The 72,089-nt window shown below is 43.7% G+C and overlaps 2 protein-coding genes and 2 non-coding genes across 4 annotated transcripts; 2 read left to right on the forward strand and 2 right to left on the reverse strand.

The window, feature by feature from the left end:
* The first annotated feature begins 44,404 nt into the window (after positions 1–44,404).
* LOC123109393 (small nucleolar RNA snoR2/U65) lies at positions 44,405–44,545 on the forward strand. The gene has a single exon (XR_006452625.1). It is a non-coding gene; the product is annotated as a small nucleolar RNA snoR2/U65 (small nucleolar RNA).
* A 16-nt stretch (positions 44,546–44,561) lies between these two features.
* LOC123109119 (small nucleolar RNA SNORD14) lies at positions 44,562–44,678 on the forward strand. The gene has a single exon (XR_006452413.1). It is a non-coding gene; the product is annotated as a small nucleolar RNA SNORD14 (small nucleolar RNA).
* A 1,318-nt stretch (positions 44,679–45,996) lies between these two features.
* Positions 45,997–51,614, reverse strand: LOC123104134 (uncharacterized). The gene is made up of 5 exons (XM_044525886.1): positions 51,341–51,614; positions 50,872–50,978; positions 47,085–47,921; positions 46,754–46,915; positions 45,997–46,573 (listed from the first exon to the last, which is right to left on the reverse strand). The coding sequence occupies exons 1-5, from the start codon at positions 51,411–51,413 to the stop codon at positions 46,184–46,186; spliced, it is 1,569 nt and encodes a 522-aa protein (XP_044381821.1). The 5' UTR covers positions 51,414–51,614; the 3' UTR covers positions 45,997–46,183.
* A 7,791-nt stretch (positions 51,615–59,405) lies between these two features.
* LOC123104135 (tRNase Z TRZ2, chloroplastic) lies at positions 59,406–62,475 on the reverse strand. Its single transcript, XM_044525887.1, has 8 exons — positions 61,995–62,475; positions 61,036–61,198; positions 60,889–60,959; positions 60,688–60,783; positions 60,507–60,620; positions 59,971–60,039; positions 59,776–59,850; positions 59,406–59,705 (listed from the first exon to the last, which is right to left on the reverse strand). Exons 1-8 carry the CDS (start codon positions 62,397–62,399, stop codon positions 59,616–59,618), a joined length of 1,083 nt encoding a protein of 360 aa, XP_044381822.1. The 5' UTR covers positions 62,400–62,475; the 3' UTR covers positions 59,406–59,615.
* Positions 62,476–72,089: the final 9,614 nt, after the last annotated feature.

Here is a 72,089-nt window from a genome sequence, read left to right on the forward strand (position 1 = left end):
TCCTTTCAGCATCTTCATAACTACTATTGTCATATACGGCGCCCAACGTAAGGCGCTCGAGCGAGGTTGCATTCTCGAGAATATGGCAGGTTACTTCGACCATGCTCTTTGCGGAGCAGAAGCCCATTATCCTGATAGTCTTGATGTTGCAATGGTGATGTCCTGATATCCATCTCATGTTCGAGTCCCCGTCAGAAATCAATTCATACTTTACTCAAGTTTGTGATACCTGCATCCATAGAAACAACGCACACGTGATAACTTACAAGTATAGGGGATCGCAACAGTTTTCGAGGGTAGAGTATTCAACCCAAATTTATTGATTCGACACAAGGGGAGCCAAAGAATATTCTCAAGTATTAGCAGTTGAGTTGTCAATTCAACCACACCTGGATAACTTAGTATCTGCAGCAAAGTATTTAGTAGAAAATTAATATGGAAGTAACGGTAACGGTAGCAAAAGTAATATTTTTTGGGTTTTGTAATGATTGTAATAATAGCAACGGAAAACTAAATAAGCGAAGAACAATATATGGAAAGCTCATAGGCATTGGATCGGTGATGGAGAATTATGTCGGATGCGGTTCATCATGTAACAGTCATAACATAGGGTGACACAGAACTAGCTCCAATTCATCAATGTAATGTAGGCATGTATTCCGAATATAGTCATACGTGCTTATGGAAAAGAACTTGCATAACATCTTTTGTCCTACCCTCCCGTGGTAGCGGGGTCCTAATGGAAACTAAGGGATATTAAGGCCTCCTTTTAATAGAGTACCAGAACAAAGCATTAGCACATAGTGAATACATGAACTCCTCAAACTATGGTCATCACCAGGAGTGGTCCCGATTATTGTCACTTCGGGGTTGCTGGATCATAACACATAGTAGGTGACTATAGACTTGCAAGATAGGATCAAGAACTCACATATATTCATGAAAACATAATAGGTTCAGATCTGAAATCATGGCACTCGGGCCCTAGTGACAAGCATTAAGCATAGCAAAGTCATATCAACATCAATCTCAGAACATAGTGGATACTAGGGATCAAACCCTAACAAAACTAACTCGATTACATGATAGATCTCATCCAACCCATCACCGTCCAGCAAGCCTACGATGGAATTACTCAAGCATGGCGATGAGTGTCGGTGTACTAGAGTAGGGGTACCCTAGTATCCCGAACTTGTGCACGGGCAGTCACAGCATCCCGCGGCAAGGCTTGTCGGGTGACCGCCAAGGTCGTCCGTGGTTCCTTTGGAGCCATTCAAGAACAAAGTATCCAACCAAGACACCACAAGACCCCGACAAGAGGAGCTTGCCGGGAAGGCCAACCAAGGCAAGGCGCTTAAGGAGACAAGACCTCGGCAAGAGGAGCTTGCCGGGAAGGCCACCCAAGGCATCTCAAGGAACTTGCCGCGACGCGCCTCGCATCCCGGCAAGGCCCGGTGAGTGACAAGCTCCCGGACGTGACAAGACAACGACCGCGGCAAGGCGCTTGCCGCGGCAAGCCACCACTCTGTGCCCGCGCTCCAGCACATCCACCAACGTGTCGCTCTGGGACCCTTCCGGGCGTGCGTGGCGGGAGGCTGTGCAGCCAGCGATGCGCAGTGGCAAGCGGCGCTGACAAGATTGCCATCGTGGCGAGCGGTGGCGTCCCTGACGGTCCCTTTTGCACTGTTTAGGTGACACAGACGGGCATTTAATGCCCTTGTCCCCTGCCGTCAGGGTTAGGTATGATACGCTGTAGCAGGTAGCTGTACCTACCGCAGCACCTTTCCATTTTTACCCTTTGTCTCCGTTGCCACCTATCGGTGACCCCTTGAGCATATTAAACGAGGCCCGTGCACAACATGGGAGGAGCTAGTTCAGAGAACACTCACGCTCGGTCTCGTTAGCTGCTGGTGTGTACTGTAGCACTCCGCGCTCCCGATCAAGAACTCAATACAAACCACAAAGCAGGAGTAGGGTTTTACGCATCCGTGCGGCCCGAACCTGGGTAAACCGCTCGTGTGCTTCGCCTCGATCCGCTCTTTGCACGACCTCCGCCCCCACCGAACCGAAAGGGACTCGGTCCGCCGGTCCCATAGGTGTTCGTGGATTAGTCCCCCGACAATGAGCATCATGAAATTGGTGATGGAGGATGGTTGATGATGACGACGGCGACGAATCACCCTCTCCGGAGCCCCGAACGGACTCCAGATCAGCCCTCCTGAGAGGTTTTAGGGCTTGGCGGCGGCTCCATATCGTAAAACGCGATGAATCCTTCTCTATGATTTTTTTCTCCCCGAAAGTGAATATATGGAGTTGGAGTTGAGGTCGGTGGAGCGTCAGGGGGCCCACGATGCAGGGGGCGCGCCCCCCACCCTCATGGACAGGGTGTGGGCCCCCTGATGTGGATTTTTCTTCCAGTATTTTTTATATTTTCCAAAAAGATGTTCCGTGGAGTTTCAGGTCATTCCGAGAACTTTTGTTTGTGTACATAAATAACACCATGGAAAGTCTGCTGAAAACAGCGTCAGTCCGGGTTAGTTCCATTCAAATCATGCAAGTTAGAGTCCAAAACAAGGGCAAAAGTGTTTGGAAAAGTAGATACGACGGAGACGTATCAACTCCCCCAAGCTTAGACATTTGCTCTTCCTCAAGCAATTCAGTTGATAAACTGAAAGTGATAAAGAAAAACTTTTACAAACTCTCTTTGCTCTTGTTGTTGTAAATATGTAAAGCTATCATTCAAGTTTTTAGCAAAGATTATTACTAACCACATGCACAATAACTCATAGGTCTCATGTTTACTCATATCAATGGCATAATCAACTAGCGAGCAATAATAATAAATCTCGGATGACAACACTTTCTCAAAACAATCATGATATGATATAATAAGATGGTATCATGCTAGCCCTTTCTGAGACCGCAAAACATAAATGTAGAGCACCTTTAAAGATCAAGGACTGACTAAACATTGTAATTCATGGTAAAACAGATCCAATCATAGTCATACCCAATATAAATTAATAGTAATAAATGCAAATGACGACAGTGCTCTCTAGCTAGTGCTTTTTAATAAGAAGGTGATGACTCAACATGAAAGTAAATAGATGGGCCCTTCGCAGAGGGAAGTAGGGATTTGTAGAGGTGCCAGAGCTCGATTTTGAAATAGAGATAAATAATATTTTGAGCGGCATACTTTCATTGTCAACATAACAACCAAGAGATGGCGATATCTTCCATGCTACACACATTATAGGCGGTTCCCAAACAGAATGGTAAAGTTTATACTCCCCCTCCACCAACAAGCATCAATCCATGGCTTGCTCGAAACAACGAGTGCCTCCAACTAGCAACAGTCCCAGGGGGAGTTTTGTTTGGAATTATTTTGATTTAGTTTGCATAAAGCATGGGACTGGGCATCCCGGTGACCAGCCATTTTCTCGTGAGTGAGGAGCGGAGTCCACTCCTCTTGAGAATAACCCGCCTAGCATGGAAGATACGGACAGCCCTAGTTGATACATGAGCTATTCGAGTATACAAAACAGAATTTTATTTGAAGGTTTAGAGTTTGGCACATACAAATTTATTTGGAACGGCAGGTAGATACCGCATATAGGAAGGTATAGTGGACTCATATGGAATAACTTTGGGGTTTAAGGGATTGGATGCACAAGCAGTATTCCCGCTTAGTACAAGTGTAGGTTAGCAAAAGATTGGGAAGAGACCGGCTAGAGAGCGACAACAGTCATGAACATGCATTAAGATTAATAAACATTGAGTACAAGCATGAGTAGGATATAATCCACAATGAACATAAATATCGTGAAGGCTATGTTGATTTGTTTCAACTACATGTGTGAACATGTGCCAAGTCGAGTCACTTAAATCATTCAAAGGAGGATACCACCCCACTATACCACATCGCAACCATTTTAATAGCATGTTGGCACGCAAGGTAAACCATTATAACTCATAGCTAATCAAGCATGGCACGAGCAACTATGATCTCTAATTGTCATTGCAAGCATGTTTATTCATAACAGGCTGAATCAGGAACGATGAACTAATCATATTTACAAAAACAAGAGAGGTCGAGTTCATACCAGCTTCTCTCATCTCAGTCAGTCCATCATATATCGTCATAATTGCCTTTCACTTGCACGACTGAACGATGTGAATAATAACAAGAGTGCACGTGCATTGGACTAAGCTGGAATCTGCGAGCATTCAATAAACAGGAGAAGACAAGGCAATATGGGCTCTTGGTTAAATCAACAATAATGCATATAAGAGCCACTTCAACAATTTAATCATGGTCTTCTCCTATCGACCCCCAAAGAAAAGAAAAGAAATAAAACTATTTACACGGGAAAGCTCCCAACAAGCAAAAGAAGAACAGGAAATCTTTTTGGGTTTTCTTTTTAATTATTACTACTACAACAAGAAAAGTAAACTAACTAAAAACTACACTATTTTTTTGTTTTTCTTAAAGTTTATCAAACACACAAGAAGAAAGCATAAAAAAGGAAAAATAAACTAGCATGGATAGTACAATGAAAGAGTATGAGCACTGACATCTAGCAATGAGTGTGTAAACATAAATGTAATGTCGGCAGGAAATACGTACTCCCCCAAGCTTAGGCTTTTGGCCTAAGTTGGTTTATTGCCACGGATGGCCTGGTGGATATCCATAGTTGTAGTTGGGTTCGTACTAAGATGCAGAGGACTCTGACTGCCACTTGGTTGGCAATCATCTCCGGATCCCACTGGTAGTTAGATTGTCATGGAGGCTCAAATTGTGGTTTCGGCTCCTGCTCTGTGGCTGAAGTAGGGTTCCGGTAGGCGTGAATGGCCGCCAGTGGAACGAGATACAGACCTGCAGATAAATCAAACAAGGAAGGAGCAGGCAAGGTGATAGTCTCAGGGTGATGTTTATCAAAGAACAATTTGTATTTAAGCGCTCCTTCCCTATTCTTAACAATAAAGTCATGCGCTACCATACTCTTATAATCTAAATAAGCAGTGGGCAGCAATTTTTCTTCTTTTTCGTAATGCCTAATAGGTATGTTATAATGTGCAGCAAGGCGTGAAGCATAAATACCTCCAAAGATGGGGCCCTTTGTACGGTTCAAACTTAACCATTTAGCAATAATACCGCCCATACTAACAGTGTTATCGCAAAATAAACCATGGAACAAAATGATAATATCAGGAACACTAAGGTTTCCACAGTTTCCGCGGCCAATTAAGGAACGACTAGCAAATATGGCAAAATAGCGTAAAACAGGAAAATGTATGCTAGTGATTCTTGCATCGGAAACCTTCCTAGTTTCCCCTACAGTAATAGTGTCAATAAACCCATCCACATCTTCATGATGTGGTTCATCTAAACTACCCTCAAAAGGTATTTTGCAAACCTTGCAAAATTCATCTAGTGGCATCTTCTTAACAACATCATATAAATGAAACTCTACTGAAGGAGGTGTTTCCTTAGGATAATAGTAGAAGTTTTGCACAAAAGTATTGGTGAGTAAGAGATACTGATTGCGTTGGTCGCGAAGGAAGTCGGTGAGGCCTGCATTCTCAGCCAATTCATAAAAATCATCATAAATCTCGGCTGCTCTCAAGAAATCATTGGAAGGCCATTCACACGGCCGAACCTCCGCTGTGCGAGGCAAATTATATTTGGGCCTCTATGCTTCTTCACTTTGCTTTTCCTTCGAGCTTCGGCTCGATGAGCCCCTTAAAAGTCTCTTCATTATTTTCTGAAAATTTCTGAAATTTTTAGCAACTTCAAAATAAAAGTGAACCAAGCTCAACAAAATTGATAGCAACTACTCCTACAAGTGCCTAGAGACTATATCATGCATTAGAACTACTTGGAACCATATAAATTTGACATGCAAGCTCAAGAACATGGTCACCTAGGCAGCACAAATTTGCAATGAATAAAGCACTAGAACAAAAACTAATTGGACCAATGGAGGAGTCACAGACCAAGGAACAATCCCCCCAAGCAGTTTTGTGAGAGGTGCTTTGAGCAAGGAGATCGAAAATCGCAGCAAAATGAGCTAGAACTCGTGCTTGAGCTGGATGGTGATTTTTTTGGGGAGGAAGAAGAAGTGTGTGGGTGCAAGAATAAGTGGAGGGGAGCCACCATGGGCCCACGAGGCAGGGGGCGCGCCCTGGACCCTCGTGGCCAGGTGCTTGCTCCCCCTGCCGTGTTCTCAGTGCCAGATATTCTCAAATATTCCAAAAAAATCATATTCCATTTTCAGGGCATTTGGAGAACTTTTATTTTTGGGGTATTTTTATATTGCACAGATAATTCAGAAAACAGACAGAAAAATACTATTTTTACTTTATTTCAACTAAATAACAGAAAGTAGAAAGAGGGTACAGAAGGTTGTGCCTTCTAGATTCATCCATCTCATGCTCATCAAAAGGAATCCACTAACAAGGTTGATCAAGTCTTGTTAACAAACTCATTCCGAATAACATGGAACCGGAGAAATTTCGAATAACACTATGTTACCTCAACGGGGATATGCACATCCCCAATAATAAGAATATCATATTTCTTCTTGACACTAGGAAGAGGAAATTCAAAACCTCCAAAAATTATTGATGGAATTTCTCCAATAGAGTTGATACTGTGGACTTGAGGTTGTTTCCTCGGAAAGTGTACTGTATGCTCATTACCATTAACATGAAAAGTGGCATTGCCTTTGTTGCAATCAATAACAGCCCCTGCAGTATTCAAAAAAGGTCTTCCAAGAATAATAGACATACTATCGTCCTCGGGAATATCAAGAATAACAAAGTCCGTTAAAATAGTAACGTTTGCAACCACAATAGGCACATCTTCACAAACACCGACAGGTATAGCAGTTGATTTATCAGCCATTTGCAAGGATATTTCAGTGGGTGTCAACTTATTCAAATCAAGTCTACGATATAAAGAGAGAGTCATAACACTAACACCGGCTCCAAGATCACATAAAGCAGTTTTAACATAGTTTCTTTTAATGGAGCACGGTATAGTGGGTACTCCTGGATATCCAAGTTTCTTTGGTATTCCACCCTTAAAAGTATAATTAGCAAGCATGGTGGAAATTTCAGCTTCCGGTATCTTTCTTTTATTAGTAACAATTTCTTTCATATACTTAGCATAAGGATTCATTTTGAGCATATCAGTTAGTCGCATACACAGAAAGATAGGTCTAATCATTTCAGCAAAGTGCTCAAAATCCTCATCATCCTTTTTCTTGGATGGTTTGGGAGGAAAAGGCATGGGTTTCTGAACCCATGGTTCTCTTTCTTTACCGTGCTTCCTAGCAACAAAGTCTCTTTTATCATAACGTTGATTCTTTGATTGTGGGTTATCAAGATCAACAGCAGGTTCAATTTCTACATCATTATCATTGCTAGGTTGAGCATCATCATGAACATTATCGTTAACATTTTCACTAGGTTCATGTTCATTACCAGATTGTGTTCAGCATCAGAAATAGATATATCAGTTGGATTCTCAGGTGGTTCAGCAATAGGTTCACTAGAAGCATGCAAAGTCCTATCATTTTTCTTTTTCTTCTTTTTAGAAGGACTAGGTGCATCAATATTATTTCTCTGAGAATCCTGCTCAATTCTCTTAGGGTGGCCTTCAGGATACAAAGGTTCCTGAGTCATTTTACCAGTTCTAGTAGCCACTCTAACAGCATAATCATTATTCTTACTATTTAATTCATTGAGCAAATCATTTTGAGCTTTAAGTACTTGTTCTACTTGAGTGGTAACCATAGAAGCATGTTTAGTAATGAGTTTAAGTTCACCTTTAACTCTAGACATATAATCACCCAAGTGTTCAAGCGTATCGGAATTGTATTTCAATTGTCTACCAAAATAAGCATTGAAGTTTTTCTTGTTTGACAATAAAATTATCAAACTCTTCTAAGCATTGTCTAGCAGACTTATAGTGAGGAATATCACCTTCATCAAATCTATAGCCCTGTGTCAGGTTATCAAGACCATGAGTTTCTTCAATAGGTAATCGATTAAGATCATATGTTTCTTCAACAGGCGGTAAATTAAGACCATATATTTCTTCAATAGGAGGTAAATTCTTAACATCTTCAGCTTTTATACCTTTTTCTTTCATAGATTTCTTTGCCTCTTGCATATCTTCAGGACTGAGAAATAGAACACCTCTCTTCTTCGGAGTTGGTTTAGGAATAGGCTCAGGAATTGGCTCTGGAGCTGGCTCTGGAAGTGTCCAATTATTTTTGTTTGTCAACATATTATTCAATAGAATTTCAGCTTCATCTGGTGTTCTTTCCCTAAAAACAGAACTAGCACAACTATCCAGGTAATCTCTCGAAGCATCGGTTAGTCCATTATAAAAGATATCAAGTATTTCATTTTTCTTAAGAGGATGATCAGGCAAAGAATTAAGTAATTGGAGAATCCTCCCCCAAACTTGTGGGAGACTCTCTTCTTCAATTTGCACAAAGTTGTATATTTCCCTTAAAGTAGCTTGTTTCTTATGAGTAGGGAAATATTTAGCAGAGAAGTAATAAATCATATCCTGGGGATTACGCACACAACCAGGATCAAGAGAATTAAACCATATCTTAGAATCACCCTTTAATGAGAACGGAAATATTTTAAGGATATAAAGATAGCGAGATTTCTCATCATTAGTGAACAGGGTGGCTATATCATTTAATTTAGTAAGATGTGCCACAATAGTTTCAGATTCATAGCCATGAAAGGATTAGATTCAACCAAAGTGATTATATCAGGATCAACAGAGAATTCATAATCCTTATCAGTAACACAGATAGGTGAAGTAACAAAAGCAGTGCCAGGTTTCATTCTAGCATTAAGAGATTGCTGCTTCCATTTAGCTAATAACCTCTTGAGCTCGTATCTATCTTTGCAAGCTAAAATAGCTAGAGCAGCTTCTTTTTCAAAAACATAACCCTCAGGAACAACAGGAGAGTCTTCGTCATCACTTTCATCAATGTTATCAGTTTCAATAATTTCATTCTCTCTAACCCTAGCAAGTTGTTCATCAAGAAATTCACCAAGTGGCACAGTAGTATCAAGCATAGAAGTAGTCTCATCATAAGTATCATGCATAGCAGAAGTGGCATCATCAATAACATGCGACATATCAGAACGAATAGCAGAAGCAGGTTTAAGTGTCGCAAGCTTACTCAAAACAGAAGGTGAATCAAGTGCAGAGCTAGATGGCAGTTCCTTACCTCCCCTCGTAGTTGAGGGATAGATTTTTGTTTTCTCGTCTTTCAAGTTCTTCATAGTGACCAGCAGATATAAATCCCAAGTGACTCAAAGAATATAGCTATGCTCCACGGCAACGGCGCCAGAAAATAGTCTTGATAACCCACAAGTATAGGGGATCGCAATAGTTTTCGAGGGTAGAGTATTCAACCCAAATTTATTGATTCGACACAAGGGGAGCCAAAGAATGTTCTCAAGTATTAGCAGTTGAGCTGTCAATTCAACCACACCTGGATAACTTAGTATCTGTAGCAAAGTATTTAGTAGCAAAGTAATATGGAAGTAACGGTAACGGTAGCAAAAGTAATATTTTTTGGGTTTTGTAATGATTGTAACAATAGCAATGGAAAAGTAAATAAGCGAAGAACAATATATGGAAAGCTCGTAGGCATTGGATCGGTGATGGAGAATTATGCCGGATGCGGTTCATCATGTAACAGTCATAACATAGGGTGACACAGAACTAGCTCCAATTCATCAATATAATGTAGGCATGTATTCCGAATATAGTCATACATGCTTATGGAAAAGAACTTGCATGACATCTTTTGTCCTACCCTCCCGTGGCAGCGGGGTCCTAATGGAAACTAAGGGATATTAAGGCCTCCTTTTAATAGAGTACCAGAACAAAGCATTAGCACATAGTGAATACATGAACTCCTCAAACTATGGTCATCACCAGGAGTGGTCCCGATTATTGTCACTTCGGGGTTGCCGGATCATAACACATAGTAGGTGACTATAGACTTGCAAGATAGGATCAAGAACTCACATATATTCATGAAAACATAATAGGTTCAGATCTGAAATCATGGCACTCGGGCCCTAGTGACAAGCATTAAGCATAGCAAAGTCATAGCAACATCAACCTCAGAACATAGTGGATACTAGGGATCAAACCCTAACAAAACTAACTCGATTACATGATAGATCTCATCCAACCCATCACCATCCAGCAAGCCTATGACGGAATTACTCAAGCATAGATATGAGCATCATGAAGTTGGTGATGGAGGATTGTTGATGATGACGACGGCGACGAATCCCCCTCTCCGGAGCCCCGAACGGACTCCAGATCAGCCCTCCCGAGAGGTTTTAGGGCTTGGCGGCGGCTCTGTATCGTAAAACGCGATGAATCCTTCTCTCTGATTTTTTTCTCCCAGAAAGTGAATATATGGAGTTGGAGTTCAGGTCGGTGGAGCATCAGGGGGCCCACGAGGCAGGGGGCGCGCCCCCCACCCTCGTGGATAGGGTGTGGGCCCCCTGACGTGGATTTTTCTTCCAGTATTTTTAATATTTTCCAAAAATATGTTCCGTGGAGTTTCAGGTCATTCCGAGAACTTTTGTTTCTGCACACAAATAACACCATGGAAAGTCTGCTGAAAACAGCGTTAGTCCGGGTTAGTTCAATTCAAATCATGCAAGTTAGAGTCCAAAACAAGGGCAAAAGTGTTTGGAAAAGTAGATACGATGGAGACGTATCAACACGCTAGAGTTAAATGGATCAACGGCATGCAGAGACTAGATATCATAGTTGAAAGCTAGAGGAGAAGTGACTTACACCCAAGACAAAGTCCTCCAGGACAGGACAGGCATCCAGAAAATAAGCTAGAGAAAAATAATCATAGGCTAGGGAAAAGCCCCCCATCTCTCCATCATCAAGAAAAATCTGCAGGTTCTTGAGATACAGGAGTTTGACAGCTAAGAGTGGCATACTGAACATCTGCATATAGATGAATAGGTCTAGGTTAAATACTTTCTTCACTAAAAAAGGTTGAACATATTCCATGCATATAACACAACTACTGCTACCTGAATAGTGTGTGCGTCTGACAATCAAATGTAATGTTAGCCATCCTTTCATCAAAACAATAAAGGAAAAAACTAAAGTTTGAGAATATACCTCTTTTGCCGAACATAGCTGAGGAATTCAAGATTTGGCATAATGAATGGAAGCTTAGAACAAGCATAATGAACAAGGTTAGATTCATCGACATCCAGCATGTGTAGTTCTTTCACTTGCAATAAATCTCCAACTGGAGGTTTCTCTAGGGCGCTATCAATGTAAACAATGCAAACATTTGGAGCTTTATTCTCTATCACTTCCAGAGCTATGCAACATAACACTGTCAGGCAGTTGAACCGATGTAGCAGGGAAGGTATCTTGAGGCAGATGATATTGTCACAACGATTCAGATTCAGGTCCTCCATAGCAAGAGAGTTGGAAAGAAGGTGCCCTAACTCATCTCCCGTAATGTGCACCTGATACAGTTGCAGCCTCGTCAAGCAACCAAGTCCCGCTGTGGGATGGAAGGCACAACGGTTGAGGTAAAGATGTCGAATCGATTTTCCACTTCCATTGAGTAAAACTGAGCATGGGAAGTCGTAATTAACTGTGTTGCATCATGCAGGCATTGAAAGTATGACTTCTTTAATCCCTGGAGTAATAGAAATCTCAAGACACCTATTGAGATAACTTTTGTTGAAAAAAGAACCACAGTAACGAAGCTTGAATGCCTTCACACCGCCCAAGTGTTTTTTCATAATGTGCTCAACTCTGTTGGTGAAAATCCGCCCCAGTTCATCTCTTCCACATGCATTTCCAATCAGGCCCAGTGTTTCCCTATTTAGGGTGAGGTGGGGATGGCATCTCCAGGAGCTCCAAAATGTTTGAGACACACAGCCAGCTCGAGCAGCATCAGTCAGTGGCAGCAGGGACAATATATCCTGCGAACACAAGAGCGGGAGAAAAGTTAACACTAGAGTTGTATAGGCAAGTGGATCCTTTTACACAAGATTGATATATGAATTGCCTCTGGTGTCCTAATTTTCAGAATTTTTGGAGTTAGAGAAGTATACGAAGTCTACAGATTACCACAGACTATTCTGTTTTTGACAGATTTTATTTTCTATGTATTGTTTGCTTATTTTGATGAACCTATGGGTAGTATCGGGGGGTATGAACCATAAAGAAGTTGGAATACAGTAGATATAACACCAATATAAATTTAGAATGAGTTCACAACAGTACCTAAAGTGGTGATTTATTTTATTATACTAACAGATCTCATGAGTTTTCCGTTGAGTTTTGTGTTGTGAAGTTTTCAAGTTTTGGGTAAGATTTGATGGGCTATGGAATAAGGAGTGGCAAGAGCCTAAGCTTGGGGATGCCCAAGGCACCCCAAGGTAATATTTAAGGACAACCAAACATCTAAGCTTGGGGATGCCCCGGATGGCATCCCCTCTTTCGTCTTCTATCCGTCGGTAAATTTACTTGAGGCTATATTCTTATTCACCACATCATATGTGTTTTGCTTGGAGCGTCTTGTATGATATGAGTATTTGCTTTTTAGTTTGACACCATCATCCTTGATGTACACACCTTTTGAGAGGGACACGCATGAATCATGAATTTATTAGAATACTCTATGTGCTTCACTTATATCTTTTGAGCTAGGTAGTTTGCTCTAGTGTTTCACTTATATCTTTTTAGAGCACGGTGGTGGCTTTATTTTATAGAAATTGATGAACTCTCATGCTTCACTTATATTATTTTGAGAGTCTTTAAACAACCTAGTAGTTTGTTTAGGTTATGAATTTAGTCCTAATATGATGGGCATCCAAGAGGGATATAATAAAAACTTTCATATAAAGAGCATTGAATACTATGAGAAGTTTGATTCCTTGCATATTGTTTTGAGATATAAAGATGGTGATATTAGAGTCATGCTAGTGAGTAATTGTAGATTGGTAGAAATACTTGTGTTAAATTTTATGATTCCTGTAGCATGCATATGTATGGTGAACCGTTATGTGATGAAGTCGGAGCATGATTTATTCTTTGATTGTCTTCCTTATGAGTGACGGTCAGGGACGAGCGATGGTCTTTTCCTACTAATCTATCCCACTAGGAGCATGCGTGTAGTACTTTGTTTCGATAGCTAATAAATTTTTGCAATAAGTATGTGAGTTCTTTATGACTAATGTTGAGTCCATGGATTATATGCATGCTCACCCTTCCACCATTGGTAGCCTCTCCAGTACCGTGCAACTTTCGCCGGTGCATTAAACCAACCATATACCTTCCTTTCCTCAAAATAGTCACCATACCTACCTATTATGGCATTTCCATAGCCATTATGAGATATATTGCCATGCAACTTCCACCGTTCTGTTTTATTATGACACATATCATCATTGTCATATTGCTTTGCATGATCATGTAGTTGGCATAGTATTGGTGGCAAGGCTACCGTTCATATTTTTTATACATGTCACTCTTGATCATTGCACATCCCGGTACACCGTCGGAGGCATTCATATAGATTTTCAAGATCATAAGAAGTATCATTATCTTCCCAATCATAATCATCACAACAAGCAATAGGCATAATGAGATCATCATCAAATGCATCATCTTCCACAATTATTTTTGATTCATTTTCATGAGGCACAACAATAATAGGAGCAACATTATTTGAGAGAGATACCTTTTTACCTCTCTTCCTTTTTCTTTTCTTCTTCTTCACCACATCATGTGTGGGTTCAATCCTCTTTTTAGAGCTCCTTATTAATGAGATTGGTTGAATAGTAGGCTCATCCTTGTTACCTGATTCATCATAAGAAATAATAGGAGAATATTGGGAAGTCTCTTCCCTTTCATTAGTGTTCTCTTCATCTTCTATTTGCTTTCTTTTCTTTATGTAATTGGCAATATAAGGATTTTCAATGCAATTCACCGCACAATACATATAAATTTCCTCTAGATCAAAATGAAGAACTCTATCAAGGGCAAATTTTGGAATATCCTTAGTTATACGTTTCATTTCTTCATAACCCAAGAGCAAACTAAGTTCATTATGATGTGCAAGGGAAATCAAGTCATCACAATTTTTGGACACGATACGATCATGAAACAATTTGCATTGGGTACTGAAATGATCATGTTCATTGCAAAGTTCACAAGTATGGCTAAGAAAGTTTAAATTTTCAGCACACGCATCTAGCCTTTCTTGCAACCATTTAGTTTCTAAATACTTATGTCTCTTGCAATATCTATCTTCCCTATTTGGTGTGTACGTGCAAACCCAATGCACTCCACAAAAATTGACATGTTTATAGGAGACATTTTCATCATAACTAGTGCAATCATCATTAGTACTATGGATATTCAAGGAGTTCATACTAACAACATTGCAATCATGCTCATCATTCAAAGATTTAGTGCCAAACATTTTAATACATTCTTCTTCTAACACTTTGGCACAATTTTCCTTTCCATCATACTCACGAAAGATATTAAAAGACGAAGCGTATGAGACAAACTCAATTCCATTTTTTTGTAGTTTTCTTTTATAAACTAAACTAGTGATAAAACACGAAACAAAAAGATTCGATTGCAAGATCTAAAGATATACCTTCAAGCACTCACCTCCCCGGCAATGGCGCTAGAAAAGAGCTTGATGTCTACTACACAACCTTCTTCTTGTAGACGTTGTTGGGCCTCCAAGTGCAGAGGTTTGTAAGACAGTAGCAAATTTCCCTCAAGTGGATGACCTAAGGTTTATCAATCCGTGGGAGGCGTAGGTTGAAGATGGTCTCTCTCAAGCAACCCTGCAACATAATAACAAAGAGTCTCTTTGTGTCCCCAACACACCCAATACAATGGTAAATTGTATAGGTGCACTAGTTCGGCAGAGAGATGGTGATACAAGTGTAATATGGACGTTAGATATAGGTTTTTGTAATCTGAAAATATAAAAACAGCAAGGGAACAAGCGATAAAAGTGAGCGTAAACGGTATTGCAATGCTAGGAAACAAGGCCTAGCTAGGGTTCATACTTCCACTAGTGCAAGTTCTCTCAACAATAATAACATAATTGGATCATATAACTATCCCTCAACATGCAACAAAGAGTCACTCCAAAGTCACTAATAGTGGAGAACAAACGAAGAGATTACGGTAGGGTATGAAACCACCTCAAAGTTATTCTTTCCAATCAATCCGTTGGGCTATTCCTATAAGTGTCACAAACAGCCCTAGAGTTCGTACTAGAATAACACCTTAAGACACAAATCAACCAAAACCCTAATGTCACCTAGATACTCCAATGTCACCTCAAGTATCCGTGGGTATGATTATACGATATGCATCACACAATCTCAGATTCATCTATTCAACCAACACATAGAACCTCAAAGAGTGCCCCAAAGTTTCTACCGTAGAATCAAGACGAAAACGTGTGCCAACCCGTATGCATAAGTTCATGGGCGGAACCCGCAAGTTGATCACCAAAACATACATCAAGTGAGTCACGTGATATCTCATTGTCACCACAGATACGCATCACAAGACATACATCAAGTGTTCTCAAATCATTAAAGACTCAATCCGATAAGATTACTTCAAAGGGAAAACTCAATCCATTACAAGAGAGTAGAGGGGGAGAAGCAACATAAGATCCAACTATAATAGCAAAGCTCACGATACATCAAGATTGTGCCAAATCAAGAACACGAGAGAGAGAGAGAGAGAGAGAGATTAAACACATAGCTACTGGTACATACCCTCAGCCCCGAGGGTGAACTACTCCCTCCTCGTCATGGAGAGCAGCGGGATGATGAAGATGGCCACCGGTGAGGGTTCCCCCCTCTGGCAGGGTGCCGGAACAGGGTCCCGATTGGTTTTTGGTGGCTACAGAGGCTTGCGGCGGCGGAACTCCCGATCTATTCTGTTCCCCGAAGTTTTTAGGGTATATGGAGATATATAGGCGGAAGAAGTACGTCAGGGGAGCCACGAGGGGGCCACGAGGGTTGAGGGCGTGCCCTAGGGGGGTGGGCGCGCCCCCCTACCTCGTGGCTCCCTTGTTTCTTTCCTGACATGCACTCCAAGTCTATCGGGTAGCTTTCCTTCCAAAAATAACTTCTCCAGAAGGTTTCATTCTGTTTCGACTCCGTTTGATATTCCTTTTCTTCAAAACACTGAAACAAGGGAAAAAACAGGAACTGGCACTGGGCTCTGGGTCAATAGGTTAGTCCCAAAAGTAATATAAAAGTGTAAAATAAAGCCCATAAACATCCAAGATAGATAATATAATAGCATGGAACAATCAAAAATTATAGATACGTTGGAGACGTATCAGAGAGGTATCTCTGGGCCCTCTTGGTAATACACATCATAAGCTTGCAAGCAAATGACTAAGGAGTTAGTCACAAGATGATGTATTACAGAATGAGTAAAGAGACTTGCCAGTAACGAGATTGAACTAGGTACGAAGATACCGACGATTGAATCTCGGGCAAGTAACATACCGATGGACAAAGGGAATTACGTATGTTGTCATAACAGTTCCACCAATAAAGATTTCCATAGAATATGTAGGAGCCAATATGGGCATCCAGGCTATTGATTATTGACCGGAGAGGTGTCTCGGTCATGTCTACATAGTTCTCGAACCCGTAGGGTCCGCATGCTTAACGTTCGTTGACGATATGGTGTTATATGAGTTATGTTTTGGTCACCAATGTTGTTCGGAGTCCCGGATGAGATCACGGACATGACGAGGAGTCTCGAAATGGTCGAGAAGTAATGATTGATATATAGGATGATGGTATTTGGACACTGAAACTGTTTCGGGACGTACTAGGAAGGAATCGGGTCACCGAAAGGGGTTCCGGGCACCCCCCCCTCCCCCCCGGCAAGTTATGGGCCTTATGGGCCAAAGGAGGGGACAGACCAGCCCACAAGGGGGCTGGTGCGCCCCCTCCCTTGTTTGGCAAGCCCTAGGGAAGGAAAAGGGGGAGGGCTAGTGAAAACCCACAAGTATAGGGGATGGTTTGTAGCCTTTTTCGATAAATAAGAGTGTCGAACCCAACGAGGAGCTAAAGGCATAACAAATATTCCCTCAAGTTCATTCGACCACCGATACAACTCTACTCACACTTAACGTTTTCTTTACCTAAAACAAGTATGAAACTATTTTGCAAGAACAAAACTACGAGTACTTTGTGAGAATAAAACTACAAATAAATTGCAAGGTAATAAAAGTAGATAGCTTTTGTCAACAAGAAAGTCATTTGTCCCTAGGTAATCGATAACAAGTATCGGTAATCATTCTTGTAATTTTATATGAGGGAGAGGCATGAGCTAACATACTTTCTCTACTTGGATCATATGCAGTTATGATTGGACCCCTAGCAAGCATCCGCAACTACTAAAGAACATTAAGGTCGTGAAACCCAACCATAGCATTAAGTATCAAGTCCTCTTTATCCCATAAGCAACAACCCACTTACTCGGGTTTAAGCTTCTGTCACTCTCGCAACCCACCATAAGCGAATCATGAACATATTGCAACACCCTACAGTGGGGGGCCCTCATGTTTGCGCGAGACAGAGGGCATCATAGGACATCACCATAAATAAAATATACAATCATTCCAACCAAGATCATGATTAACCCATAGGAAAAAACGGATCTACTCAAACATCATAGGATAACCATAGATCATTGGGAAATAATATATGGAGTTGGGCACCATGTTTAAGTAGAGATTACAGCGGAGAGAAGGGGTGTTACACCACTGCATAGAGGGGGAGAGAGTTTGTGTTGACGGTAGCAAGATTGTTGATGTAGATCGTCGTCACAATCCTTGCCTAGGCGGCACTCCGGCGCCACCGGGAGAGAGGAGGAGAGAGCCCCCCTCCTTCATCTTCTTCTTCCTTGGCCTCGCTCTAGATGGGAGGAGGGTTCCCCCTCTGGTCCATGGCCTCCATGGTGGCGGAGGGGCGACAACCCCTCCAAGATTGGATCTCCCTCTCTGTTCTCCTCTGTTTCGCGTTCCCCAGATCTAGCCGAAAATCGTTTCTTATATTCTCGCAGATCCGTAACTCCGATTGCACTGAGACTTTAACATGATTTTTTCCGGATATAAGCTTCCTTGCACCCTAAGTAGAGCCCCAACCGACGTACGAGGTGAGCACAAGCCACCACCACATGCCTGGCTCCTGGGGCGCGCCCTGGTGTCTTGTGGGCACTATGGGCCCTCGTTTGTGATGATTCCGAGTCCCAAAAATCACATATATTCCAAAATAATTCTCCGTAAAATTTTATCACGTTTGGACTTCGTTCGATATGGATTTTCTGCGAAACAAAAAACATGCAACAAACAGGAACTGGCACTGGGCACTGGATCAATAGGTTAGTCCAATAAATCATATAAAAAGTTGCCAAAAATATGTGAAAGTTGTATAATATTGGCATCAAACAATCAAAAATTATAGATATGATGGAGACACATCAGCATCCCCAAGCTTAATTCCTGCTCATCCTCGCGTAGGTAAATGATAAAAAAGATAATTTTTGATGTGGAATGCTACCTAGCATAAACTTGATCATATATCTAATCATGGCATGAATATTAAGACATAAGTGATTCAAAGCAATAGTCTATAATTTGACATAAAGACATTAATACTTAGGCATCCCAACAAACAATCATGTTTTTCAAAATATCGATGCTAAAAAAAGCTATACCTACAAAATCATATAGTCTTGTCATGCTCTGCCTTCTTAACACAAAGTATTTATCATGCACAACCTCGATGACAATCCGAGCAATTGGTTCATACTTTTTAACGCGCTTCAGCTTTTTCAACTCTCACGCAATACATGAGTGCTAGCCATGGATATAGCAGTACGGGTGGAATAGAGTATGATGATAGGGGTAAATATAGAGAAGACAAAAAAGTAAGAAAGTCTCACATCGACGCGGCTAACTAACAGGCTATGGAGATACCCATCAATCGATATCAATGCGAGGAGTAGGGTGTGACGCCCGGATAATTAAGCTACAGTGATCCCAGGCTAATGGTGCCACGTCACCCCGGTTACCGCTACTAATCTATCGTTAGATCAAAACCGGTCCAAAATTCAAATTCAAAGTTTGGTAAATAATAAAAGTTTTCAGACTTTAAAATAAAAATGTTCGGTTAGTACTAAATATTACATAGATAAATATGGTGTAGTAAACACATTTTTATAAAAGGCCTAAATAATTTAAAATGATTTAAAACAGAAAAGTAAATAAATAAGAGAAAGGAAAATACAAAAAAGAAAACTAAACCAACAAACAAAGAAAAAAAACTTGGGCTTCGGCCCGGCAGGCCGCAAGCCCCCCCCCCCCCCCCCCCCTCCTTGGGCCTCGGCCCACCAGGTCCAGCCGGCCGGCCTCCCCCACTCATTATCCACTCATCCCCCACGACGCAAACCCTAACCACCCACACCCCCACTCGCTCTCTCCCCTCCCCCCCCCCCCCGATCCAGTTCTGGATCGGGATCGGGCCGACGCCCCGCGCCACCCACGACTCCGGCGCCCACCCCAGTGCCGCACCTCGCCGCACGTCTCGCCCTCCTCCCCGAAGCCCACCTCGTCGCGACGCCCCTGCCTCTGGATCGTTCCGCCGTTGCCGCCCGGAACGCCACCGCCACGGCCACCTCGTCGTCCTCCTCAACACCTCGCCGAAGCTGCCGTGTCGCTGCACCTCGTCACCACGTCGCCGTCATCACCGTCTCCTCCCCGCACCCCACTGCCTTGACCCTACGCTCCCGCGGTGAGGCCTCGTCCTCCCCTGTCCCCGTGCCATATGCGCCTCCCTCGATGCGCCACCGCGCGCACGCTCACCATCGCGTCCGCCGCGCCCATCACCGTGAGCCCCGCCTCACTCGCTCGCCGCTGCGCGAACCGCCCCTGGCCTCGCCCCCTGCAACCTGACCGCGCCCCGCGTCACTCGCTCGCCGCCAAACCAGCGCTCGCCGAGCTCGCGTCGCCCGCGACCGCTCTCTGGCCCCGCCCACGGCTCACCACCCCAGCACGCGCGCCGGCGACGCTCGCCGCCCTGCCTTCTCCTGCGCCGCTCGCCCGCGGACCCCCCCTGCTACCGCGCTGCCGCGCCGCTCGCCGGCGACACCCCGCCGTGCCCTGGTGGCCTCGCCCCCCCGGACGGGCTCGACCCCACACGGGGCGCCCGTAACCGCATCGCTGGCAACCGCACGCCCGCTATGGCCCTAGGCCACTGACCGAACGGGCCCAGCCCCCCCAAAAAAAGATATAAACAGGAAATAAAATAAAAATGAATTAATAAAATAAATAAATAAATAAATAATTAGTGAATTAATTAACTTAATTAATCTTGTTTAGTTAAGCTAATTAACTATTGTGAGTTAATTAAACTGTGATTAGATTAGTTAAATCCTAATTAGAGTAAACAGAGTATGACATGCGGGACCCACACGTCAGATTGACCCAGTCAACTCCCTGTTGACTGCTGACATCATGTTGACGTCAGCATGCACTATTCTGGATAATGTTAGAATTAAATAGTTAAATAAATTCTAAAAATGATTAAAACTTTAGAAAATCATATAAAATAAACCATGGCTCAGATGAAAATACTTTCTACATGAAAGTTGCTCAGAACGACGAGACGAACTCGGATACGCAGCCCGTTCGTCCGCCACGCATCCCTAACATATCCAACTCGCAACTTTCCCCCTCCGGTTCCTCTACCCGAAAACGTGAAACACCGGGGATACTTTCCGGATGTTTCCCCCTTAACCGGTATCACCTCCTACCACGTTAGGTCACCTCTAGCACAACATATTGCCGCTTCTTGATTTTTCTTACTTTTGATTGCTCGGTTATTTATTGTGTTCCCCCTCCGTTACTTCTTTCCGGTAGACCCTAAGGCCGATGCCGGTAGCCCTATGATCGACTACATCGACGACCCCTCCTTGTCTGAACAACCAGGCAAGCCCCCCCTTTGATCACCAGATATCGCCTACTCTTTTCTCTATACTGCTTGCATTAGAGTAGTGTAGCATGTTACTGCTTTCCGTTATTCCTATCCTGATGCATAGCCTGTCCTTGCTACTACTGTTGTTACCATTACCTGCTATCCTACTGCTTAGTATAGGGTGCTAGTGTTCCATCAGTGGCCCTACACTCTTGTCCGTCTGCCATGCTATACTACTGGGCCGTGATCACTTCGGGAGGTGATCACGGGCATATACGATATACTTTACACAGTTACATTATCTATGCTACTGTTCGGAGATGGGGGCTGAAGGCGCAGGTGGCTCCATCCCGGTAGAGGTGGGCCTGGGTTCCCGACGGCCCCCGACTGTTACTTTGAGGCGGAGCGACAGGGCAGGTTGAGACCACCTAGGAGAGAGGTGTGCCTGGACCTGGTCGGCGTTCGCAGATACTTAACACGTTTAACGAGATCTTGGTATTTGATCTGAGTCTGGCTACTGGCCTATACGCACTAACCATCTACGCGGGGACAGTTATGGGCACTCGACGTCGTGGTATCAGCCGAAGCCTTCGTGACGTCAGCGACTGAGTGGCGCGCGCCGAATTGGACCGTAAGCCTGCTCTTGTATTAAGGGGGCTAGTTCTGCTTCCGGCCGCGTTCGCAACGTGCAGGTGTGCAAAGGGCGATGGGCCTAGACCCCTGCGCCATAGGATTTAGACCGGCGTGCTGACCTCTCTGTTGTGCCTAGGTAGGGCTGCGACGTGTTGATCTTCCGAGGCCGGGCATGACCCAGGAAAGTGTGTCCGGCCAAATGGGATCGAGCGTGTTGGGATATGTGGTGCACCCCTGCAGGGAAGTTAATCTATTCGAATAGCCGTGATCTTCGGTAATAGGACGACTTGGAGTTGTACCTTGACCTTATGACAACTAGAACCGGATACTTAATAAAACACACCCTTCCAAGTGCCAGATACAATCGGTGATCGCTCTCTCACAGGGCGACGAGGGGAGGATCATCGGTTAGGATTATGCTATGTGATGATACCTGGAGAACTTCACTTTACTCTCTTCTACATGCTGCAAGGCGGAGGTTGCCAGAAGCGTAGTCTTCGAAAGGACTAGCTATCCCCCCCTTATCCCGGCTTTCTGCAGTTCAGTCCACATATAATAGCCTTATTCCAGTTGATACCAATGCATACATATGTAGTACAGTTCCTTGCTTGCGAGTACTTTGGATGAGTACTCACGGTTGCTTTCTCCGTCTTTTCCTCCTATCCCTTCTACCTGGTTGTCGCAACCAGATGTTGGAGCCCAGGATCCAGACGCCACCGTCGACGACGACTCCTACTACACCGGAGGTGCCTACTACTACGTGCTGCCCGCTGACGACGACCATGAGTAGTTTAGGAGGATCCCAGGCAGGAGGCCTGCGCCTCTTTCGATCTGTATCCCAGTTTGTGCTAGCCTTCTTAAGGAAAACTTGTTTAACTTATGTCTGTACTCAGATATTGTTGCTTTCGCTGACTCGTCTATGATCGAGCTCTTGTATTTGAGCCTTCGAGGCCCCTGGCTTGTAATATGATGCTTGTATGACTTATTTTATTTGTAGAGTTGTGTTGTGATATCTTCCCGTGAGTCCCTGATCTTGATCGTACACGTTTGCGTGTGTGATTAGTGTACGGTCATATCGGGGGCGTCACAAGTTGGTATCAGAGCCGACTGCCTGTAGGAATCCCCCTTCCAACTCCTTGGCCGAAGTCGAGTCTAGACATTGCAAAACTTTTACTAACATGGCTGTGTGCCTTATGGGCCCACGTCGCCATCTGGGTGGTATTAGGATCTTTTACTCCTCGATCCTTACTCTGGAACTCTGAGCTCTCTTCTATTCGGGTTAAATGAATTTTGCTAAATCTAACATTAGGATCTCGTTATCTCTTTCACCCGGAGAGCCCCTTATTACTGATGATTGTCTGCTGTACGTGAAGACCCTGAAGATACTCTCCGATGTTAACCCGAGAACTTGTGTTCATCGTGTTTGCAATTCCCCTTCCACCGTCAAACCTTATGGATAACTACTTGCAGTTGTTATTCGTACATTCATCCCCAGTTGGTCTTGTTATTACAAGATAACCCGTAATACTTGTCGTTGTTTCAGTAATCCTTTGAGCTTACTGCCTTGTTGTTCCTTGTCACCTGGATACCCCTATGGATAATTCTCGCACTTATCGAGTATCCGCTCACCCCCCAGTTGTTCATGTGTTTCACAATGGTCTTCGAAATACTATTCGATCTTCCGAAAATCCTCAGCAGCTTATTGCTCTTGAAATTCTTGCTTGCTTGCATTATGGTTAATCCCATAAGTATAGTAATCTTATTGGCAACCTTTGTCAATATCATTTTGAGTCCATTGATTCAATATGTTGCGAATGCTCGCAATCCTTACTCAGATCATAGAATTCATCCTTCCGGCTCAGATGTCATTTAAAATGTGAGCTGGTCCTCGGCCAATCAGATTGCCATCGATTGTACCCCTAAGTCTATTCAACTTGTCCGTCCTTGATCAGAGCGTTTGCTCCTGATCCCTTGATTCCTTTGTTATTTAAACGTTGAATTATTCAGATGTTCTGTAAAACGATGCATTTGCATTCTTTCTTCCTCTGATTGGGTATCGATACTCACATCAGCTCCATTGTGGATCACCATATCCACTGTTGGATTATTATCCGACAATGTCCTTCATAATTAATCACCTTGTGAGTTCTTTCTCCGATACATAATGTCTTTGGTAATTTGTATCCTCTCCTTTTGCCAACCATGCTCTGCTTTCGAGCTAGTAATATTTACTCTCAAAGCTTGTGGTATATGTTTCCACGATACCCTGACGGGTTGAACCTATGCCTTCCTTAATTTGTGTGACCTCGAAAGTTATGCGGGTTATACCCTGCTGACGCTTCGTCAGATAACTTTTCAACACTACAACTTCGAAAAGGGGAGGTAAATGTAAGGTTATGCATTGAAGAAGTGGGAGTCGACCTTGAACTTTGTGTTCATGCCCATGGACACGATGTAGATCTTATCATTAAAGCTTCTCTTAAATTAATTACTCCCTTGGTATAAGTTCATATTATATCTGGGATCTGGCCTTTTTCAATCGTGGTTTCGACCATGTTCTCTTTTAGGTACCGTTTCTCGTGCAAGTTTAAGCACTTGTCTTCTGCAGAGCAATACCCCAGTCCAACCTCTACTTTGATCTGTCGTCGAGTATTACCCCCTGGTATCTCGAGGATACCACGGAATACATAACTTCTTATGAGTTCTTCATCAACTAATATTCTTGCCGATTCCATTTTTCCAACGGGTTCTCAGTTGTTAGAACCCCTCAAGGACACCGACAACTGAATTGAGTCCGCACTATGATTCAACAACTCTTGGTAACCTTCATTACTTATGAGTCTGAACTCGATCACGTCATTCCGAGCCTACTCGGCTATATCATTATCGTGCCAAATTTTAACTGTGCTACCTGGTCCTTCTTTCCGGAGCACAATTTCGACGATGGGCTAAGCTTACGTCTATCTTCCTTGTCTTATCGTTTCACCTCAAACAACAAACTTGATTTCAAGTTTGTGTCGTACCCATGGTTCCAATAACCTTTCGCTTCATCATTCGTTTGACTTGATGTCATCGCCGACCGATTACATCTCCATGAAACCTCTCGACAGAAATTGTCATAATCATCATCAACATTTCGAGCTCCTCAAGGATATCAATTGAATTCCTGATGAGAAATACCATCCTTACCCTCGATGATTTGTGTTATCATCGACCACTCGATTGCCTTCCGTTCAACACAAACTTGTTCGTGTTTTGTGTTATACCTTGAGATCCTTGCTATCCAGCATTTGTTCTCCTTTACCTTGGAGTATTACCATCTTTTATGTCAAGAATGTTGTGAGAATTTCACCACCTCTTAAGAATTCTTGGTATCGTGATACTTCTCACCATCACCATTCTTTCTTGGTCCTCGTGTTGATTCCAACCGGGGTACCAACAAGTGAACGGTGTTGTTTGGATTCTGCACTTCTAGCAACCCTATTGCTTTGAAGTTAATGGCCGGCCGTTCATTCTTAGACTATTGATTATTGAATCATCATTCTGACATTGGTCGTGCAACCCAACCCATATTTGGGGCGCACCTTTCAACCAATGTTTAATTGTGTATGTTTTCCTTGAGCATACATCATTATATCATTTGATCCGACAAATGTTATCTCCTTGTTCACATAACTGTGGAAATCCATCTTTTTGGATACCCCGTTAAATTATCACTAAGTCCATCAGCCACCTCCTCATCCTCTCCTTGGCTTAATGATGAATCCCTTCGTGTATCCAGAGTCTGACCTTTGCTTGAAGACCATGGCAATGCTACCTCGAAGCATGTCTGTGGTACTCCAATTTTCAATAAGAGCATTTGAAGAACAATGCTAAATTTTCTCTGTCCATTATCCAAATACTGTTGTTTGGGCTATGTCATGAAATCCTCTCCCCTTACCTAAATGGTTTTCTACTTACTATCCTGTCATGGATATCATGCTCTGCTTATCCTTGGAAAGGATATACCCCTGAAATATATGTTTAAACACATTTTCCTTTAAATTGTTTTCTTTAACCTTTCTTGCGATCAATATGATCTAAGTAGTAACAATTCCCTGCTTATGTAACCAACTCGGTGCACAATTCTGTCAGAAAGACCCTGTTGCTTTTGTTGATGACATTCCGGTAACCACCGATGGACGAGAACTTTGCCTACTAGTCCGCCTCGTTCAACGAGCAGGAAAATGATTCTCTTCGTCCCTCGCCCTTGGTACCGATGTTCTTGCCGACATAACCGACAGACTACCTCTGACATGCCTTGCTAACATATTCGTGCAAGATGTCACCGCCCTTCCTACTTTTAACCCACATGGTGGGCCCATAACCCACAGTTCCACAGGAACAAAACCTGGCTCTCCTGTACACCACCTGTTTCCAAGGTTGTTCCTCGCGCTTGACTTCGTATGTAATTCACGGCCCACCTGTCTAGTGATCTATTCTGGTATGAGGCGCAATACCTATTCTCGTTGCCCTGAAACCCTTTCACCTTCTGGTTAGGCATCGAACGATTGCCTATCCGTTTGAAGCTTCTCATGGTACCTTCTTACTTCGCTCTCGATATCTTCTTAAGTTTCAAATCGAGAGATACTTATGCTTCTTCCCTGAGTTAACCGTCTGATGCTCGATCTTGTTAGAATCCATCCATATTGACTTTTCCCTTCTTACCCTTTCGTATGTACGGTGAAGATCCTGAAGGAAGGACGACAACTTCATTATGATGACCTGAAGCAGAGAAATGAAGACATCAGCGCTATGGATCGACCACTTCGAGAAGAGCAACCAAGACCGAGAACACTCGTTAGAAATTCGTAACCAGAACCTTCCCCCTCTACTCCGCCTCTTAAATCTCGGGACGAGATTTCTTGTAGTGGAGGAGAATTGTGACGCCTGGATAATTAAGCTACAGTGATCCCAGGCTAATGGTGCCATGTCACCCCGGTTACCGCTACTAATCTATCGTTAGATCAAAACCGGTCCAAAATTCAAATTCAAAGTTTGGTAAATAATAAAAGTTTTTAGACTTTAAAATAAAAATGTTCGGTTTGTACTAAATATTACATAGATAAATATGGTGTAGTAAACACATTTTTATAAAAGGCCTAAATAATTTAAAATGATTTAAAACAGAAAAGTAAATAAATAAGAGAAAGGAAAATACAAAAAAGAAAAACTAAACCAACAAACAAAGAAAAAAAACCTGGGCTTCGGCCCGGCAGGACGCAAGCCCCCCCCCCCTCCTTGGGCCTCGGCCCACCAGGTCTAGCCGGCCGGCCTCCCCCACTCATTATCCACTCATCCCCCACGACGCAAACCCTAACCACCCACACCCCCACTCGCTCTCTCCCCTCCCCCCCCGATCCAGTTCTGGATCGGGATCGGGCCGACGCCCCGCGCCACCCACGACTCCGGCGCCCACCCCAGTGCCGCACCTCGCCGCACGTCTCGCCCTCCTTCCCGAAGCCCACCTCATCGCGACGCCCCTGCCTCTGGATCGTTCCGCCATTGCCGCCGGAATGCCACCGCCACGGCCACCTCGTCGTCCTCCTCAACACCTCGCCGGAGCTGCCGTGTCACTGCACCTCGTCACCACGTCGCCGTCGTCACCGTCTCCTCCCCGCACCCCACTGCCTTGACCCTACGCTCCCACGGTGAGGCCTCGTCCTCCCCTGTCCCCGCGCCATATGCGCCTCCCTCGATGCGCCACCGCGCGCACACTCACCATCGCGTCCGCCGCGCCCATCGTCGTGAGCCCCGCCTCACTCGCTCGCCGCTGTCCGAACCGCCCCTGACCTCGCCCCCTGCAACCTGACCGCGCCCCACGTCACTCGCTCGCCGCCAAACCAGCGCTCGCCGAGCTCGCGGCGCCCGCGACCACTCTCTGGCCCCGCCCACGGCTCACCACCCCAGTGCGCGCGCCGGCGACGCTCGCCGCCCTGCCTTCTCCTGCGCCGCTCGCCCGCGGACCCCCCTGCTACCGCGCTGCCACGCCGCTCGCCGGCGACACCCCGCCGTGCCCTGGTGGCCTCGGCCCCCCGGACGGGCTCGACCCCGCACGGGGCGCCCGTAACCGCATCGCTGGCAACCGCACGCCCGCTATGGCCCTAGGCCACTGACCGAACGGGCCCAGCCCCCCCAAAAAAAGATATAAACAGGAAATAAAATAAAAATGAATTAATAAAATAAATAAATAAATAGTGAATTAATTAACTTAATTAATCTTGTTTAGTTAACCTAATTAACTATTGTGAGTTAATTAAACTGTGATTAGATTAGTTAAATCCTAATTAGAGTAAACAGAGTATGACATGCGGGACCCACACGTCAGATTGACCCAGTCAACTCCCTGTTGACTGCTGACGTCATGCTGATGTCAGCATGCACTATTCTGGATAATGTTAGAATTAAATAGTTAAATAAATTCTAAAAATGATTAAAACTTTAGAAAATCATATAAAATAAACCGTGGCTCAGATGAAAATACTTTCTACATGAAAGTTGCTCAGAACGACGAGACGAACTCGGATACGCAGCCCGTTCGTCCGCCACGCATCCCTAACATATCCAACTCGCAACTTTCCCCCTCCGGTTCCTCTGCCCGAAAACGCGAAACACCGGGGATACTTTCCGGATGTTTCCCCCCTTAACCGGTATCACCTCCTACCACGTTAGGTCACCTCTAGCACAACGTATTGCCGCTTCTTGATTTTTGTTACTTTTGATTGCTCGGTTATTTATTGTGTTCCCCCTCCGTTACTTCTTTCCGGTAGACCCTGAGGCCGATGCCGGTACCCCTATGATCGACTACATCGACGACCCCTCCTTGTCTGAACAACCAGGCAAGCCCCCCGTTTGATCACCAGATATCGCCTACTCTTTTCTCTATACTGCTTGCATTAGAGTAGTGTAGCATGTTACTGCTTTTCGTTATTCCTATCCTGATGCATCGCCTGTCCTTGCTACTACTATTGTTACCATTACCTGCTATCCTACTGCTTAGTATAGGGTGCTAGTGTTCCATCAGTGGCCCTACACTCTTGTCCGTCTGCCATGCTATACTACTGGGCCTGATCACTTCGGGAGGTGATCACGGGCATATACGATATACTTTACACAGTTACATTACCTATGCTACTGTTCGGAGATGGGGGCTGAAGGGGCAGGTGGCTCCATCCCGGTAGAGGTGGGCCTGGGTTCCCGACGGCCCCCGACTGTTACTTTGAGGTAGAGCGACAGGGCAGGTTGAGACCACCTAGGAGAGAGGTGGGCCTGGCCTTGGTCGGCGTTCGCAGATACTTAACACGTTTAGCGAGATCTTGGTATTTGATCTGAGTCTGGCTACTGGCCTATACGCACTAACCATCTACACGGGGACAGTTATGGGCACTCGACGTCGTGGTATCAGCCGAAGCCTTCGTGACGTCAGCGACTGAGTGGATAAAACACACCCTTATGACAACTAGAACCGGATACTTAATAAAACACACCCTTCCAAGTGCCAGATACAATCGGTGATCGCTCTCTCACAGGGCGACGAGGGGAGGATCATCGGTTAGGATTATGCTATGTGATGATACCTGGAGGACTTCACTTTACTCTCTTCTACATGCTGCAAGATGGAGGTTGCCAGAAGCGTAGTCTTCGAAAGGACTAGCTATCCCCCCCTTATCCCGGCTTTCTGCAGTTCAGTCCACATATAATAGCCTTATTCCAGTTGATACCAATGCATACAGATGTAGTATAGTTCCTTGCTTGCGAGTACTTTGGATGAGTACTCACGGTTGCTTTCTCCCTCTTTTCCTCCTATCCCTTCTACCTGGTTGTCGCAACTAGATGTTGGAGCCCAGGATCCAGACGCCACCGTCGACGACGACTCCTACTACACCGGAGGTGCCTACTACTACGTGCTACCCGTTGATGACGACCAGGAGTAGTTTAGGAGGATCCCGGGCAGGAGGCATGCGCCTCTTTCGATCTGTATCCTAGTTTGTGCTAGCCTTCTTAAGGCAAACTTGTTTAACTTATGTCTGTACTCAGATATTGTTGCTTCCGCTGACTCGTCTATGATCGAGCTCTTGTATTCGAGCCTTCGAGGCCCCTGGCTTGTAATATGATGCTTGTATGGCTTATTTTATTTGTAGAGTTGTGTTGTGATATCTTCCTGTGAGTCCCTGATCTTGATCGTACACGTTTGCGTGTGTGATTAGTGTACGGTCAAATCGGGGGCGTCACATAGGGATTGCCATGCAACGAATGCACTAAGAGCTATAAGTGTATGAAATCTTAATATGAAAACTAAGTGGGTGTGCGTCCAACCCTATAATGAAAAAATCCTACTAGTATATGAAAGTGACAACATAGGAGACTCTCCATATGAAAAACATGGTGCTACTTTGAAGCACAAGTGTGGAACTAGCATGCCCCTTCTCTCTTTGTTTTTTGTTTTTTATTTTTTCTTCCTTTTTTTCTTTTTTTCTTTTTTTCTTTTTTTCTTTTTCTTCTTTTTTTCTCTCTCATTGTCCGGAGTCTCATCCCAAATTATGGGGGAATCATAGTCTCCATCATCCTTTCCTCACTAGGGCAATGCTCTAAAAATGAATAATGATGATCATCACTTCTATTTACTTATAACTCAAAAGAAATAAAAAAATTACAACTCGATACCTAGAACAAAGTATGACTCTATATGACTGCCTCCGGCAGTGTACCAGGATGTGCAATGATCTAGCATAACAACGATATAAAAAATGGACAAGCCATGTAAATATCATGCTAGCTATCTTACGATCATGCAAAGCAATATGACAATGAGTGCTCACGTCATCAAAACGGAAGCGGTGGAAGTTGCATGGCAATATATCTCGGATTGGCTATGGAAGGGCCATAATAGGTAGGTATGGAGGCTGTTTTGAGGAAGATATAATAAGGCTTATGTGTGATAGAGCGTATCATATCACGGGGTTTGGATGCACCTACGAAGTTTGCACCACATCTCGAGGTGAGAAATGGCAATGCACGGTACCGTAGAGGCTAGCAAATTGCGGAAAGGTAAGAGTGCGTATAATCCATGGACTCACATTAGTCATAAAGAACTCATATACTTATTGCAAAAGTTTATTAGCCCTCAAAGCAAAGTACTACCACGCATTCCCCTAGGGGGATAGATTGGTAGGAAAAGACCATCTCTCGTCCCCGACCGCCACTCATAAGGAAGACAATCAATAATAAATCATGCTCCAACTTCATAGCATAACGAGAGACTATACGTGCATGCTTCGGGAATCACAAACCTTAACAGCAATATTCTTACTAACCACAACCGTTTACTAGTACCTCCGACATATTCCATCTCTATATCGCAAAACAATTGCAAGGAATCAAACATATCATATTCAGTGATCCACGAGTTTTATGTAGGATTTTATGATTAACCATGCAATTGACCAATTCATGTTGACTCTCTAAATAGATATAAGTGAAGCATGAGAGTTTAATTCTTTCTTAAAAAAGATCATGCTCTAACAAATATAAGTGAAGCAAAAGAGCATTTTACAAACAACGGTCTTCTATGTGAAGAGAAACAGTCAATCCAAACTTCAAATGACATAAGTGAAGCACATGAAACATTCTATAAAGCCATACTCAAAAGATATAAGTGAAGTGCAATGAGCATTCTATAAATCAACCATGGACTATCTCATACCAGCATGGTGCATAAAAGAAAAGTAAAAACTAAGCGCAAAAGACGCTCCAAGATTCACACATATCACATGAACGAAACGAAGACGAAAACATATTGATACTTGTTGAAGAAAGATGGGATGCCTTCCGGGGCATCCCCAAGCTTAGACGCTTGACTCTCCTTGAATATTTACTTGGGGTGCCTTGGGCATCCCCAAGCTTGAGATCTTGCCTCTCCTCCTTCTCCACATATCGAGACCTCCTCGATCTGTGATCATTTCATCCACACAAAACTCAACAGAAAGCTCGGTAAGATCCGTTAGTATAATAAAGCAAATCACTACTCTAAGTATTGTTGCAAACCAATTCATATTTTGTTTTTGCATTGTAGCTACTGTAATATAACTTTTTCATGGCTTGTTCCACTGATAGAATCGATAGTTTCATCAAAACAATGCATCAAAAATAGAATATGTCTTAAACAGGATAGTCTATAGTAATCTGAACATTCACCATACTTATGGTACTCCCAAAATTCTGAACAATTAGGACAAAATAAACAACTTGTATATAAAGACTGTGCAAAAAGTTTTAGAAACTTTCAACGTTCTAGTAAAAAATGTAAAATCGCGCACTACAGCCAAAGTTTCTGTTTTTGCACCGCACATACCAACAAGCAATCTACTCATCCTAAAGGAAAATCTTGGCACATTATTTTTATAATACAATGGAATTGTACAAGGGGGTAATTATTTTTGTGAGAATCCTCATGAAAAATTCTACATTGTTTCCATGAGCATGAACACAAGTTTTCAAGGTCGACCCTCACTTCCCCAATGCATAACTTCCAATCACTTCTCTTTTGTAAAAAAGTTTTTAAGTTCCCCTCTATATTTTTTTGTTTTTAAACTTTATAAAAGCACTCAACAGAAAGAAATGACTCTCTAAAACTTCCGGGTTGTCTCCCTGGCAGCGCTTTCTTTAAAGCCATTAAGCTAGGCATAAAGTGCTCAAGTAATGAATCCACCCAAATCCCAAGGTATATCAAAGCCAATTTTAATTAACAATGATTTAGCATTTAGTAATTAGCACAAAGCAACATAAATCATGCAATGATGAAGTCTAACTCCCTTTCTATGCATTGGCATGTCATACAAGAACAATTCATGCACATCAAGTGAAGGCCAATACATAGCATAAGCAGTTTATTGCAATTCTATCGTGTTGGAAACATAGAGAGGCGGAGATGTAGTTCCTCTCTCATAATAATTGCAAGTAGGAGCAGCAAACAAATTCATATTACATTCATCAAAATTATTGTGTGCAATAGTAAAAGGCAACCCATCAATTTAATCCTTAATAAGTGCAAACTTCTCTGATATAGTGTAGTTGGGAGAATTCAAAAAGATAATAGGATTACCATGTGTGGATGCAATAGTAACAATTTCATTATCAACATAAGGAACTATAGCAAGTTCATCTCCATAAGCACAATTCAAATTGGAATCATGGCCACAAACATAGCAATCATCAAGTTCATCAAAAAGGGACATTTCAAAAGAATCAACGGGATCATAGCAATTATCATAGCATTCATCCTTCAGTAAGCATGAAGGGAAATTAAACAATGTATGAGTTGAAGAATTACTCTCATTAGAAGATGGGCACGGGTAGCTAATCTGCTCTTCCTCCTTTTGTTCTTCGCTCTTCTCATCATCTTTTTCATCCAATGAGCTCACAGTTTCATCAATTCCTTCTTCCATAGACTCCTGCAAAATATTAGCCTCTTCTCGGACAGTAGAGATTTTCTCAATAAATTCATCAATATCAGAATTATATTTATAGTTATCATAGCAATATTTAAGGATGGCAAAATTTTCAGGTCTATAAACATCATCATCAAAAGCTTCATACTTTAAAAACAAAGATTCAATTTCATAAGCACCCTTAAAAGCAACAAATTCTTCTATTCGTTCCACATCATAGTAATCATATATACCATTAGCATAAGAAGACAAGGTTTCGTTATCATTAAATTTGCATGAAAGGGGAAGATGTGGAGCGTTCATCCTAGAGCAACAAGTATAATCATATCTCTAGCATAAATTCCAAGCATACCAATGCAACATATCAATTTGATCCCATAATAGTTTCCCTTTTTGTGTCAAGCGATAATCCCCAAAGTATTCACGTTGATCCAAGTTGAACGGGGTTTTCTCAGGATTATCAAAGTAGTGCATAATATTTTTCACATAACGAGCATCGAGGGTTTTAGGAGGTTCCCCATCTCCATGAGTAGCAAGTCCCGCTAATTTTTTTGGTGTTTAGTGTTCCATATCCATAACTAAAGATAGAGAACAACTTAGAACAAAAAATAAAAATTACTTAGTGATAAAGCAAACAATCACACACGAGAATATTCACCCCACGCTATTGCTCCCCGGCAACGACGCCAGAAAAAGGTCTTGATAACCCACAAGTATAGGGGGGTCGTTTGTAACCTTTTTCGATAAATAAGAGTGTCGAACCCAGCGAGGAGCTAAAGGAAGAACAAATAGTATTCCCTCAAGTTCTATCGACCACCGATACAACTCTAGGCACACTTAACGATTGCTTTACCTAAAACAAGTATGAAACTATTTTGCAAGAACAAAACTACGAGTACTTTGCGAGAATAAAACTACGAATAAATTGCAAGGTAATAAAAGTAGATAGCTTTTTTCAACAAGAAAGTCATTTGTTCCTAGGTAATAGATAACAAGTACCGGTAATCATTCTTGTAATTTTATATGAGGGAGAGGCATGAGCTAACATACTTCCTCTACTTGGATCATATGCACTTATGATTGGACCCCTAGCAAGCATCCGCAACTAATAGAGATCATTAAGGTCGTGAAACCCAACCATAGCATTAAGTATCAAGTCCTCTTTATCCCATACGCAACAACCCACTTACTCGGGTTTAAGCTTCTATCACTCTCGCAACCCACCATAAGCAAATCATGAACATATTGCAACACCTACAACAGGGGCCCCTCACGTTCGCGCGAGACAGAGGGCACCGTAGGACACACCATAAATAAAATATACAATCATACCAACCAAGATCACGATTAACCCATAGGACAAAACAGATCTACTCAAACATCATAGGATAACCATAGATCATTGGGAAATAATATATGGAGTTGAGCACCATGTTTAAGTAGAGATTACAGCGGAGAGAAGGGGTGTTACACTGCTGCATAGAGGGGGAGAGAGTTGGTGTTGACGGTAGCAAGATTGTTGATGTATATCACCGTCACGATCCTTGCCCCGGCGGCACTCTGGCGCCACCGGGAGAGAGGGGAGAGAGCCCCCCTCCTCCTTCTTCTTCCTTGGCCTCCCCCTAGATGGGAGGAGGGTTCCCCCTCTGGTCCATGGCCTCCATGGCGGCGGAGGGGCGAGAGCCCCTCCGAGATTGGATCTCCCTCTCTGTTCTCTTCTATTTCATGTTCCCAAGATCTGGCCGAAAACCGTTTCTTATATTCCCAGAGATCCGTAATTAACTCCGATTGCACTGAGATTTTAACATGATTTTTTCCGGATATAAGCTTCCTCGCGCCCTGATACGTCCATTTTGCATCATGCTTTTATATTGATATTTATTGCATTATGGGCTGTTATTACACATTATGTTACAATACTTGTGCCTTTTCTCTCTTATTTTACAAGGTTTACATGAAGAGGGAGAATGCCGACAGGTGGAATTCTGGGCTGGAAAAGGAGCAAATATTAGAGACCTATTCTGCACAACTCCAAAAGTCCTAAAACTCCATGATAGTCAGTTTTGGAATATATTAAAAATATTGGGCGAAGAAAGCACCAGAGGGGGGCCACCCACTGTCCACGAGGGTGGAGGGCGCGCCCCTGCCTCGTGGGCCACCTGGAAGCCCCCCGATGTCCATCTTCTGATATAAGGTGTCTTTTGCCCTGGAGAAAATAAGAAGGAAGCTTTCGGGACGAAGCGCCACCATCTCGAGGCGGAACCTTGGCGGAACCAATCTAGGGCTCTGGCGGAGCTGTTCTGCCGGGGAAACATCCCTCCGGGAGGGGGAAATCATCACCATCGTCATCACCATCAATCCTCTCATCGGGAGGGGGTCAATCTCCATCAACACCTTCACCAGCACCATCTCCTCTCAAACCCTAGTTCATCTCTTATATCCGATCTTTGTCTCCAAACCTCAGATTGGTACATGTGGGTTGCTAGTAGTGTTGATTACTCCTTGTAGTTGATGCTAGTTGGTTTATTCGGTGGAAGATTATATGTTCAGATCCTTTATGCACATTAATACCCCTCTGATTATGAACATGAATATGATTTGTGAGTAGTTACGTTTGTTCCTGAGGACATGGGAGAAGTCTTGTTATAAGTAGTCATGTGAATTTGGTATTCGTTCGATATTTTGATGAGATGTATGTTGTCTTTCCTCTAGTGGTGTTATGTGAACGTCGACTACATGACACTTCACCATTGTTTGGGCCTAGGGGAAGGCATTGGGAAGTAATAAGTAGATGATAGGTTGCTAGAGCAAAAGAAGCTTAAACCCTAGTTTTTGCGTTGCTTCGTAAGGGGCTGATTTGGATCCACATGTTTCATGCTATGGTTAGGTTTACCTTAATTCTTCTTTCGTAGTTGCAGATGCTTGCAAGAGGGGTTAATCATAAGTGGGATGCTTGTCCAAGGAAGGGCAGTAGCCAAGCACCGGTCCACCCACATATCAAATTATCAAAGTAACGAACGTGAATCATATGAGCATGATGAAAACTAGCTTGACGATAATTCCCATGTGTCCTCGGGAGTGCTTTCCTTTATATAAGAGTTTGTCCAGGCTTGTCCTTTGCTACAAAAAGTATTGGGCCACCTTGCTGCACCTTGTTTACTTTTGTTACTTGTTACCCGTTACGAATTACCTTATCATAAAACTATCTGTTACCGATAATTTCAGTGCTTGCAGAGAATACCTTACTGAAAACTGCTTGTCATTTCCTTCTGCTCCTCGTTGGGTTCAACACTCTTACTTATCGAAGGACTACAATAGATCCCTTATACTTGTGGGTCATCACACCCGAAGTAGAGCCCCAACCGATGTACAAGGTGAGCACAACCCACCACCACGCGCCTGGCTTCTAGGGCGCGCCCTGGTGTCTTGTGGGCACTATGGGCCCCCGTTTGTGTTGATTTCGAGTCCAAAAAATCATATATATTCCAACATAATTCTCTGTAAAATTTTATCGCGTTTGGACTTCGTTTGATATGGATTTTCTGCAAAACAAAAAACATGCAACAAACCGGAACTGGCACTGGGCACTGGATCAATAGGTTAGTCCAATCAATCATATAAAAAGTTGCCAAAACTATGTGAAGGTTCTATAATATTGGAATGAAAGAATCAAAAATTATAGATACGACAGAGACGTATCAGCCAGCCCCTCCTGCCTTTCCTCCCATGGGAGAAAGGAATGGGGGGCGCCACTCTCCCTTGCCTTTCCCCGCACTCCAAATAAGGAAAGGGGCGCGGCTTCGGAGGGATCCCAAGTAGGATTCCTCCTACTTGGGCGCCTCCTTTGGCTGCTCCTCCCTCCCTCCCACCTATATATATGTGGGAGGGGGTCGCCTAGCAGACAACAGACAATTGCCTAGCCGTGTGCGGCGCCCCCCTCCACCGTTTACACCCCCCGTCATATTTTTGTAGTGCTTAGGCGAAGCCCTGCAGAGATCACTTCACCATCACCGTCACCACACCGTCGTGCTGCCAGAACTCATCTACTACCTCGCCGTCTTGCTGGATCAAGAAGGCGGAGGACGTCACCGAGCTGAACGTGTGCAGAACGCGGAGGTGTCGTACATTCGGTACTAGATCGGTTGGAGCGCGAAGAAAGTTCGACTACATCAACCGCGTTGTGAAACGCTTCCACTTACGGTCTACGAGGGTACATAGACACACTCTCCCCCTCTCGTTGCTATACATCTCCTTGATAGATCTTGTGTGTGCATAGAATTTTTTGTTTTCCATGCAACGTTTCCCAACAGCTATATCCATGGCTCACGCTCATGTATTGCGTGAAAATTGAAGAAGTTTGAGAACACCAAAAGTATGAAACAATTGCTTGGCTTGTCATCGGGGTTGTGCATGATAAAATACTTTGTGTGATGAAGATGGAGCATAGCAAGACTATATGATTTTGTAGGGATAACTTTCTTTTGCCATGTTATTTCGAGAGGACATGATTGCTTTATTAGTATGCTTGAAGTATTATTGCTTTTATGTCAAAATTAAACTTTTGTTTTGAATCTTATAGATCTGAATATTCATGCCACAATACAGAAGATTGCATGGATAAATATGTTAGGTAGCATTCCACATCAAAAAATTTGTTTTTATCATTTACCTACTCGAGGACGAGTAGGAATTAAGCTTGGGGATGCTTGGTACGTCCCCAACGTATCTATAATTTTTTATTGTTCCATGCTATTATATTATCTGTTTTGGATGTTTTATATGCAATAATATACTATTTTATATTATTTTTGGGACTTACCTATTAAACTAGAGCCCAGTGTCAGTTTCTGTTTTTTCCTTGTTTTTGAGTTTTACAGGGAAGGAATACCAACTGGAGTCCAAACGGAATAAACTTCGGCGATGATTTTTCTTGGACCATAAGACACCAACAGGACTTGGAGAGGGGGCCAGAAGGTTCCCGAGGAGGCCACAAGCCTACTAGGCGCACCCTAGGGGCGCCCTAAAGGCTTGTGGGCCCCTCTGGAGTCCTCCAACCCTAATCTTTGCACTATAAATTCAGAAATATTCCTGTAACATCATCCACCAAAGTACTTCTCTACCGCCGCAAGCCTCTGTTCCCGTGAGATCCCATCTTGGGGCCTTTTCTGCCACCCTGCCTGAGGGGGATTCGATCACAGAGGGCCTCTACATTAACCTTGTTGCCCTTCCGATGAAGCGTGAGTAGTTTACCACATACCTATGGGTCCATAGCTAGTAGATAGATAGCTTCTCTCTCTTTGATCTTCAATACAATGTTCTCCTCGATGTTCTTGGAGTTCTATCCGATGTAATATTCTTTTGTGGTGTGTTTGTCGAGATCCGATGAATTATGGATTTATGATCAGATTATCTATGAATATTATTTGAGTCTTCTCTAAACTCTTTTATGAATAATTAAATATCTTTGTATTTCTCTTCGAATTATTGGTTGGTTTGGCCAACTAGATTGGTTTTTCTTGCAATGAGAGAGGTGCTTAGTTTTGGGTTCAATCTTGCGGTGTCCTCACCCGGTGACATAGTAGGGGTAGCGAGGCACGTATTGTATTGTTTCCATCAAGGGTAAAAAGATGGGGTTTTCATCATATTGCTTGAGTTTATCCCTCTTCATCATGTCATCTTACTTAAGGCGTTACTCCGTTCTTATGAACTTAATACTCTAGATGCATGCTGGATAGCGGTGATGTGTGGAGTGATAGTAGTAGATGCAGAATCGTTTCAGTCTACTTGACACAGATGTGATGCCTATATTCATGATCATTACCTTAGATATCGTCATAACTTTGCACTTTTCTATCAATTGCTCGATAGTAATTTGTTCACCCACCGTATGTTTTCTTTGAAGAGAGAAGTCTCTAGTGAAACTTATGGCCCCCGGGTCTATTTTCCGTCATATATTTTCAGATCTATAAACCCAAAAACCCAAAAATACCTTGTTGCAATTTATTTATATTTACTTTAGTTTGCCCTTTTATTTACCTTTTATACCTATCTCTATTAGATCTCACTCTTGTTCGTGACCGTGAAGGGATTGACAACCCCTTTTTCGCGTTGTGTACAAATGTTTGTTAGTTTGTGCAAGTGCATAGATTGGAGACTTGCTTGTGCCTGCTACTGGATTGATACCTTGGTTCTTAACTGAGTGAAATACTTACCTCTACATTGCTGCATCACCCTTTCCTCTTCAAGGGAAAAATCAACGCAAGCTCAAGAAGTAGCAGGAACCTGCATGGGTCACCAATGATGGAATTAGATCCAGCAGATCTCGAGTAGGAGTCCCAAGCTAGTAGCCTTGGTATGATGGTAATAGATGTTGGGAAACGTCGCATGCAATTTCAAAAATATTCCTACGCTCACACAAGATCTATCTAGGAGATGCATAGCAACGAGAGGGGGAGAGTGTGTCTATGTACCCTCGTAGACCGAAAGTGGAAGTGTTTGACAACGGGGTTGATGTAGTCGAACTTCTTCTCGTTCCGACTGATCAAGCACCGAACGTATGGCACCTCCGAGTTCTGCACACTTTCAGCTCGATGACGTCGTTCGAACTCTTGATCCAACAAAGTGTCGAGGGAGAGTTCCATCAGCACGACGGCATGGTGATGGTGATGATGAAGTGATCAGTGCAGGGCTTCTCCTAAGCACTATGAAGATATGACCGAGGGTGTAATCTATGGAGGGAGGCCCCGCACACGACTAACAGATGTTGGTGTGTCTTCTAGGCGCCTCCCCCCTATATATATAGGTGGGAGGGAGAGGGAGCAGCCAAGGGGGCGCCCCAAGTAGACCGAATCCTACTAGGGGTTCCTCCCCAATTCGCCCCCCCCCCCTTCCTTATTCATCGGAGGGGAAAGGAAAGAGAGGGGGAGGGAAGGAAGGGGGAGGCTGAATCCTCCCCTTTTCTTCTCCCTTCCCCTCTTTATTTCTCCTCCTATTTCGGCCTACATGGGGGCGCACTAGCCCCTTAGGGGCTGGTCTGTCCCTCTCTTGGCCCATTAGGCCCATATAGTTGCCGGTGGGGTGCCCGGAACCCCTTCCGGTGACCCGATACGTACTCGGTACCCCCGGAACACTTCCGGTGTCCGAATACTATCGTCCTATATATCAATCTTTACCTCTCGACCATTTCGAGACTCCTCGTCACGTCTGTGATCTGATCCAAGACTCCGAACCACCAAATCACATAAATCATATAATACAAAATCGTCATCGAACGTTAAGCGTGCGGACCCTACGGGTTCGAGAACTATGTAGACATGACCAAGACACCTCTCCGGTAAATAAACAATAGCGGAGCCTGGATGCTCATATTGGTTCCTACATATTCTACGAAGATCTTTTATCGGTCGAACCGTAATGACAACATACGTTATTCCCTTTGTCATCGGTATGTTATTTGCCCAAGATTCGATCGTGGGTATCTTCATACCTAGTTCAATCTCGTTACCAGCAAGTCTCTTTACTCATTCCGTAATACATCATCCCGCAACTAACTCATTAGTCACATTGCTTGCAAGGCTTATTATGATGTGTATTACCGAGAGGGCCTAGAGATACCTCTTCGATACTCGAAGTGACAAATCCTAATCTCAATCTATGCCAACCCAACAAACACCTTCGGAGATACCTGTAGAGCATCTTTATAATCATCCAGTTACGTTGTGACGTTTGATAGCACACAAGGTATTCCTCCGGTATCCGGTAGTTGCATAATCTCATAGTCATAGGAACATGTATAAGTCATGAAGAAAGCAATAGCAACAAAACTGAATGATCAATATGCTAAGCTAACGGATGGGTCATGTCCATCACATCATTCTCCTAATGATGTGATCCCGTTCATCAAATGACAACACATGTCTATGGATAGGAAACTTAACCATCTTTGATTAACGAGCTAGTCTAGTAGAGGCTTACTAGGGACATTGTGTTTTGTCTATGTATCCACACATGTATCAAGTTTCCGGTTAATACAACTCTAGAATGAATAATAAACATTTATCATGATATAAGGAAATATAAAATAACAACTTTATTATTGCCTCTAGGGCATATTTTCTTCAATAGAGACACGGGTTTTATCCAAGTTCGGGCTCTCTCGAATAAGTAACACCCTATGTCCTTCCCGGATTGTATTGATTGAGGGGTACATGGTGCAGGTTGATCTATCACGAGATTGTGTGTGTGTATGAGTTGGCGCCTATGGCCCTCACCTCTCGGTTTATATAGATATTGGGGGTGCCTAGGGTTACAGATAGGTCGGTTACATCTTGATTCTCAAAGTCTTGTAGTACGCACCCGGCCTTCGGAAGATTCCATCTTGATTCTCCTAGGCCCGACAATTGTGGCCCATTGGTTGGTTGTTTTGGGGGTCCTCGGCCAGTCCATATTCTCGGAAGCCGACATGGCTAGAAGTCTACTAGCTGACCCTTAATTAGGTAGGCTTCTTAAATGAAAATTTAGGTTGGCCTTCTAGAATAAGTTAGGAAGGGGCAGCTTACTTCTACAGCCAGTGATCACCTCGTTGGACAGCCACGCTCATCGCTGCCCTCGTCCCCATATAGGAGAAATAGTCCTTTTTCCCGAGGAGTGATCGGGCGAGCTGCATATGGGTTAGTCAAGGAGGCGCGAGCGAGCTGCGCGGTGGCTTGCTGGAGGGGATGGGAGCAGGCAAGCGGAGGGGGTCGCGGGTTGTGTCAATAATAGATCAAGTTTTTTCTTTTTCTGAAAAATGGTCGTCGCGACAAGTAATTCGAACCGGAGCGAGTAATATATTTGAAGAAATCGTAATATACAGCCATGTATTTACCCCCCAGAAAAACAATAAAACAAAAAAGAGAAGAAAATAGAAACAATAATAGAACAGGGTCATATAGGAAAGAAGTAGGTAGAGGGCTGCAAATAAAAAGAAATTAAACGAAAAAAGAAAAGCGCGAAAACTTTGGCTGTGTGTGCGGATCACCCGCGCAAATGGGAAACGTATTTCCCGCCAACCCGCCTCCCGCCTCCCGCGTTGCCGCGTGTCCTGTTTAGCAGCGGAGTGTGTTTTCGCGGTTTGATCGGGTGCGTTGAGCGCTGATCCGACGATCGTTTGGTGGCCCGCGGACAGCCAATGAGGGGCGATCCGCCATCATCCAGTTCCCTCCTCCTTCGGCCCGGTCGCCGCCGGCTATAAAACCCGTGTGGCGTTCAGCTCCCACAGCATTCCAACGGCTATCGCCAATTCAAAAAAATGGCTACCGTGGAGGTACCGATCTGGTCGGTCGCTGGAGCGCGCCGGCTCGCCGCCAAGTACGTCGCCGGGCAGGAGGTCCGGGTGGTCGTCAAGTCCGTCGACTCGATCAAGCAGGTGCCGGAGATGATCCGGGCACTTCAGGCGCTGCGGGATGGTTGCTGCGTCATCGACTACGACGAGATCCTCTACCACCTCTCCGACATCAACACCATCTTCAGCAAGGACATCGTCGCCGCGGGCAAGATCGTCAAGGCCGCGCCCAACACCCGTGCCATCTCAAAGGCGCGCGTCCACGAGCTCCTGGGGGCCTACGACGGGCTGGTGGCCCTGCAAGTACCTGTGGATGGGGAATGCAAGCTCCAGTACCGCGCTCGTCGTCGTCACCGTGCACGCCGTCAGTTCGGCCTTCTTCCCCTTCTTCGCTTCTTCGGGACGCCGCTCAAGCGCAACAACCGCAAGGGCAAGGGGCGCCGCGGCAAGGGGCGCAAGGGCAAGAAGGAGAACAAGAAGAAGGCGTTCGTCTCCATCGTCCGCGGGCTCGCACAGCGCATGCGCTCCCTCGCGCTCAAGCTGTTCTACGCCCAGGAGTTCAACACCGCCCTCGCCAAGATCATGCGCTCCCTCCTCTTCGACATGACCCTCTTCCGCAACCGCCGGGCTCTGTTCGGCCGCGTGAAGACCGGAAAGTAAGTGTGGGTGGAGGAAATCAAGATGATAGTAGATATCAGTGTGAAGGAATCGTAACTACTATAGCATACTATGTAGCTAGAAATTTCGCCAGGAGCACTGCTACCTTTGTTTCTTGTTCCCAGTTCAATCCAGAATTTCTGTAATCAGTCCCCGTACCCGTTATTAGCAGTATTCTATATTCTGGATGTCCGTATTTGCTATCAGTATTGCTACCTGTGTACCGAAGCTATATATTAATATATGAGGAATGTTGCTCTGCTGCAACCTGTTGGCAATGTGATGCTGTTTAGTACTGTATTCTCTTTTTGTCTGTGATTTGTTTTGATGATTTGATCATCTGAGTTGGTCTTGAGACGAATAATGCAACACAAATGCAATGTGGTTTGTCTGTAGTCCCTCAATCGATTGAGATTTTGTCTATATTAGTCATTACTTAGCATTTGTGCTAGCGATAAATTGTTGTTGGCTCTCTCTGATGTAAATGATTTTATATTTGTTCTTGATTGGGTATGGTAATAGGTAATCGTTGGCTCTCTGATGTAAATGAAGTAAATAAATTTTGAACTAATGTGCTTGCGCTCATTTTACTGTACATTTCATATCTTCCAGTTGAATTGCTTTGCTCTAGTTTTTATATCTTTCGATGATCTTACCATTGCAAATTACTTTGATTGCCTATCTGGACCGAAGCTTCCATTCAACACAACGAGAAATAAGCTCCCTCTTCTGAAAGCCTTGAGTAGAGTGCTGGCAGAATTGAACAAAATAACTATAATTGCCACTATGTAGCAATGGATCCCTTCTCCATTCTTTGCCGCATTGTGCTTTTGCCTTTTCTGCCATGTTCAGGAACATCTCTTCTCTTTTTATTGTTTATTTGATGTTATGTTTTAACCCAGTATCAGTTGATGGAACCTTGAAACAGTCTTGGGACATGTTATTCCTGTGAATGGGAAGTCATCTATTTCCTGATGATGCACATTGTGTTCACTGCATATGTTTGCGCTATCTATGGAGTACCGGATGATTATTAGCTACATGTTGTGTCAGATTTTGAAGTGATGAAATTTTATGTGGCTTTCTGAGGTTGTAAAAGCTGAAAAGCATTGTTCTATAACACACAAACAGTATTTTAGTACTTTCATAGAGTGTACGTGATTCTAAGTCGGTCCTTGATGGATTCTTTATGACTTAGCCTGCTAACTTGGGCCTAATGGTCCTTCTCTGGTAGCTACAAGCATTGACCAGGGGATCAATTATTGGGCCAGGAATCAGTTTTCACGCATTGATAGGAACCTAAGACTATTCCAGTTTAAAGTCCATGGAGCCTATTATTTTGAGTTGATTTGGTACTGGGAAAAGTATGGCGATGATTCTAAATTTAAGACTTGTTTCTCAAAACATTCACAGTTGCCGCCTACCAGCTTTCGCCTTGCCAGGCTTGAGAGCTGATGCTGCTAATTCCTTGGATGTCTGGGCATTGTTATTTTTCCTGGTCAACATTGTGTTTCTCAATGAGCTTCATCACTCTAAACATAGTATGTTCAATATGCTCCTGCATCACAAAGGCTTGTTTCTCTGAACATTCACAGTTGCCGCCTAAGAGCTTTCGCCCAGCCAGGCTTGAGACTAATGATGTTTGTGTGTTTGTTCATATTTGTCCGGTGATGAAGAACATGTTAACAATACCATCTTTTGGGACTTATTGGTCGCTATGCGTCCATGCTACCATTCTGCAATTTCTGAAGCCAAATTGAACAGCTCCCGATCGTCGCAGTTTTTGCATCTTCTGGATACACAATCCTTGGATATCTCGTCCTTTTTGTTCTTGATACTGTTGTTTACCAAGTGTTAGTTCGTGTGTCTCCCATTCTCAAATGTTTTGTTTTGTCGGCACTTGCACAATCCTGGGTTCTTTCATACGAATTGGTCAATTCCACAATTCATGCTCTTGCTCTGTCTACCTAGTTTTGTATCAACAGTCTGAAGAGCACTTATTTTGTTTGTTCTTTGTTTTCTTTATAGGAATCACTTGTATTCCACTTAAACCTGGTGCACCAACTCTGTGTCAACCAGAAGCGAAACGAAGTCTGTGGCTTCGTTTGTTCTTTGTTTTGGTGTGACTCAAATCATGTGACTTGTCCCTTGATGAGCCGATCCTTTCTCCGTGGCTCAATTCTCCAAAGGATGGGGAACTTGAGTTGCTTTGTCTACCGTAGATTCTAATTTTCTGTGGTCGGAATGCTCCTGTGTAATCGTTCTGAAGCTGAAATGCTATGTTTGCTTTGTTGATTATGTGTTCAAATATGATTTGTTCTATAGTACTATAGCTGATTGAAGTGCTTGCATCAACCCGTCTGTGTTAAATTCTTGTCTGCGTTCGGAGTGTGTAGGTTCACTGAAAAGGAACATAAAATGTTGTGCCTGAGTAGGACTGTCGCTGCATGGCGGTCGATGCTCCTAGTTCTGTATGGATGCTAAATTTGCCATTATAGTGAACACAAACTGATGCATTTCCTATCAAGTTTCCGTCTCAATGAGAAGAAAAGTATTTTGTGCATGCTCGTCCATGTAGAGGTTGTAAATCAACATGTCACTTGTGGTGCTAGCAACAAATTGTCCTACAGATACACATGCTTAATTCTGAATCCCGGTGATAAGTTTCGCAAGATTTATGTTGGCAGCAGAAGAATTGATGGTCGAGTGACATTAGTTTCTACAAGGAATGCAAGCTAAGTAGGTCACCGTTGTAAGAACAAAATCATGAAAGAACAAGGTAGGCCTGACCTCTCTGGCAAGGGCACGAAAGTTCCTTGGATTTTATACAATCCGACAAATGATGTGCATTACACAGAACAGCCTGGACAGAACACAGCTCATGTACTTGTACAGCACCACTAGATTGTTTCGTTGACTCAAAGGTACATGAGGAAAAAATTAGTCAAATACTACTACAAAGAATGGTACGGTTGCACAGCTGCACAACTCATTTAATTTTATGGCAGCGGCTGCATAGCTTCTTAACATTTAACTTGGCTGTGGATGGAACTTTCTCCGCAACATATTTTTCAATAGCCCATAGCCCTTTGTGGGCGTGCATGATCATACTCCTGCCTATCGGGCGGCATTCACCAGAAGATCCCTTGACACAACATCCATCAGTGTCTTCCCGATTATCGTATACAGTGTCCAACATAAGGCACTCGAGTGAAGTTGCATTCTCAAGAATATGGCAGGTTAGTTCGACCATGCTCTTTGCAGAGCAGAAGCCCATTATACTGACATTCTTCATGTTGCGATACTGATGTCCTGGTATCCGTCTCATGCTTGAGTCTCCAGCAGAAATCAATTCATGCTTTACTCGAGTCTGTAATACCTGCATCCATAGGAACACAACACACGCTAGAGTTAAATGGTTCGACAGCATGCAGAGACTAGATATCATAGTTGAAAGCACACCCTCGGTTCCTAAATATAAGACGTTTTGGCAGTTTAAATTAAACTGCCAAAACGTCTTACATTTAGGAACATAAGTAGTAGAGGAGAAGTGACTTACACCCAAGATAAAGTTCTCCAGGACAGGACAAGCATCCAGAAAATAAGCTAGAGAAAAATAATCATAGGCTGGCGAAAATCCCCCCAGCTGTCCATCATCAAGAAAGATCTGCAGGTTCTTAAGGTACAGGAGTTTGACAGCTAAGAGTGGCGTACTGAACATCTGCATATAGATGAATAGGTCTAGGTTAAATACTTCTTCCCTAAAAAAGGTTAAACATATTCCATGACACGACTACTGCTATATGAATAGTGCCTGCATCTGACAATCAAATGTACTGCTAGCCATCCTTTCAAAACAATAAAGGAAAAACTGAAGTTTGAGAATATACCTCTTCAGCCGAACATACGCTGAGGAATTCAAGATTTGGCATAATGAATGGAAGCTTGGAACGAGCATAATGAACAAGGTTAGATTCATCGACATGCAGCATTTGTAGTTCTTTCACTTGCAATAAATCTCCAACTGGAAGTTTCTCTAGGGCGCCATCAATGTGAACAGCGCAAACATTTGGAGCTTTATTCTCTATCACTTCCAGAGCTGTGCAACGAAACACTGTCAGGCAGTTGAGCCGATGTAGCAGGGAAGGTATCTTGAGGCAGATGATCTTGTCACAACGATTCAGATTCAGCTCTTCCATAGCAAGAGAGTTGGAAAGAAGGTGTCCTAACTCATCTCCCGTAATGTGCACCTGATACAGATGCAGCCTTGTCAAGCAACCAAGTCCCGCTGTGGGATGGAAAGCACAACGGTCGAGGTTAAGATGTCGAATCGAGTTTCCACTCCCATTGAGTAAAACTGAGCATGGGAAGTCGTAATTAACTGTGTTGCATCCTGCAGGCATTGAAAGTATGACTTCTTCAATCCCAGGAGTAACAGCAATCTCAAGCCACCTGTTGAGATAACTGCTGTCAAAAAAAGAACCACAGTAGTGAAGCTTGAATGTCTTCACACCACCCGAGTGTTTTCTCATAATGTGGTCAACTCTGTTGGTGAAAATCCGCCCCAGTTTATCTTCTCTGCATGTATGTCCATCCAGGCGCAGTGTTTCCATACTTAAGGTGAGGTTAGGATGGGATCTCCAGGAGCTCCGAAATGTTTGAGACACACAGCCAGCTCGAGCAGCATCAGTCAGTGGCAGCAGGGACAGTATATCATGCCAGATGTCCTGCAAACACAAGAATAGGAGAAAAGTTAACACTGGAATTGTATAGGCAAGTGGATCCTTTAACCAGGGGGAAATAGGACCATATGCAGTAGTATCACGCGCCAGGTGCTCTGTGAAACGTCTGCTGTATTAGTGTTAAATAGCAAAACAGAATGCGATTGTGGTGGGTAAATCAAGCATTACATCAAGAAATGGTTTTCTTGACAGTGTCATTAGTGGCCCTCCTAAAATGTGGCCTGTTTTATTCACTAAACAGCGGTATTACTTGTTCCTAAAAGGCATAACACTGAAGCCAATGCTCTAGTGGGAAATATGGAAGTAGGATAAAATGTGCAGAAGCACACCATCTTTTTTTTTTGCCGTGAAGAAACATGTTCCAGAAAATAACTTCAACAATGTAGTGAAATATCACACTTACACTCAAGTTTATCAAAACAGATAACTTTGCCAGTTCTTGCAGTTCTGGAACTCTGAAAGTGCGTAGTTGTATGCTTCTAGGCTCATTAAGACAGTATGAGAGGAATTCTATGTAAAGTAGCTCTAGGTAGGCTTCTTAACTTGTCTTGATTTTTTTTCTTCAGTGACTAAGTTTTGACCGAAATTGCTGAACTTGTTGGCTTTAATTTTGTGATTCAGAAAAGGACAAACTAGAGACTGTGTCACTTAAGCAGCAAGAATGAAACTGACAGTAAATGTTTGGCCAGGAGGCGAATTGTGCAAAGAAGCATACAGAAGGTAGCAAGAGGGCTTCAGAGAATGTTGGAGGAAAGAACATTTGAAAGATAGAGACGTGTGAATTTAAGAAGGGAGAGTTGGACTTAAGATTGGCAAAAGCTTTGGCTTACATAATCATGGAAGAAATATCGCTTGTTCCTTCAATTAGGACCATTTGTCTTCAGATAAATAATCAAGTACTCAGAAATAATCTGTAGACTGTGCTAGTTAGGCTAGAAAGTGCCTGCTTGCCATTGAGATCATGGCTGGACTGTTTTCTGAGGCAAGGATCAGATACAAGGTTTCAGTGAGGTGACAAACCAATCTATTCAGGATGCGGAACCAATCTATTCAGAACGTGGAACAGGCAATTAAAGTGATATGAAACATATGATGACTCTGGAGAAAAGCATGGAGCAAGTTTTACCATCTTGTGGTATATACATTGTTTATTTAGATAATTCTGATATCTTTTATGACTTTGGTAATTGACAGAAAGGTAGCCACATTCATTATGCTGCTACAACTTGTTTAATTACATTTGGGGGGGGGGGGGGGGGGGGGGGGGGGGCTGGACTAGGTGAAAGAGTTAGCAAAGGCAGAAATAAAAGGGCCAGGGTTTGCCCTATGAGATAACAGCAGGAAGTCGCTTCAATCTTGAATCTTGCAATCCAGGAGCGATGGGAGGGAACGATCCCTTGGGAGATATGGTGATTTGTTCTTTCCACATACTCCAAGCTGCCATGACGAATATCTCCATGAACAAAGGGCAGGACCACCCCTGTCTCCCGGCCCGGAGTGGACAAGGCGAAGTCTATCACCACCAGCAGACCAGGAAATACTGACAAATGCTCAGCAAGCGACGCTAAATAGACGAAAATATAGGTGCTCCACTGTTTCTTCGACTGCAAGGGTGCAAAGTGCGCAATTAACATCATTTCGAACATTATAATGCCTTCTCTAAAGCATCTTTCTAGTATTAAGGCGATCAGCAAGCAAGAGCCAGGCAAAAATCTTAAGCTTCATAGTGCATTGGGATTTCCAGATCCATCCAAAGGCCCCGTCAGCCAGCAGGTTTTTGAAGAAGAATCTGTAATTTTTTAGCCCTGGTAAATGTCATTAAGCTGGAACACATCTCGCCACCAGGAGGACCCGCATGGGTCAGAACTGTGAGAGGCATCATTACCACAGTATGTTGACCAGATAAGGTTGATCCATGGCATGTCATGCTTGTTATAGAAGCAATGGAGATGTTTGAGCAGTAGCCCCATGTTCTGTACCTTGATATCAAGATTTCCTAGGCCTCCACGATTTTGGGGGCAACACACGAGATCACAGGCAGCAAGCAAATTGGACTTCCCCCCTTGTTCAGATTTCTTGCTCCAATGACATCGGCGCCTGATTTTATCAAATTGTTCAACCAACTTGGGAGATACCTTGATGGTGCATATGGGGTATAATGCAATGGAGGTGAGGACTGAATTGAGCAACGCCAGCTTGCTACCATGGGAGAGCAAGGACAGCGCAACAGCATCAAATCAGCAAGAGAGGCGCGTCGTCCCCATCGGAAGGCTCAGGTATGTGAACGGCGTAGTACCAACAGACCACTGGAAAATGGCAGCCAATTCCATGGTAGTCTGATCCAAAATGTTTATGGGTACCAAAATTGATTTCTGAAAGTTGACCTTGAGACTGATAGACTCAGCATAATCCAAGAGCAACTCCTTCATGAGTGTAGCCAGTCTAACACATGCTAGCATGGCTAAGATTGTACTCCTCTACGGCTAGCACAAATACGAGTGGTAACAGGGGGGCACCCTGTCGTACAGATCTACAGCAGGCAAATTGACAGCCGGGCACACCATTCAGTAATACCGAGAACTGGGAGGTCAGTGATTGGAAGATGCATTTGATCCACCCGAAACCATTTGTCGTCAAAGCCCATGTGTCACATGATCTCAATCATTGAGTGTTCTTTTTACAACTGTGGGTTGTACAGCAAACGTGCCTGGCATGTGTGTTGTAACGTTTTAAATACTTGTGCCCAGCATTCCGAGGAAGCTGGTTATTTGTTTTTCACGCTTTTAACAACAAATTAGTGAATGAAGTCCTTGATTAAAATATGTTGTCACAGCTTACATTTAGCCTAGCTACAGTTCCAATGATTTGTGAAATAGAGTGGCTGGCACTGAATATCATTGTTCGGCTAGGAATCCTCAGCGTTGTATTGGCGTACCTTTGGAAGATCCGGCACTGAATACCTTCTCCGTTTGCGACCTCGTGGGTTATCAACTTGTCGACCGGGCGAGCCCTTTCGTTTAGCCGCTGAAGCAATCGACATACCTGGGACAGGACACATCACCCATGGTCATGAATAGTGCAGACATTAACATAAAGAAAACAACAAACTAGTACTAGTGTTTTCAGTATGTAATGTACGCTGGGTGTGTCGTCTCGAACCGTAATATTGTGTCACCATTTGGTCAGTGAGTCAGTTACTTACCAGTGCGAATTGGGGTTAGAAAAGAGATCTATAGGTTACTCAAAGAGATAAATATCTTGATATCCAGACATACAGCAGGATTATATATCCAAACAGCAGAAAGAGTAAAAATCGAGTATTTTCTGCATAATACTACGTAGTATGTCTGCACAAAAAACAACTTAGGCGACGCGACGGGAGGGAGGGGCAAGATCCGACTTACTACGGGATTTGATTTTCCGGTGGCGCCGATCCCGCCGCATGGACATCAACCGGCTGAGCGCCATCAGCCCCATGATACCCTGCTGAAGCCGACACGAGAAATCGGGGCAGGTTTTGCCCCCCTCTCTCTGTCTATTTGAACCCGGCAAAGGTGACCGCCTTCCCGCCGTCCCAGTTACAATTTCGATTTTGAATCGGACGAAGGCAATTCGCGGGAGACGAAACCGGATCGGCGCCGCCGCGCACTCAGCGGCGTGAACCAAACCCTAGGAGCTTCGCGAGTAGGCCTTGCTGGGCCTCTACCTCGTCCTGGAGGCCTGCCTTTTACCAGCCCATCTAAGAGGCCCAGTGGCAATATGGCTGGACCGGTATTTTTTTCCCTCAAAATATACAGTGAAATCATGAGTTAAGGAAGTAATCTTTGCAAAAGTTATCATCAAACTCCTCTGATGGGGTCAAGTGGCACAATGCATTTATGTCATTTTTTGTCAATAGAAAACCAAGAAAACCAAAAGGATAGGAAAAAATAAAAAAGACAAAAAAGGGAAACCGAAACAAGAAAATAATCCAACAAAAAAAAAGTCATGATGGAGGAAGCGTTCAACGTGCGAAATGTGGCGGCGCTCAAGCGCACCACATGGAGTGCTCCCACCCCTGAAAAAGGGAAAAGTCTAAAATAAACCTTAAACTCGTACATCAAGTCCGAATCAAACTTTGAACTGTTTATCCTTGAAATCAGCACCCTGACCTTATTGATCCTGGTTAGTCCCCAACCTTATACTCTCTCCGTTCGAGAATAGATGACTCAAGTACAAAGTTGAGTCCTGGACATGTTTGTCGAAGCAGGAAAAGAGAATCTCGGCCTGGATCAGACATTTTCTCACCGTCTGCCCTGGCCCACGTCCCACATCAATGGTGACTCGAGAATGGCGTACCTGACAGCACTGGCATGCGCGCTCATGATGCCCCACGCGATGTCCAGGCCGACGACTCCCGCGGCGTACCCATGTCAAACTCTACGATGTGCAGCTCGTCTGGTTTGTTCCGAACCTATATAAGGCGAGCTCGTACGCAAGCATGTACTCCTGGATGAGAAGTACGAGGCTACATGCTAGTGCTGAGGGTCACGAGAACAGAAAATTGCCGTGGAAAACTACGAGGAAGCCGCTGATGCTGATGGTCACGAGTCGCGGCACTCTGAGCTCTTACACGACATCCTTGGAACCCATGAGGAAATCGATCATGTCTGACTTGGGCTCGAGCACGACGAGCGAGTCCGCCAACGGCTACCGGAGCATGCTGACTGGCGAGAGAAAGAGAACCGCCGCTCTATCCCCAGCCTCCGCCCGATTCCGCCGACCTGCAACACCACGGCAATAAAGGAGAAGTTGATGTCCACATTAATGTCTCGCCCTGAAGCCCATTTCATCTGAATTCTTCCGGCCATCTTCATCGATTCCGCGAGATTTCTCCGTGCCATTCTCCGTGTATCGCTACATCTCTTCCGATTCCTTTGATCCAAAGCATCTCATTTACCTCCCAGTCCGGAGGTGCGCTTCCGCGCCGGGAAGATGATGCGGTCGCAGGGTGATGTATATGACGAGTGGGCCAATGTAATTAGCAAGCGTAGTAAGGCTGGTCATAGTGTCTGAGTTATTATCTTCATAGTGCAAAGTAACATAGTAGCAGTGTTATAGTTGGCTTCATTTATTAACTTGTAGACTCATCCTCTCTTGAGAAGCGCTATGTTACAGTATAACATATTATGTTACTCTAAACACATCTCTCCTCATTAAATACATGCCACATAAGACTGGTCACAGTGGGAGTAACATCACTAGTAACATCACATTTTTCAAGATAATTTTGCTTATGTGACACATATTTAATGATGAGAGAGGTGATGGTGGTAACTTAGCTAGTTACTGTAACATCACACATACCAAGACAATATGAGTCTGTAGGCTAATAAATGAACCATAACATGACAACACACATATGTTACTACCCACTGTGGAGGTAGTAACATAGCCTAGTAAAATGTGATGTTACTAGTCTAACTTACTCCCCATTGTGACTAGCCTAAGCAAACTTGTCTTGGACTGCCCCATGTTACTAGCTAAGTTACTCCCACTATGACCAGCCTAAGTGATCCTTGCCGTGATCATTTACTTTCCGATGGACGAACGCATTTGACCCCCGCGTCGCCAGGAGGGCGAGTCGGGGGACGAAACCCTACATCCGTCGTCTTCACCTTCCCTCCTCTTCCTCGTCACGCCGCCGCCAGAGGCGCGGGCCAGCGAAGCCCGGCAGGCTCCGGGGACGGCGGCGGCGGGGCGCTTCTCCGACTGGAGCGAGGCGACGGGATCTGGCCGGTGTGCTGCATGTGGATGTATGGCTGAGGGCCTGAACCTCAGATCTGGTCGGGCTTTGGACCGGCAGCGTGAGACGGTGGCCTCCCTTGCCGCTTCACCCTGGTGTTGGGGGGGGGATCTGGCCCGCCCCTGCGTGGGCAGGTCTCGCCCAGGTCGAGTGCATCTCACGGCCATGGCCAGCGGGATGCCTCAGCTCCTATCCTTGCTTGGAGATGTCTGATGGCTGCCCCTGGTCGGCCTGGGACATGCGATGCCAATGAGGCAGGTGATGAGGTCCCGTGCTCTGTAGCATTAGACATAGCAGCAACATTGATGACAGTGAGGCGAGATGCTACAGGTGAAAACCTTGTGTCGGCTTGGTCGACACCGATGATGACTACGCCTTTGGGCGCCGTGTTCTTCTTTGGAGGCACCATCGTGAAGCTCCACCACCTCGCCTGACCGGTGCTATCTCCGGGCGAAAGCCTAAGATCTAGCTTCTAGATCGGATGACGACGGCGTTCTTGACACCGTAACCTCCTTAGAGGCGTCGTCTTGGAGTCACCAACCATTGTTGGATGTCTATTGTTTGGTTGCAGGGCGGTTGACTGGTATGAGGTCCATGGCTGCGAGCAGCGCTGGAAGTCACAGGAAGGAGGTGGAGCGGCTTCGTCTTGCATGGAGCTTTTGGTGGAGATGTCAAGTCATGCCTGGCCGACAGGTGCTACGCTGTGTCATGCCTGATCAGCAGGTGCTACGCACGACAAATCTTTCAGAATCTTCGCGTCTGGATGGACGAGCGCGGGGCGGTGGCATCGTTGGGCGCCGTGGTGGCGTCGACGGATGGACGGACTGACAAGGATGATGCGGATCTCTCTCTGAAGATGGGTCAGCGGTCTGATGAAGATGGCAGCGTCTAGAACTTATGCATGTGGTGTATATTTTAGGTCTGCTGCACTGGCTGTTGGCTCTGATACGTTATGTGGATGGATCGGCGACGACACACGATTTAGATATGGGGAGTGAGAGCACTCCACATGACCGAGTTTTGTAGGTGTGAATGGTAGCTTCGGATGACTTGATGTATGTTCTTGTTAGACCTTTGTTGAATAATAAATAAAAATGGCCGTATGCATCGATTGATGCAGAGGCTGGGGGTCTTAACCTCCTTTTCCAAAAAAAAATTTACTTTCCGGTGCCCCAAACAAATATACGGTTGGAATTAACCGGGATCGATAAGGTCAGGGTGCTGATTTCCAGGTTTATGAGTTCAAGGTTCGATTTCTTTATGAGTTCAAGGTTCGATTTCAGACTTGACGTACGAGTTAAAGGTTTATTTTAGACTTTTCTTCCTGAAAAATGTCCGTTGGATGTCACAGCCAAGGGGTAACCCACAATTAGTTGCCCCATATACTGATATTGTTACGTTTCACAAATGAATGACAAATTCCTTCTCGCAAAAAAAAAAGAATGACAAATTTCTATCTTTTATTTTCGAAGCATTCCGATGCCACCGAAAGAGAGGGAGAGCCCCCCTCCCTTCATCTTCTTCCTTGACGTTCCCCTAGATGGGAGAAGCCCCTCCCCCCCCCCTCTCCGATTCTTGGTGGGCATGGCTCTGAAGGAATATAATCCCCTCCGACATTGGATCTAACCTTCTCCGGTAGAGTGCCAAAAAAGGGCTAGATTTGTTCACCACGGAACCGCCTGTGGCGGCAAAAAGCTGTCAAAGAAAACAACGAAGGTTTTCGAGGTATTAATGATTCAGGAGTCCAAGAGGTAGTGGAGGAGCCTCCTATGCCGCCCACACGTCGTGAGCCCTGGGTGGCCACTCTGCTTGATCTTTGGCCCATCTCTTCATTCTTTGAAGAACACTTAGTTTTCAATTTTCCAAGAAATTTGGATCTCCGTAAAATAAACTTTTCTGTTAAACCACGAACACTAAAAACATTGGTTGGCACTTAATTAATATGCTAGTCGATAAAATCATGAAACTATGCCTATATGGCATGTATATAGTAATGAAACATAAAAAAATTGTAGAGACGTTTAGGATGTATTACGATCTCGACACCTGTCATGATCAATCACATGTGTGGACGAGGAGGATCTCCCCTACTCTAGGAGTAGAGGACTGAGAGAGGAAAGGACTCCCCTAGGTGCGGGAGTTGGTGCGATGGGGTGAGGGGATTCAACAATATGGTGGATGCGACGATGGTGGTAGGTGGAGGGAGGGAGGCAGACGAGCATCGCTACGGTCTCCAAAGGGTGGTGATTCCCCTCCTCGGATACTTCTCTTGGAGAATGTTGCGGATCAATTTTCCTAATCTCTGGCTTCAAATCCACGCAACATACCGCAAAGATCTTGGCAACATCATTCGACCGCACCTCTTGGCATGTACATGCTTCTATCACTTCCTACGAGTCTGATTTAGCTTAGACTGCATTGCATCCTAACCCAATCACCACTATGACACATGGTGATTTTTTTTACCAATGTGAATCTTCCTTTCGAATCACGAATGATGGCCCCTATCGCACATGCTTCCTTGTTACGAAAAAAGAAGCATTGACCTTTAGCTTAACGTAGCATTGCTCAGGTGGGGACCAAGGAGCCAACCATGGCTTAATTATGAGTAATTAGTTGTTGATATTTAGATGTAGTTCAGAACTTTTCACTTAGTTGAATTATTATATACTTTGCATAGTTATAATAAGTTGTATTTTTATGATATTTCTTATGATGCATAGTCAAACATAAAGATTTGACACGGTTAATAAAATGATAGGTATTTTGGAACAATGAGTGTAATATAGTTTGGTAACCAAATGAGATATTCATTTCTATTAAATGAAAAAAGAGGCGATTAGATGGATTTCTAGCCAAGATCATTAAAAGAACACTAGATTGGTCATTGATTACATCATTCTTGACAGTTTGGCGACCGCCAACGACTACCTGAACAATTAATCACCTGAGACGGCCTTCTCCCACAACAATATATAAGCACGATAAAATGCAGAAAAGAAACTATTTCAACCATTTCAAAACACAGGGCGTATTTTGTTGGTTGAGACAAGACTTTGACTAACAATTACTTGCAGAGATGGTCACAAGAAATCAACAATCTTCATGTTGTCATAGAATCTTCAAGTCTTATTGCACTGTGCAACTTGCTACGGATGCAATGCAAGGGGTGTTCAACTGAATAACGCTACTGTTTCTTTAAGATATTCGTTACACCATTTTGGGTTAAAGTTATAAAAGACTCTGTTGGTGACGATGGTATGTTTGTCATCCGTCATTTCTAACTATCAAATCTATATCTAACGACTGTGAGGTAAGCTGTGACATTTTTACAACAAGGCCTCACTTCTCTGCTCCAATTTACAGAAAACCCCTTAGTATCTTGAAACCAACCACATCCCTCAAATGAGCAATGGCAACAGCAAGCAATACATCATAGAACCGGAATTTTAGTTTCATCAACCTTTCACCATGATCTTGCTGCTAGTCCCCCAGTCAATGTCGTTGTGAAGCATGAAGACTGATATTGAACTTTGCTGTTTTTTACCAAATAGATGATTCAAGACAATTTTCATACAAATTCGTGTATAAATGAAAACAAATGAGCTCATGGTCACCTGGGTCATCAAACAGCGTTTAGACAGTTGCTCATAGACCTCATACTTGGGAATCGCAAAATCATCTCCAGCACCCTAGCAGTATGTTGTACAAAACGGTACCCCCTACTTTCACAAGTATAAGATGTTCTAACTTTTATCTGAATCGGATGTATAGAGACATATTCTATTGTGTTTGTTCACTCATTTCAGTCCATATGTGGTCCATATTGAAATATCCAAAACATCTTATATTTATGAAATTAGCAAATACTATGATACTGAACATAAAACAAATGGTACATATGTATGGACATGGAAATTATATCATAGTACATGCCAAGGAAATTAATTGTCATCAGGGCATATCAGATTAAGTTACCTGCCAAGTTGCAGTACCATCGTCTGGATTTTTTTTATTTATGCATGCAATGCCAAGAAGGCAAGAACAGAAAGGGATGAAACAACGATGATGTCAGAGTTGGTACTATGAAGAAGACTGGTTTAATTAACCACGGATTCAGGAGGCTTTCCACCTTCCAAGCATTTCACTATCCAACAATTTTAAAACATCTAAAGGAAAAATACCAGGGAGACTAGATAACAACGGCGTTAGGACAGTGAAGAAACCTATACTTTGGACTCTGTTTTTGTATACACCCTGTACAAGTGGCAGCACTGGATATCCTATGTGTTCACCTGGGAGTTCCAGCTCAGTCACAAGAACACAGGTAATGACAAGATTGCCTAGCCACACCCCACCATCCACAATTCTCTAGCCAGGATTCCAAAATAGGTCTTCGTATACTCCGCGGATGTCTATATTGAACTCCAAATGTGACCAGGATTATTGTGATTTACATCCCTCACTGGATGCGATGACAACAATAATCGCACCAAGGCGAACTATAAGGTTAATTGTAAAATATAATTACCATAGCCGATGCTAATCTGAACTAAGTTCTCTATGTCCCCTTCTTGGTGTTCTTTGCTCCAACCTCCCTGGTTTGTCCTACTTTGGCACGGCCAAGGTCTGACAAAGCCAAGACCAACAAATACCAAGCACAAGCACATGCCGTATCTATAAACACATTTGCTAGGGGGGACTAGCATGAACTGCTTAAGCCATATGCTACTTCCTTTCACCACCTAAGAGAGGGAGGGAGGAAATGGGCTCACGGTCACAGGGATGCGGTTCTTGCTATGTCAAAGCAATCATCAGCAGACTCAAGCCCAGATGCCTTGGAGGGAAGCCGCAGCGTTGTGAGAGCGGCGCCAGATGCGCTGGAGGGAAGCCGCAGCGCTGCGAGAGCAGCGCCAGATGCGTTGGAGGGAAGCCGCAGCGCTATGAGAGCAGCATAGTCAAGGCAGAAGTAAGGCACGATACTCTTCAGGATATTCTGTACTCTCAGCAGAGCTTCGAGGGAGATGAGATTGGGGCACCATCACCTCGGAGGCATTCCCCGAAGGTTCGTCCGCTTAACCTGGATTGCCCTTATGAGGACAACTCCCCCAATATCCAGGATAGCTTCTCCATCGACAGGGTTACTCTGAGGAGCCAACGCAGCGTAGCCAGGAGAGTCAGCTTCAGATCTCCTGATCACTCCGACATATTCATCATTCCCGCACGCAACGATCCTGCTGGTTATTACTCCAGCGATGACGAATCCACAGAGAGTATAAGCGAAGAAGACATTGGTGCGAAGAGACCTCATTGTGCTATTACCAGATACTAAAAGGCCTGCTATCTGGTGCAACATCAAAAATCAAAACAGGAAGGCTGGAAGAAAAGGGGTTCACAACGAACAAGCTCATTGTTCAGGATATTTCTTCACGCCAGATACTTAAATGGTACTGAAGCAATGGACTAGATGGTTTACCCAGGAATATGATATTTGCCACTTCATAATCACGAAAAGATATTTGCCACTTCAAGGCCTAATAAATTTCATGCAGTAGTATATGTACTTTTGTGTTTCTTGCCCTTCACCTTTTCAACCTATTGTATTTTTTCCACCTTGCTATTCTGAACTGAAGTGTATCTAAGAAAGAGGTTATGTACTGTACAGAATATCCTACATATGCAAGTACAAAAGCACTTCTTCCATAAAAATACTCATTAAGCTGTACAAGGTTTATTTTCTAAGACTAGGGGCAAAAGATAAGAGACGCGCACATATGACCTCATAAAACAGCCATATCTATAAGATAAATTCGTCAACAAAGTGGCAGTTCCTAATGTGAACATACGTTCAGTGGATCAGGATGAGAAACACCAGGTGTTCTACTTCTGTACACTTAGCTATATTCAGATTTGAAGCCTTCTGTCAGAGCAACAACCTTCGAAATTAACTTTGGCTGTAGCCTGGAAACAGCTTTCCGAATATCCTATAAAATGATAGTTTTGGTCAGATATGTAGCATTTTCACAGTAGTTTGATAGTTCACTGGTTACATACCTCAAGACTATATCGATTTGAGAAATGAGTGAGTATAATTGCCTCATTTCTAAACCATTGGGAATGCTCCATTATCTAGGAACCATAAAAGGGTTTATGTTAGTGACTGATAGTATAATATATACAAATATCTCCTCATCATCAGAATTGTCCCAAAGCTCTATGGCTAGGGGGTGTCAGTATGGGAACTATTACCTCAGACAGATGCATGTGGCCATGCTCTCGAGCATGATCAACATCAACTTGGTCATCTAGGAAGGTTGCCTGCCAAAATTTCAAAAGATGTCGGCAACCACATGATAGATGTGCAGAACTGGAGGAAGTTCAGACAGCCTTTGGGATATTCGCTGATGAATAAACTAGCAGAAATTATTACTTCTATAAGAAAACAAATGTGATACTTGTACTCATATATAAGCAACGGTGCCATGTTACAAAGCCCAGTTTCTAACATCTGATGATATGTGATGCAAAGAACACCATCCTATTATACTATTAATCACTGTCCATCTAGTTGCTTCTTAACTCAATCCCATGCTCCGTAACAATATCAAATCCCTAAATGTATTCGGTTTCATAGCATTCCACATTTTCTTTTCTTTTTTATGTTACCTAATAATGTAAGTACAGCGGAGACAAACACGTTGGCCGACTTTTGCCGTCTGTGGAGTGAAGGGAAAGAACTTGACATTGCAAAGGAGTTTTCAGGAAAAGAAAATTCTGAACAATACCTCGGTTATAAGAACCTTTGCTCTCAAGGCATCCGCATTCCGTGGGTCAAGAATAAAATCAGATGTTGTATCTCCGGTAAAGGCAACTTCTGGGTACAGTATGGTATCTGTAATCTAATAAAACATAGAGTGAGTTACAAAATAAGAAACATTTCTGATTGAGAGTACAACAAAAACTCACCTCAGAGCCTGATTGCTTTAATTTTACTATTTGACTTCCCTTCAAATGGGCATATTGTTTTTTCAACTTTCTTCTAACAGAGTATATGACGTAGCCCTTCATGGTATTCACAAGGAAAAAGATGGGACGATAAGCATTAACTTATGTTCAGTAACTGCATGGTGAGTAACTCTATTAAACTACTGAGTTAAGGAGCAGTACCTGGCTGGGTACAGTATGGTGAGTCTGAAATGGTCTGGCAACAAGGTCATTGCGTATTTCATATGTTTCTCCTGAAAAAGAAATTCTGCACATTAAGAAGTAAACAAGGAAAAAACAAAAGGGCAAACGGTGAAATGATCTCCATACCCAAGTCAAGAGCAACCAATTCAACTTCCAGGTCAATTCTACTCATTCTACGATGGATCTGAAGCATCTCCTCAACATCATCCCTTATGCACGGAGGTACAAATACGGTTGGAGGCTTCAAATTGTAGAGGCCGCGGGTTGCTATATACATTGGAAGACCGCCCTGAAAAGTTGCCAGTTTTCCCATAATAACTGATCTATTAGTTTTCTTTCTCTAGTGGAAGTGGATGTAAATGTTGAAATATAAGAGTTCGTCACTAATTTTCTTGAGAAAGAGATATATATAATGTTATCACGTTGTAGCAGCAACGGTAAGTCGGCACTGGAGCATATGGGAACACTGAAATAGCAAACAACAGAGCATCTCACCTTAATTTGCATTCCAGCAGAGAAATAAAATGGCATAATTAAGAAGCTATTGCTAACCCTCAAAAGTGCAACTGATAGAGCAAGGTGATTATTTAAAACATTTTAAGCAGCCTAATTCAGGCCAACTTACCCCCAAGGCTCCTATTGAGGATGATGATATTATCCCTCACAACAGTATCTGACTATCTTGCTAAACAAATTAACTTACCAGTTACTAATAAGTTACCATTATCGATTACCATGGACTCAAATACTAATATACTCCCTCTGTAAATAAATATAAGTATCTAAAACGTCTTATATACTACATTAAGCAAAGATTTCAGAGAAAAGGTTAACTGTAAATGCAAAACAAATCATGAAACATCTAGAAATTGTTACTTAATGCATCACACAGAACATGTTTTGCAGGCAAGGTACAAGTACTAAAACACGGTCTATTTCTATAATATAAAGCTATTTGTATTGCAAAATTGAGAGCTCCATCTCGCAATGGCGCATCAAAGCTTAGCTAGAGACGCATAACAAGCAAACCAATTAACCAAGCGGAACAGCGATGAGACCAGTCAGAAAAGGGCTCGAATGCTCACGATGTGGTCGAGGTGGGCGTGGGTGATGAAGAGGTGGTCCTGGCGCACGGCGAAGAGCGGGCCGCGGCCGATGTCGAAGGCGACGTTGAGGGACGGCACGGTGACGCAGGTCTCGTGCCCGCCCACCGAGATCCCCTCGATGGCGTACCCCTCCGCCTCCACGCCCTTGCGCTGCACCTGGGCGCGCGCGCGGCGGTACTCCTCCTCGTCGGTGAGCGCCCGGTCGAGCACCGAGAGCAGCCCGCTCCCCGCGCCCCCGCCGGACCCGGAGACGGTGGAGGCGGCCGCCTTCTTCGCGGCGAGCGTCCGGAAGCGGGAGGCCGTGCCGGGGGCGGGGGCAAGGAGTCGGCGGTGGGTGAGGCGGAGCGGGGCGAGGGAGAAGAGGGTGGTGGTGGTGGTCGCCATTTCGGCGTCTGGCGGAGCTGGGACGGCACGAACGGTGGCGACGGTGCCGGGGGTTTTGGGGGTTTTGCTGTGCTCTCGGGTCGAGGATAACGAGACGTTTTCGCGCCGGAGCCCCTGCCTTGTTGCGATATTATTTTCGTCTAATTTGTCCTAAATACCTTTCGTTTGAACGTAAGGACGCGACTAACCACCAGTCGACTGGTGGTTAGCGACAAATCCGCACGATTGAAAACCTGCGTCCCTCCCCGCGCGTGACCCACTTCGGCAGCGCCACCCACGACCCAGCCTTCTCTCGAGAGGCCCACCGCGCGCAACGCATTGAGGCCCAAGACTGTTAACACAACCCCTTTGGCCCACCTCCCCCTCCTGCACGTGACTTACCACCCCAAAACCTAGTTTCTTACCTCCATCACAAGAAACATCCACCTGCCCCGATCAGTTCTCTCCTCCCTCCCCGGCGCGCCTCCATCGCCGGCGACCTCCGCCCCAGATCTGATCCACCAAAAAAATGGAAACCACGAAAAACATCACCAAAACACAAGGATTTGAGGGAGGGCCCCGGTTTACCACAACAACATCACAGGGGTTACATCAGTTCGTCTCTATTTCGTCATAATCAGGCAAAAAAGAAAGGAGGGAAGTGATTCAACCTCTATACACCTGTTGCATTTGCATTTCATACCAATAAAATCAAATTCCTCGGTTGTAAATTGAGTTACCACTCAAATTCAGTCAGGTTACCAACAAAAAAAATTGACTAAATTTTCCTCTTTTACAATCAAAAAGTTGGTAAAATTGGTCCATGTTCCTACCTACAGATTACATCATTGATTTACCTCATCATTAAGTTACCAACATAAACACATATAGGTTATCATCATCAACCTGTCAAGCTATCTTTTTTGGAGCATGTTAGAAATACATGTATGAATTTTCTCATTAAAACTGACATACCATCTCGAATGAATATAGATTACCAGAATGTGTGCATTGAGTAACCAGCATCCTTTAAGATTTATTCAACATAAAAAAAATCCTTTTCTTCCTTTTTATATTGAACAAACCCATGTCAGAACAAGTTATCATGCTAATTCATTACAAATTACCAGAAAAACTCAGAACCAAAGGTGCTAAAATCACTACAAGAATACCATGTGTTGATTTACATTGTTGCCACCAAACTTTTTTGATAAGAAATAATGTTCATGAAATGAGGTTGCTAGAAACTATTGCTGTCATACTCCCATATGCTGGTTACTGCCAAAATGATACCTGTTATAAAAAAGAAGTAATGAGTGCAGTAAAAGGAAAAAATATAGTTGTTGTGAAAAAATAATCAAAATTGCTTGTAAGTGTGGAAAATTAATGCATGCTATCATATGTGCTAGCAGGTGTTGCAACACAAGAAAATGGCGCATGACAACGGGAATAATGTGGATATCATTATGAGTGGTGTGGGGACAAACCAACAGTGTGAATATGCACACACGGCAAGCTTTGGTTCTGCCAAAACAGATGAAGGTAAAACATTTACCATGCCACCACATTTTTGTACACAAACTTGTTACCATCGTACTTGAATTGCAACTACCACCCTATATTATTTACAACTATCACATTCACCATGAAATAGTTCATCAATCACGTAGCTTCATGCGCACAGGTTACCATGAATTTAGGTACAATTACCATACTTACTGCATACGAATTATCATGCAATCTGTATTACAATTGGAATTACATGCTTTCACTTTACAGATACAAAAAACATCTTAATGCATGCAAACTTTACCAAGCAACTGGAGTACAAGATACCACTAGTTTTGGCGTGCAGAAAATATAACACAAATTAACAACTTTCAATCACATTGCAGGTGCTACATCTAGAAGCAACCCGGTGGTTCGAGAGACAAGCAAAGAACCGACTACTAGCAGCATAAGGGGGAGAGAAAGCTTCTTTGATCATTCAGTCAGCGAGCCGGCGAGTCCAGAAACAGGAGGAGAGAATGCTGAACAGGGAGACAAAAATACCGAGGCATACTCCACACCGAAACCTCCTGATGAAACGATGAAGTTTGATACTTTTGAGGAAGCTTATGAACACTACAGGCAATATGCACTGAGACATGGGTTTGGAATGAGACTGGAATACAGAAAAACAATTAAAGACAATATTGTAAGCAGAGTCCTCTTGGTTTGTGGGAAATACGGCAAGCCAAAAACAAACAAGGAGGAGATAGAGGATGTGCAGGACCCAAAAGGCATCGTGAAGAAGAGGAAAAGAGGGAAGGTTATGAGGTCGGGATGTCCGGCCCACCTTTACATCACCCACACGGATGCGTGGTGGAGAGTCAAACGCTTCAACGATGACCACAACCACCCTCTAATAAGAAAGCCGTCCTTGACAAAGTTCCTATCAACACATAGGAACATTCCAAAAGATGAGCAGGACTTCTTGAAGATATTGCACGGATGCAACATAGAGACAGCAAGACAGATGCAACTAATGCAATGGTTCTACGGGAATCCTAAAGATGTACCATATACAACAAAGGATATCGCAAACCAGCGAGCTAAATTCCGGATGGAGTACCGCAATGCTGATGTGGGGAGCACAATCTCGTACTTCCAAGATATGAAGGCACAAGATCCAGATTTCTATTGGAGAATAAAGCTTGATGATGAGGACAGAGTGGAAAATTTATTCTGGATAGATGGTGCGTCGCGCAGGGCATATGCTAGATACAATGATGTCATCTCATTTGACACAACATACATGACAAACATGTACAAAATGCTATGTGCGCCCTTCATTGGCATTAATAACCATGGGCAGTCAATCCAATTTGGTTGTGGGTTTGTTCGAAACGAACTATCTGGTAACTTTATGTGGCTGTTTAATGCATTCTTGCATGCAATGGGTGGAATTGCGCCAAAAAACATAATAACAGATCAAGATTTTGCAATGAGGAGTGCTATTGATGAGGTGTTCATCGGGATAGTACACGGGAATTGCCGCTGACATATAATGAAAAAAGCACAAGAGAAGCTTGAGAAGCTGATGGCTGACAATGAGCCACTAAACAATGCATTCAAGGATTGTGTTGACAACAGCCTGGCTGGTATTTTACTTCCCACCCCTCACTAACTTAAAACACAGAAAAATAGGCACATAGAAAATGGGTTTAAATGCATGATAACAACAGTTACCATCTAACAAGGTGACAAGTTACCAGAGGATTATAGCAAAATTACCTACATTAATTGCTTTCTGTACTACCCCTACCATGTTCATTGTTTGATGTACACATTTCAGTTGTTCACCCCACTACTTACAACAAAAACTTTTCAATCACCAGCTAGTGCTGATTGATATGAGTATCTTTTTGTTGCTAGTTAAAAATGATGCTTCTACTACACACACAGAGTGGTAATCGCTTTGGAAAAAAAACTTATCATGTGTGCAAAGTACTTACCATGATGCTTGAACTAAAGTAACCAGGTATGTGTGACAGAATTATCAACAACAGTGGTGTTCCCTAGTTACCAAATATGTTTGAACCAATGTTACCATCCTTCAAATACTTGATGTTACCATGTTTATGTTATGAATGCAGTTGAGGAGTTTGAGCACAAGTGGTGGGTGATGATGGAAGCGTATGGCCAGACCGACAACGAGCATTTCCAATGGTTGTGGGAGAACAGGAAGTGTTGGGTCCCGGTATACTATATGCACGATTTTTTTTCCATTCTTGCAGACCATGGCAAGAAGCGAGGGTTTTAACCCTGTGCTCAAGAAGTATGTCAACCCAAACAACTCATTGGTCGAATTCGCACAACAGTACACTGCGATACAGGATAAGGTGATGGCTAGCGTGTCAAAAGAGCAGTTGGAAACAGTGTACAAAGAAACCGAAATGTACTCGATGAACCCGCTGGAGATGCAGGTGCGGGGGCTGTACACACATAACTTGTTTTGCAAGTTCCAGGTGGAGATGAAGGTGAAATCAGCATACAGATGCGACGCATTGGATGATGGTACTTTCAAGGTCAGCTCAGTGCGTGGGATAATACCAAAATATGGAGACATGGACTACCATGCGCAAGCAAACATGGTTGAAGAGACATACTCGTTTAGTTACTGCAAGTTTGATCGTGACGGTCTACTGTGCGCGCACGTACTACGAGTTATGGACCAAATTGGGGTATACGGGATACCTGAAAAGTACATCCTAAAGAGGTGGACCTGGGATCCAGAGGAGGATCTTATTCAACCTGATTTCGAACAGCCAACAGTTAAGAAGTCGACGCCAGAGGAGGGGAAAAGCGTCATGCGATACACGTCAATTCTTAAAGAATTTAAGGCATCGGCCAAAGACACTTGCCTAACAGATGACGGGACCATATTGGCAAGAAAACACCTGTATAATTTCAAGGAGGAGCTTGAAACCCTGAAGAACAATCAACTTAAAAAAGCAAGAAAGGAAAAGGAAGAAGCAAAAGGATCGTTTCAAGGACAGCCAGATCCCTGCTCGATACCTGTGGGGCAGATGAATGAAGACAACCCCGTCACACAGCACCAATACGCCCCCATGCAAGACATCTAGAGAAACCAGCCACACAGCAAACAAGTGCCACTAATGTGCAGCGACAGGAGAACACCGCCACACAACAAGAAAGTGCTACTAATGTGCAGCGAGAGGGTAACCCCGCCACACAGCAAGAAAGTGTGCGTGTGACGATACATGCTAGCAAAAACAATCATGCTTTTGTCATCACTACTAGAAAAAGGCCTACTAATGGCGCACCGGTTTTGCCTACTAATGGCGCACCACCGATGCGCCATTAGTATCACGCCACTAGAATTTTTTACTAATGACGCATCACTGGTGCGCCATTAGTATCTGGTATGCTAATGGCGCACCAGGCAGTGTGCCATTAGTTTTGCCCACGGTGCGCCACTAGTGTCTGCTATACTAATGGCGCACCACATGGTAGTGCGCCATTAGTAACAATTTTTTTATTTTTTTTTCTTAATCTCAGGTCACTATTTCACCTATGAGATATCCAACACATATATATACAACAAGCATCCATATAACAATCATAGCCAACACACAAGTTCCATCATATATACATACATAGCCAACACATAGTTTCATCGTTACATATTACAAAAGTTTCACATTGTTCATCCAACACCGTTATCCATCAATTCATAAAAGTTTCACATTAATACAAAATAAAAACACAAATGGAAAAAAACACTCCATCCATGCAAGCTTCCGTGAATTAAATCAAATCTGCAAAATGATAAACAAGAAGTTAGAAGAAGAAAAAGAAGAAGACTAGAAGAATACTAGAAGAAGAAGAACACTAGAAGAAGAAGAACACTAGAAGAAGAATAAGAAGAATTTTGGAAAAGAAGAAGAATAAGAAGAAGACTATAAGCTTATTATGTAAACTTGATCATTTTGTGCTAACATAAGTTATTTTGGAGCTAATCTATAGGAAACTAAGCATATAAGCTCTAAGTTAGTATATTAGAGCCAACTTAGGTAAAATGAAGCTAACCTATGTCATTTTGGAAAAGAAGAAGAATAAGAAAAAGACTATAAGCTTATTATGTAAACTTGATCATTTTGTGCTAACATAAGTTATTTTGGAGCTAACCTATAGGAAACTAAGCATATAAGCTCTAAGTTAGCATATTAGAGCCAACTTAGGTAAAATGAAGCTAACCTATAGGAAACTAAGCATATTAGAGATAACATAGGTAACTAAGTATATATATATATATCATTTTGGAGATCTGACATACCTAACAAAGTTTAGTTCTCATGCATTGTTCTTCTCCTTCTCCTTCCTCAGCCTGATGCGCCAAGAACGGTGAGGCGGTGGAGGCAGTGGGATGTAGTCTTCTACCTCAATTGGCGTGGTCATGTCGCCCAGCTGTGGGATCACCGGCGCCACCACCGGTGCATGGTCATTGTCAGGCACCACCACCATCGCGAGGCCACCTTCAGGCACGACCATCGCTAGGTCATCCTCAGCCACCTCCATCTCTCGCCCATGGTCAGCCACCACCATCTCTTGCCCATGGTCAGCCACCACCATCTCTTGCCCTTGGTCAGCCACCACCATCGCTAGGTCATCCTCAGCCTGATGCCCATTGTCATCCTGCAGCTCCTCATCCCCACTCTACTCCTCTTCTCCCGCACTCCAGTCCGGATCATCCTTCTTGTTGCCTATGCTGCTGCCAGAATCGCTGCTGCTTTCGCTACAGCCAGAATCGCTGCTGCTTTCGCTACATCCATAGTCGCTGCTGCTTTGGTTGTAGCCAGTGTCTCTGCTGCTGCTCCCATTACCTGTCCAAATGCAACAATGACCGTTAACAATCAATGTGAGACAAAGCCAAATGTAGAGGAATAAGAAGAGGTAGAACGTACCGGCATCATCATCGTCAGCGTAGCGCATGCGACACATAGTCGCGTTGAACACCTTCACGATGAGCATGGTGGCGTCGTCGTCATACCTGAAGAGAAGGAAGTACCCCAGCCGCAGGTCGTAGACACGGTAGAACTTCTCCCACCCACGAGACAAGTACATGTGGCCCTCCTTGATCACCAACTCCACATCCCACTGCTTGCGAAACCCGCTGCCGGCCTGTCGCAGCTTCACATTATTTGGCGGATCTTCACCCATCAGCATGTTCATAAAACTATCAGGCAGCCTCTGCAGTTTGGGACAATGAGTGATGTAGCAAACAACAGATATCATAATGAGATGGGTGAAGGGGAGATCTCTCATTTTATATACCTGCGTTATGGATGATACTGAAGTCCCAAGTATGATAGTGAAGAACTCGGAAGCATCCAACTCGTACTGCGGTGTCGCAGAGTGGCGGTGGCTGCTTCCCGCCATCTTTGATAAGCAGTAGAAGAGACCAATTAGTACCCTTACAACAGATCATAAAACATGCATGATAACAGGCATTAGTCGCAAGTACCCCATATGTCCTATTTTTAGCAAAGTCATGCTAAAATTCACAGAAAATTTCAGCATGACCTTTGCTGAAAATAGGACATGTGGAGTACCCGAATTTGCCGGAACAGAAGTTAATCGACATTCCGGCAAACTCAAGGGCCTCTCGGGGTACCTGCAAAATCATTATCCCCGCGTAATGAAGTCGCCAATGGGTCATTTCAGAAGATCACAAGTAGCATCATCACAAGTACATCATCATCACAAATACAGCAGTAGGGATATTTTTATGATACAAGAAGAAAGCAGCCACAACTACAGTAAAAACAAGCAACTACACACACAGGAGTTGTAAAATATCCCTGCTATTCTTTTTTACATAAACATGTAATTAGTCAAGACAACTTCACTCATATTTTTAAACTTCCATTTATTTTAATCTACGGTAGAGACATGACATCATCACCCTCCAGAAAAAACCAACAAATATGGCATCAGAAACATATGTGCCGCCTGTCAGAAAATATAGAAAAGAAAGCACATAGTTATAAAGATTAGTATTCGAGACTTTGTAGCGAGCTCTGGTTTCTCTTAATGGCAATTTGGGTGAACCTTTCCATGCAAAAAAAATTAAGCTGTTATACAAATTTTGGACCCCATCATATGCTAAGAAGGTGTGATGGTTTAGGCTTAATATGAAGCAAGCAGTAGATGAGGTGCAAACAAACATTTTTTTAAACAAATTGTGGTGGGATATTTCAAGACATTGCGATTCGAGTGCTTCAGAATGGCTGTGAGATGAGAACTACAGACAATCAGATCCTCATGACTATAGTACAACATAAATTGAAGGATAAAAAGGGTGTTTGGATTCAGTTAACTGAATATGCTACTCTAGTTCTTGGAGTTGGTTACTTAATTCTGTCTATTCCCATTGGTCTGGCTGACCTTTGGGTAATAGCTACTTATACTTGTTGTTACAGGTTACTGCTGTTATATATACTTACAGCTAAAGCAAATATGCCCTAGAGGCAATAATAAAGTTATTATTTATTTCCTTATTTCATGATAAATGTTTATTATTCATGCTAGAATTGTACTAACCAGAAAAATAATACATGTGTGAATACATAGACAAACAGAGTGTCACTAGTATGCCTCTACTTGACTAGCTCGTTAATCAAAGATGGTTATGTTTCCTAACCATAGACAAAGAGTTGTTATTTGATTAACGGGATCACATCATTAGGAGAATGATGTGATTGACTTGACCCATTCCGTTAGCTTAGCACTCGATCGTTTAGTATGTTGCTATTGCTTTCTTCATGACTTATACATGTTCCTATGACTATGAGATTATGCAACTCCCGTTTACCGGAGGAACACTTTGTGTGCTACCAAACGTCACAACGTAACTGGGTGATTATAAAGGAGCTCTACAGGTGTCTCCAAAGGTACATGTTGGGTTGGCGTATTTTGAGATTAGGATTTGTCACTCCGATTGTCGGAGACGTATCTCTGGGCCCTCTTGGTAATGCACATCACCTAAGCCTTGCAAGCATTGCAACTAATGAGTTAGTTGCGAGATGATGTATTACGAAACGAGTAAAGAGACTTGCCGGTAACGAGATTGAACTAGGTATTGAGATACCGACGATCGAATCTCGGGCAAGTAACATACCGATGACAAAGGGAACAACGTATGTTGTTATGCGGTCTGACCGATAAAGATCTTCGTAGAATATGTAGGAGCCAATATGAGCATCCAGGTTCCGCTATCGGTTATTGACCGGAGACGTGTCTCGGTCATGTCTACATTGTTCTCGAACCCGTAGGGTCCGCACGCTTAAGGTTTCGATGACAGTTATATTATGAGTTTATGAGTTTTGATGTACCGAAGGAGTTCGGAGTCCCGGATGAGGTCAGGGACATGACGAGGAGTCTCGAAATGGTCGAGACGTAAAGATCGATATATTGGACGACTATATTCGGACATCGAAAAGGTTCCGAGTGGTTCGGGTATTTTTCGGAGTACCGGAGAGTTACGGGAATACGGGAGAAGTATATGGGCCTTATTGGGCTTTAGGGGAGAGGGAGAGGCAGGCCGCGCGCCCCCTCAAGGCCTAGTCCGAATTAGACTAGGGGGAGGGGCTGCGCCCCCTCCTTCCTTCTTTTCCCTCTTCCCCTTCCTTATCTCCTACTCCTACTACATGGAAGGACTCCCCTAGGGCGCGCCATAGAGAGGGCCGGCCCTCCCCTCCTCCACTCCTTTATATACGGGGGCAGGGGCACCCCATAGAGACAAAAGTTGATCCACGTGATCGTTTTCTTAGCCGTGTGCAGTGCCCCCTTCCACCATAATCCTCGATAATATTGTAGCGGTGCTTAGGCGAAGCCCTGCGACGGTAGAACATCAAGATCGTCACCACGCCGTCGTGCTGACGGAACTCTTCCCCGACACTTTGCTGGATCGGAGTCCGGGGATCGTCATCGAGCTGAACGTGTGCTAAACTCGGAGGTGCCGTAGTTTCGGTGCTTGATCGGTCGGGCCGTGAAGACGTATGACTACATCAACCGCGTTGTGCTAACGCTTCCGCTGTCGGTCTACAAGGGTACGTAGATCACACTCCCCCCTCTCGTTGCTATGCATCACCATGATCTTGCGTGTGCGTAGGAAATTTTTGAAATTACTGTGTTCCCCAACAG

This window comes from Triticum aestivum, chromosome 5A (assembly GCF_018294505.1).
Source record: "Triticum aestivum cultivar Chinese Spring chromosome 5A, IWGSC CS RefSeq v2.1, whole genome shotgun sequence".
Taxonomy (NCBI): domain Eukaryota; kingdom Viridiplantae; phylum Streptophyta; class Magnoliopsida; order Poales; family Poaceae; genus Triticum; species Triticum aestivum.

Coding starts and splice junctions, on each gene's coding strand:
- LOC123104135 (XM_044525887.1), bottom strand. CDS start 62,399: ATGGCGACCACCACCACCACCCTCTTCTCCCTCGCCCCGCTCCGCCTC. Junction 59,851..59,970: donor GCCACATGCATCTGTCTGAG/GTAATAGTTCCC, acceptor TATGGTTCCTAG/ATAATGGAGCATTCCCAATG. Junction 59,706..59,775: donor CAAATCGATATAGTCTTGAG/GTATGTAACCAG, acceptor ATCATTTTATAG/GATATTCGGAAAGCTGTTTC.
- LOC123104134 (XM_044525886.1), bottom strand. CDS start 51,413: ATGGGGCTGATGGCGCTCAGCCGGTTGATGTCCATGCGGCGGGATCGG. Junction 50,979..51,340: donor CCGGAAAATCAAATCCCGTA/GTAAGTCGGATC, acceptor GTCCTGTCCCAG/GTATGTCGATTGCTTCAGCG. Junction 46,916..47,084: donor GCGTATGTTCGGCTGAAGAG/GTATATTCTCAA, acceptor ATCTATATGCAG/ATGTTCAGTACGCCACTCTT.